Raw genomic sequence first — 72089 nt, 5'->3', positions numbered from 1 at the left:
GGGAGTGTTGAAGCTGGCCATACTCAGAAGGTGTATAAGTACTATTTGTATGGAACTGTTCTATTTATTCAAATGTAAATTGAATCAGTGTCATACTTTCCAGCGGTGACATGGTATCGTACGGAATCCAAAGTCACAACAAAAACTGTACGAAAATTTTACAAAATTTTACGATAATAAAAAAAATATATATACTACACGCATTTACAAGAAAACAATGATCAATATGTCACCGCTAGGAAGCATAATTTCTGGCGGGCGCTATCTGATTCTATTTCACTATGTAACAGTCCAGTTTTCAGCATTCTTATGAATCAGAAAAAATGTACGAGAATTGTACTAAACTGTACGAAACTTTAAAAAAATGTACTTCACATATTTACACGAAAACAATGATCAATTTGTCACCGCTAGGAAGCATTCTCTCTAGCGGGCACTATCTACATATTTCACCATGTAACAGTCCAGTTTTCAACTTTCTTGTAAATCAAATATAAATGGGAATTGTACGTTCAGATTCTAAAGTAGGTAATCAACCTAAAAATGGAATCTGAACATAATATTTTTCACCACACCAATTCATCAATCATTCTTCCCAAGTAATAAGTTGCGATATGTATATATATTAAAGACGAGACTGTAAAGGCTTGATTCTTCGAAAACAGATAGCAAAATTGCGTTTTATCCACAAGAGTGCAAAGTAATTTCATACAAATTTTAATTTGATGTCTGCTGGCTGAAAGAATTAACCTGTGTATAAATGATGATTTTGAATCATATAGAATAGATAATGAATAAATTGATGGATTTCATTTAGGCCGCCTTTACACCTGTAAGTTATTTACGTAAATCTTTGGTAAACGACTTATGGTTCCATTTACACTTATGAAAAACTTATTGTAAAACTTACGATAACTTATACTTACGGAATTTTTGTGGTTTTTAAACTTACTTTCAGTAAAGTAACATTGTTCCAAGCAAGCAAAGTTGAAAAGAAAAAAAAAACTACCGCCCTAGTTACTTATTCGTAAGGCCAAAACTTATCAGTTTATTTCGATAAGCCGTGAGTCGCTTCTGTAAGCAAACTCATACCCATTTACACTTGAAAGTTTTCAGCTTACGAAAGTAGTTAAAACTTACCGTAAGCTGCTTACAAAAACCATTTACCTACATTTGAATGTGTTGCATAAGTCGCCTACGTAAGCGGCGGTAAAACTCACAGGTGTAAAGGCGGCCTTAGTTTGATGTTTTACAGTTAGTATTTAGTTCGCGGTGTAATAAAAATGTTGTGTTTCACTCGGTGGCAAAGTTTGTTTAACCTTCGTGCCTTGAAACCCTCACAGCGCTCAAGATTTCACTTTTTGGAATCTTTCGCTTGCTTGGTATCAATATTTGGCACGTGTGGATAAACAACAACTTTACTTCCTTGTAAAACAAATAACTATTATACATACTAGCGGATGAATACTATTACTGAATCGGTGACATCTTAGACTCTGTCTTCACTTTCCATGATTGCCGCGAGTAATGTCGCCGCGAGATAACTATTATGTCATTAATACAGTTAGAAGAAGATGATCTATCTCGCGGCGATAAATACATGACTTCAATCGCCGATCAGTCCATAATAAAAATAAAAATAAATATATCTAATAATTAATATCTATTTAATGTTATAGTAAAAAAATACAAATATACGGTACAGGATTTATTATGTTTGGTCAATTATATAGATTAAAAGTGACATGTAATTATTGTGCTTGGAGAACGTAATGTTTTTTTCGACATCTTCTTCTTCTTCCATCCCTGTTCCCGTTTTTTGGGGTCGGGCCTCCTCACATATTTGCGCCAAGAGATTCTATCTTGGGTTGTCGATTCCGGCAATTGGGCTTTCTTGAGGTCTCCTTTAATCTAAGACCACCAGGTCGATGGTTTGCGGCCGTTGCCTCTGTTTTGTTCCGGCAGGTTTAGCGCGATGTTTTTTTCGACATGTCATCAAATAACAGCCATTTATCGTTGAATTCACCATAGGTTCGAGGTTTATAGGGTGCCATGGCTCGGCTTGATAAGATCTGGAAGGACCGTGCTATACTGCAACAGACCAAGGTTAGACTGGTGTGTTCTAGGGTGTGCAAACCGGTTAACCGGTTAACCGAAAAACCGGTTAACCGAGACTTTTTGGCCTCTGTTAAAAACCGGTTTTTATAGTCTCTAACCGGTTAATAACCGAAACTGTATTTATTTCTCAAAATTTGGAAAATTAGGCATTAAAAGGTTCAAAAATACGTAATTATTTAATGTTTTGTAATAATAAAGATTTATTCATTACATTTCATTGACAAGATTATTATCTGTAATGAATTTATTTTAAAAATTAGTCCCGAGTCTACTCAATTATACATTTTATACAATACAGTAGAGTCCGGTTAGTATATTACGACTCCGCATAGACCTAACGTCCAACCTCTTACAACGACATAAGCACAGGTATTTATTTGGTTTTCGTATGTGATAGTATGAAAGTACATCTGTTTATTACGACTCCGATTTTAACGACCAGCCGCTTTTTACGACACATTTTACACAGAATCCATCCGTCAAGTCCGGTTGCAATGACGAGCGACAACGTTTTTAGTTTTACTAGTAAATTGAGGAAACAAAGCTACTTCCACCCGAGCACGGCCCCCTGTCTTGCCTACAACAAGTAGCAAGATTACATTGTGGCCATGTAACTTTTTGAAGTATTGCTTTTAAAATTTTAATAATTTGTTCGCCTCGGGTTTAGACCCGAGCCGACCCGATCTTATAAGCTAAATAGAACCCAATTTGTATATTTCGATTGCGTATAAACTAGCTTTACTTACAAATGATGAGCAAGCACGTATACTAAAAAGGACTTTTCTAACTAAACAAGTCACAATAAAATAAGGTATTAATACTATGATAATAATACCCTGTAAATAAACCTATTGATTGAAATGTTTTAGTACATAATAGAGATGTAGATATTACTTTTAATTAAAAGAAATGAAATTCGTTTTGTACGACATCCGGTTAGTACGACGTAATATCAGCGGTCCCTTGAGCGTCGTTGTAACCGGAGTCTACCGTATATTTCAAACTATATTTTTTAAAAGAAAGGTAAAATGGAGATCTTGATTTTCTTACATCAATTGCTTGTATTACTAGGGGCTCTGGGAGCTGTAGACCTTCGCGACATGCCTAGAAAACGCAAAACTGACGAATCACATTCAAACCACACAGGCCTTTTTTAGCAATTTCCGCATTTACCAAATTTCCAAAAACTGGATAAAAATGATCTTCATCGTGCAAGTAATACCTCCTACGATATCATCAACATCAGAATTCTTAAAGGTAATGGTAATTGCGTAGTACGGCCATTTACTAAAAATCCTCAAAACCGGTTAATAACCGGTTAACCGGTTTTGAAGGAAAAGTCTCGGTTATTAACCGGTTTTTTAAGTTAACCGGTTTTTGCATACCCTAGTGTGTTCCCTGGTGTTCCCGGTCTTTATGTATGGTTCGGAAACATGGACCATCCGAGCAAATATGAATAAACGTATCGATGCGTTTGAGATGTGGTGCTGGCGCCGGCATTTACGGATTCCATGGATGGCAATGCGTACTAACCAGTCCATTCTTGAGGAGCTACGCATAAAGCGCCGACTGTCAACAATATATATGCCAGGACCATGCTCTTAGTTATTTCGGTCACATTTCACGTCGCCCGCCAGATAGCCTGGAGAGAATAATAAAATTATGACGGGCAAAGTTGAAGGCACGAGACCTCAGGCACCTCCCCCTACTAGATGGTGTGCTCAAATTACTGCACCCATGCGATTAAAGCTGCACGAGGCCATGCGCTTGGCGAGGAACAGACGCCTATGGAGAGACTTAGCCCGATAATGTCCATCTCCATCAGGTATATACCTACTCGTTTACGGATATTAATTTGTATGATTTGTTTTGTAAAGTTATTCAGCTTGGAATATCTTAAGACCGGCAACCGGCATAGGTATTTAATTTGAAATAAAGATTGAGTGGATAAAAAGTAGACTACTAAAGTAGTCTCGAGTGATCCGCATAAGCACAATATCAAAGGCACAATTTCAAAATTGTTACATATTTCAGACACAATTTCGAAATTACATATTTCAGAACATAAAATAATAAATTGAAAGCGTTTTAAGAGCCTTAATTTGTACTAGACAGGAAGAACGATTATTAAATTACTACGTTACATACATAATGCACAAATATTCCAACTGCTTCTATTTTATTTTAATTTTTTGCGTAACCACCATGTCGAACTCGATGGTTGAGTTCGAAACACGAATCAAATTTTTTGTTAACTAGTATTCGTCCTAGGGATACCTATTGAAGACCAATGGAATAAGGATGAAAAACTAGTATACCTTCGGAGGTGTAAGAAGTGATACATATATAAATAGAAAAGTTATATTCAGTAGACGGTCTTTCACACTGACCTTAATGGTTATATTTATCTTCATCAAGTTAAAATTTGTATGAAATTACTTTGCACTCTTGTGGATAAAATGCGATTTTGCTGTCTGTTTTCAAAGAATCAAGAGAGCCTTTACAGTCTCGTATATAACTAAATATCTATACATATCGAACCTTATTACTTATGGTAAAGAATTTATTTACAACTATTAATATAACAATAAATATAAAAATATACAACAAAAACTAAAATTAATGCTAAAACTAAATATAAAAAATCTCACCTAGAGAACCGACTTCTGGAAGTGAACCCAGGATGCTGGCAGCGTTGCCCCTTTGCACCGCTAAACTTATTTTTTGGGCAAAGAAAGACCCTGCCCTGTAGTCCCCCGAGACACCTATTATAATTAGTCTGACCGACACTTCTTTTATAAACTGTTTAGTGTCGGTCGACCACGGGCCCTGCGTCTCGATGGCAAGCGCCGCACATTCATAGCGATTTGTTAAAAACACATATTTGCGTCGTTTCAACAACTGGGCCTGTTCTGCGGCAGTCCCGGGTTTCCGGGCCGATGCTTCAACGTGGGACGGTGTTAGCGTATCGAGGCAGGCAGCGTCCCACGCTAAAGGCCGACCAAGACTCCAAGGCACGAGAGTGCAACCGTCAGGTCCCTTGCCATCAGTGGCAGACAGGCCTGACGGCTCCAAAGTCGCAGGTAGGGAGGCGGTGCAAAGGGCGCGTCGGATGAGATCGTTTATTGTGGCGTGTCTATATAGACGGCCTGCGCTCTTTTGGCCTATTTTATATTAATGGTGTCCCAAGCTGATTGGCTGGATTTCTCTTCTGGAACTTGTTCGACGAGATGGTCTGCACTCCAAGCCGATTCAGCGTCTGCCAGGCACGACACTGACACGTTGGCGGTTGAAGATATACGTAATATACCGCCAATGAGGGTGAGCGTGCTGTAGGCAGAAGACAAAAAAGCCGGGAGTGCTAAACTGTCTGTCAACCGGATACCAAGGCCGCCGTATTTGATTGGGAGGGTAGCTTGGGACCAACTGGAAGAAGTGAAAGTTGTGTTTAGAATTTTGCCAACGGAGTCTTACAGGATTTATTATGTTTGGTCAATTATATATATTAAAAGGTGGCATGTAATTATTGTGCTTGGAGAAAGTTATGTTTTTTTCGACATGTCATCAAATAACAGCCATTTATCGTTGAATTCGCAATGTGCCCGGTAATGTCCATCTCGACCAGGTATATACTCGATTCCGGATATTAATTTGTATGATTTGTTTTGTAAAGTTATTCGGCTTGGAATATTTTTATCAGCAATGTTTCATCCACTTAGAAAAAAATGGGCAAGACCGGCATAGGTATTTAATTTGAAATAAAGATTGAGTGGATAAAAGTAGACTATTAAAGTAGTTTCGAGTGAAAGAAAGTTCCAATTCAGTCGGGTAATGCCGTGCTAAAATACCATAGCTGGGTGCGTAGCCGAATGGCACAAACGCTCACGAAACGAAACGCTAGTAGATATCTATCCCTATCGCTCTTGCGTATTGGCGTGACAAAGCCGGACTACGTTTCGTTTTCGTTTGGCGTCGGAGAAATGCCATTCGGCTACGGGGCCTGGGTGCGTAGCCGAATGGCACAAACGCTCACGAAACGCTCACGAAACGAAGCGCTAGTAGATGTCTATCCCTGTCGCTCTTGCGTATTGGCGCGACAGAGCCGGACTACGTTTCGTTTTCGTTTGGCGTCGGAGAAATGCCATTCGGCTACGGGGCCTGGTGTCGCTCAGCTACACGTGACCTTTCCATACACACTTTCGTATTTGTGTATTTATAAGAAAGGGACCACTTTTTAACTAATCAGATCATTTCGGTAAGAAATTGTAAATCTGAATAGTCATGCAAAGTTTACGAATTATGATTTTACACGTATTATATGATATACTTTTATCTCATACTGTGTCTCCACCACCTGCCGGCCTAGCCAAAATGACAATCGTTGACGCTAGACGCGGATGGAAACACAGTCTGGCTCTGTCCCGCCAATACGGAAGAGCAATAGAGATAGTTACGATAACGATACTATCGTAATTCGTAAGCGTTTGTGTATTTTTCTACGTACCCTGTTCAGAAAGTTTTAGTATTGTTGATACTAAAGTTAATTGAACAAATAAATATCATACATTTTAATCCATGGTCTTCGTCATAGTACAAAAAGCTCATCCATTTCGTCAAAACAAAACGTGTATTTTATTTACACATAGTGTGATACTATACAGCACGACCACGGATGATTTTATTAATTCTGATGCGGTACAAATTCACGAAAAAAAATGTACTTTTTTGTACTGACGTTTAAAAAAAATGTACCCTTATGATTTTGGAGTTTCGACATAGGGCCCGTGGTCGTGCTAGGTAGGTACTCCCTGGCACGACCACACTATATTTAATGAGATTTTAAATTTCTGTTGCAGTACAAATTCACGAAAAAAAATGTACTTTTTTGTACTGACGTTTAAAAAAAATGTACCCTTATGATTTTGGAGTTTCGACATAGGGCCCGTGGTCGTGCTAGGTAGGTACTCCCTGGCACGACCACACTATATTTAATGAGATTTTAAAATCTGTTGCAGTACAAATTCACGAAAAAAAATGTACTTTTTTGTACTTACCTTTAAAAAAAAAATACCCTCATGGTTTCAGAGTTTTGACATGGGGTGTGGTCGTGCTAGATAGGTGGTACTTCCTGGCACGACCACACTATATTTAATGATTTTTTTAATTTCTGTAGTGGTACAAATTCAAAAAAAAATGTACTTTTCTGTACTTACCTTTTATAAAAAGTACCCTCATGGTTTCGGAGTTTCGACATGGGTTGTGGTCGTGCTCGATAGATACTCCCTGGCACGACCGCACTAAGTTTTTGAAGTAATTTACATAGTACAATTTCAAAACACTTGTTTAGTATTCATTTGACCATCAAATTAAACATAAATATAGTGTGGTCGTGCCAGGAAGTACCACCTATCTAGCACGACCACACCCCATGTCAAAACTCCGAAACCATGAGGGTATTTTTTTTAAAAGGTAAGTACAAAAAAGTACATTTTTTTTCGTGAATTTGTACTGCAACAGAAATTTAAAATCTCATTAAATATAGTGTGGTCGTGCCAGGGAGTACCTACCTAGCACGACCCCGGGCCCTATGTCGAAACTCCAAAATCATAAGGGTACATTTTTTTAAACGTCAGTACAAAAAAGTACATTTTTTTTCGTGAATTTGTACCGCATCAGAATTAATAAAATCATCCGTGGTCGTGCTGTATAGTATCACACTACACATAATATTATTATACGCCATCTGCAACACATGCCGCGCAATGCTCGTTAGGTTTATTTCTGCTTGGAGACACTGATGGAGTAGCATGATATTGTACGCAAAACACACTCTAGAGTAATGATTACGCTTTAGTGCTATCACAAATATATACTACAAACACTTGCATGTACAGGTTATTCGTGCTGTTAGGTAGTACGCGTTTCAGTCCTGATTAAGTTTCACAAAGTTATAATAAATCAATATTATTGGCCACATCTAGCGTCTTGCGAGCGTCGCGTCGGGCCAACTGTATGGGCGTCGACGCGGCGACTTTTTCCATACAGTTGGCCCGACGCGACGCTCGCGAGACGCTAGATGTGGGGGGACCCTATAGGACATTCTTACACAGATTTACTGAGCCCCACGGTAAGCTCAAGAAGGCTTCTATTGTGGGCACTCGGACAACGATAGATATAATATACAAATACATATACATAGAAAACGTCCATGACTCAGGAACAAATATCTGTGCTCATCACACAAATAAATGCCCTTACCGGGATTCGAACCCAGGACCGCGGCTCAGCAGGCAGGGTCACTACAGACTGAGCCAGACCGGTCGTCAAGTTATCACCTCGTAAATAAGTGCAGTAATGTAGTGTGCAGTAAATATGAAGTATGAATTTAATTTTAAGTACTACGTATATCATTGCATATCTAGGCAACCGTGTCTCAGAGCTAACATAAACAGTTAGTTTATTATCTTATTGCATGTACTTATATAGTCGCAACCGTACAAAGGACAACGATGCTGTTATCATAGCTTAGATAACTAATCGCTCCAAACAAACTACTTACTCTGACAAAAAAAAAATTGACTTTGCTATGTTAACGTTATTTATTTTACTGATATGTATTATGTCCACAATAAACGTTGAGTCTTTAAATTGTCGTTGTAAAAAAAATAACATAGTTTCCCCCGTAGGTCCTCTAAATTTTTATCAGCTAGAGGCGCCCCCGTGCAGAGTATTGTGTAACTAAATGCCCTAATAGGTAGAAAGGTAGGTAATTAACATTACGATACAAGTGAGTAAAAAAGGAAGTTCGAAACGAGTGGCGATAAATTAAAACACGAACGAAGGGAGTGTTTTAAATCGACACGAGTTACGAATTTCCTTTTCTCACGGTATCGTACGACCAGAAGTGGTTCATTATATGTCAGGTCCAAACTTCGGAGGGCTATCTGTATTGAAAAATGTCGTACGATACACGTGCGAAAAGGAAATTCGTAACTCGTGTCGAATTAAACACTCCCTTCGTTCGTGTTTTAATTTATCACCACTCGTTTCGAATTTCCTTTTTTTCGCACTGAAACACGGACAAACAAACAGACTGTTGGAGCTGGCCATCAGGTGCATACTCTTTGTATGAAACTGTTCTATGTTTTCAATTGTAATTTGAAAGTTTTGGCAGACTTCAAATAAAAAAAAATAGTCCAAGAGGAATATTTGTTTTATTAGGTTAATGACGGAAACGGCTTGCCAGACTTTACGTAAAAGTATCAAGTGCTAATGAGTACTGGCCACTTGTAATTTACAGAAACCGAATAAACAAATTCAGTCAACTGTCATTGCTGTCAAACAGCCAAAATCAGAATCACATTTTGTATTAAAGGTAGATTTAATTTTATTGCATTTAATTTTATTGAAAGTTATGCAAAAATTTAAACATCATACAGTTCATAAATAAGGCCTTATTTAATTGCTTTGTGGTTATACTTTTATGATATATTATATCACATTTTAATAATCCTCAGGGATTTTAGTGTTCATATAAAACTTTTTGTCAAATTGAATAGAATAGAATTGAATATTTTTTATTCGAAAGCACACAGATAATTATTGATTTTAGAGAAAGTGTTTCCTACAAAACATGCTTATTATAGTTTCTAGAATAACATCATGAAAAATAGGTGTCAGAATAACACCACTCTGAAGGGTTTTTTCTCTTCCCAAGTCCTGCGTCCCCTTTGCTTTATTCCAAACTATTAAAATAAGAATTAAAAATTTCAAAATGTAACAAGAACTATAAATAAATATCGCACAAAACAATATAATTTTAATGATGGTTAAAAAAGTACCGTAAAACACCCTATTCTCGCCTATCAAGCATAACTTCGCCTAAATTTAAAAAATGTAATTATCTAGTATACTTGGTATCAAATATGACATATTAAACTACCATATCTATTGCAAAATTTATTTGTGGCAATATTCCTGCAACAAACTTTTGTCTACCTATCGCCTATTCACCTTTATAGTGCCTTAAAGAGTGGTGGGTGTGATAGATATATTATTTTCATTCTCTCGAATACTTTTGTGCCCAGCGCCACATGGTAAAAAGGTGAGTCCACAAAATTAATCAGTCTGTAATCGAAATTTAATGGTCTTTCACGTGAAAACATTAGTTTTCACATTTCACTGTTAGTTAAAGAGATATCTTATAAAATATCGCTAGCGAGGTCAAAATGACATCGTCCTTCCAAACTTCACCTACCCCTAGGGCTGTCACTTAGATGAATAGAAAAATTTGACTGTGTTTTTTACTAGTTAATATTTCAATATTGTTAGTAATCTACAAGGTGCACCAAGGAACCCGCATAACTTTAACTACGCGTTTCTGAAGCCAAAAGAAAGAAAAAATTATGAATTTAAAAATATTTTACTATTTTTTTTATTTTTTTTTACTTTTTTGGACGTATTTCTACATAAAAAGTAAATTTTATTCATAAAGCTGTCTATTAAAATGAGTTTCTTAATTTTTTTAAAACCAATTTTTTTTAAGTTTTTCTTGTCACCTTGCACTCAATGCAACAAATGCAGTAGAAATCGGAAGTTATGTTCTAGTCAAGTTTTCCAGTAAAAAAACTTGCAAATATTATATTGGATTAACTTTATTTTATTTAAATGTAAGACTGTAACCATTGGTATGTGTCTAGTAAAGATTGCTGTTAATTATTTGTGTAGGTACATACGAGTGTAGTATATTCCATTCAAGATACACCGAAACAAAATCACCACGTGATGTGATTCGGCCATCCTGCTAACCATTGTTGTGGCACCTGAGGCATGTGATGTTTTTGTCGTCATTTTTTTATTATAATCGTTCTATCTTGTATTTGTAAATACACGCAGTATTTTAATGTGTCGTGACACTATATACATATATACCTATTAGGTAGGCATCAAAGCAGTTGCAACATTAAAGTCTGGCAAGGCACCAGGGAATGACGGAATCACGGCTGAAGTTCTGAAAGCGGATGTGCATCTGACCGGTGACATTCTCGAGCCACTATTGACGCGCATTTGGGAACAGGAACAAGTACCAGCATCATGGAAGGAAGGCGTCATCGTAAAATTACCCAAAAAAGGAGACCTATCCCAATGCTCTAACTGGAGGGGTATCAATCTGTTACCCATTTGCTCAAAAGTGCTGTGTAAGAGTGCTGTAAGTGCTGTGTGTACTCTCGAGGATGGCAAAAATAGTTGACAGTAAGCTTAGGGAGGAACAGGCGGGATTTAGACCAGGGCGTTCCTGTGCGGACCAGATAAACCTTTTGCGAATGGTCCTAGAACAATACCAGGAGATGCAGTGTGAGGTTTTTACCCTATTCGTAGACTTTGAGAAAGCTTTCGATAGGGTAAAATGGGCAAGCAAATGGGGTTCTGAAGCTCAAAGGCGTGCCAGACAAGCTAATCAACATCATCAAAGCACTCTACCATGGATCATCGTGTAGAGTGCTTCACAAGAGTAAACTCACCGAGAGTATAAGTGTCACGGCAGGCGTCAAACAAGGTTGTTTGCTTTCCCTCTGCTCTTTTAATGGTGCTCGACGACGTGATGTGCAGGGTCACTAGCAGAGAACGAAGAGGTTTACCTTGGACATCTGAAAAGGACCTAGAAGATATCGACTTCGCAGATGACCTTTGCCTTATAGCAACCACGCGTGAGCAACTCCAGAACAAGGCAGAAGAACTAGCAGAAGAGGATGAAAAGGAAGGTCTGCGCATTAACTACCGCAAGACAAAGGAAATGCGCCAAAATACTACCGATTCAACTCCAATGCTAATCAAAGGGAACCCAATCGAAAAAGTGACCAGCTTTTGCTACCTGGGCAGTATCGTTGACCAGAGTGGAGGGACTGAAGCTGACATTGAATCTCGAATAAACAAAGCCCGAGCCGCTTGCGGTCAGCTTAAACCGGTGTAGAGCTCCTCGACCCTGACTAGAAGAACTAAACTGAGGATTTTCAATTCCAATGTAAAGGCCGTATTACTGTACGGGTGTGAGACCTGGTTTGTCCGCAAAGACCTAATGTCAAAACTCCAAGTGTTTGTGAACAAATGCTTGAGGCAGATCCTGTGTATCTTTTGGCCTAACTGGATCACAAACGCCCACTTATGGAGAATAACTGGACAAGCACCCGTACAAGAAGAAATACAGACGCGGAAATGGCATTGGATTGGACACATCCTCAGAAAACCTGATACCCACCTATTCAAAATGGCCCTCACCTGGAATGTACCCTGAAAGCGCAAACCATGCCGCCCTAAATCGACCTGGCGTCGTTCGGTTCAGCAGGAGCTCAGGGTGCTAGGCATGGGGTGGGAGGAGGTCACCCAAACTGCCCAAGACCGGAGTAAATGGAGAAAATATATGATTCGAGCCCTACACCCCAGCAGAGGGTAACAGGATGCAAAGAAGAAGAAGATACCTATTAGGTGGTGATACTATGAATCTTGATATATAGGGAGGTATGTAGTTACTACAATAGCCAGGAAAATCGAACGTGTTGGATTACGTCTCACGGATAAGGAGTGGCAACGATGTGAAGGTATAATTGGAGCCAAAAAAATTATATAACATGGAAGCTTCGCCCATACAGTTGTGCAACTTGATTTATCTATTTTCGACCTTTAGATCAGCCATTTTTTCTGTCGAAAATTCAATTAATATTACTTATTAAAAATATTTTGACGTTGATTTTGAAATGTCTTTTATACAAGGTGCTCGCGAGGAACCCAAATAACTTTAACGGCATATTCTTGGTCACATTTTAAGACTAAAATGTCATATAAACTTTTCTAGATTTCGTCTAGTTTCAGAGTTATTGCCAATTTAAAAAAAAACATTTCCGTATTGTTACTCAGTAGAAAAGGTTTCTTAACGGCGCTGATGCGCAATTGTGGAGCATCCCAAGTAACATTTTAGTGCTATAATTTTGGTTTTCGACGCCAAAAGCTACTATAGATGTCGTATAAAGGTTTTCGGCGTGACCGCTTGTCGTATAAAAGCCTCCAGTAACACCTTTTAGCTCTATAAGCTTATACCGCTAAAAGGTGTTATTAGGAAGTGATGTAAACGTTTATATCACCATTTTATAGAGCCGCTATAGGCCTGGTCTATAACAGGATCAAATATGACTACTATAGATCTATATTATTGTATAATAGTGTTAGGAATCACTGCTATGCAATCAATTTGCGCTATTAAGGTTCCCGACAAGCCGCTATAGTTGTTGCGTTATACCGCTAAAAGGTGTTATTAGGAAGTGATGTAAACGTTTATATCACCATTTTATAGAGCCGCTATAGGCCTGGTGTATAACAGGATCAAATATGACTACTATAGAACAATATTATTATATAATGGTGTTAGAAATCACTGTTATGCAATCAATTTGTGCTATTAAGGTTCCCGACTAGCCGCTATAGTTGTTGCGTTATACAGCTAAAAGGTGTTATTAGGAAGTGATGTAAACGTTTATATCACCATTTTATAGAGCCGCTATAGGCCTGGTGTATAACAGGATCAAATATGACTACTATAGAACAATATTATTATATAATGGTGTTAGAAATCACTGTTATGCAATCAATTTACGCTATTAAGGTTCCCGACAAGCCGCTATAGTTGTTGTGTTATACAGCTAAAAGGTGTTATTAGGAAGTGATGTAAACGTTTATATCACCATTTTATAGAGCCGCTATAGGCCTGGTCTATAACAGGATCAAATTACCTACTAAAGAACAATATTATTGTATAATAGTGTTAGGAATCACTGTTATGCTATCAATTTGCGCTATTAAGGTTCCCAACAAGCCGCTTATAGTATTTTTAGTAGTCGTATTTTAACAGAAATTAAAACCTAACTATACCACTATTTTGGGATATAGTGGCTTTGGAAAACACTGCTACAGTATTTAACACTGTAGTAGTGATATGAATACCATTATAGAGCTATTTTGCTGTATAATGAAGTTTTCAGGATACGTTTATATAGCTTTGAAAAGCGTTAATAGTCGTTTTCTAATGCCTTTTGTATCTCATCGCCGTATAAGTCACAATTACTCTTTTATATCACAGAACTGTGGAATAATGGTTTCGGTATCTCTTTTAAAACACAATAGCGTTATAGCTGAGTTTACTATATGTTTTATAAAAAAAAAACTGTTTAGAAGATCTTTCTATAGTAAAACATTGAAAACAAGTATTGTTTTCTATATAAAGTACTTATAAGTTAAACTGGATCATAGTTGAAGTCTCATGCAACCCTAATTGAATCCACAATGGCGGGCTTATGGCAGTGAATGCGTATGATAAGTGACATAGTCGAACTATAAAAGCGTATGTTTTACTTCTTGGATCCATAGTAGAAACTATGGTGCCAATAATTTTATTGTATTAAATTATATTTATTTATTTTATTCAAAACAGGTATAAATCGAGGGCGCACTTAAAATACTCCATTAAACTAATATTCTTTTAACGGTAAAATTTCCATCGCATACCTTTTTGCAGTAATGATGGAATTATACGAAATCCAAATTATTTTGATTGACACTAAACTTCACAAGTTCACACGCCACTTTTCATAAAGTTCCTCGTTTAGAACAGTTTTTGTTAAATATTACACACATTAAATTATTTTAGAAATTTCATTCATTCGCATTAAAAGGGACGGCAACTGCTATTACAGAACAAAAAACCTGTATAACGGAATCTCAAATGCTACTATAGCATAAATTGATACTATAATAGCGTTACTGTGTCCTCTATGTCAACAAATTAGCACAATAGTCATCATCACATCACCATTATAGACCTTAAACGTCACGGATGATACTGCTATAGCCCTAATATATCACTAAATGGCTGCATAATTGCGCCAAATCGGCTCTACAGTACCAATAAAGACTATTTATAGGACCATTTAATGTGATTTAATTTGGTGCTCTCGACCACTATAGGACCAGAAATTGTTACTTGGGATAGTCTCACAGTAGTCATTGATAGATGTCAAAATGTGACAAGAAAAACTTCCAAATAATTTGGTTTTTAGAAAAATAAATGAAGGAACTCATTTTAATTGCCAACTTTATGGATAAAAAAAATTTTTTATGTGAAAATACGTCCAAAAAAGTAAAAAAAAACAAAAAAAAATTTTTTTTTTGGCGAAAAATTTTAAAATTCATATAACATTTTTTCTTTCTTTTTGCCTCAGATACGCGTGGTTCAAATTATGCGGGTTCCTCGCGAGCACCTTGTATACATGTATTTAGATGAACCCCAAAAATTATCTTTAGTTTCAGACATTTGGGTAGGTAACATGATTTTTGACAACCCTGAAGTACCAGCGTGTTTTGTATGAAAACTCTCCGGATGCCTTCCTATCTTTGCCTATGATGAACATTTGTGCTTATTTGTACCTTAATAACTCCTGCATACGATTCAATATAAATTATGTAAATCATATAGAGGGTAGAACTTAAATCTGATGTCATGTGCCTCTGTTCAGTCATAATTGTTAGGGTAGGCAGTAATAAAAATCCTGGTGTAGGCACTCTTCTTCCTAGTCTTATCACAGAATATATAATAGTACAAGTACAGAAGGCTCACTCCTTTGATGTTCACAAAATGCCGCCACGCCATTCTAAATTCTTACATACATTAACAAACGGACCGCACGCGAGCAGCCGACATTGAATTCTATTGCGCCGCGTGAAGGTCGTCACCAGTGAACGGGCCGCGAACTCGCGGCCGCCGGCATGTACTTATAGCGCGGCGATAGAATCGCGGAGTGAGCCGCCCCTGGTCTTATCGCATTTGTTCTCTTACACGGAGTTCCTACGAGTTATATATTGTCTTGGGTAGTTTCTGGTGATTATTATTTTCCTCTAGATTATTCAAAAGACAAAGACCTAAGATATGCTTAAAGAAAGCATAATATATCTTAGATCTTTGTGTATGTGTATAAAAGTAGGTAGTGAATGTTTAATCAGTGTGTAGGTTTTTGTAATAAATCAAAGTATGTAGTTGTAGTCCCCCCCCCCACATCTAGCATCTCGCGAGCGTAGCGTCGAGCCAACTGCATGAAAAACGCTAGATGTGGGGGCCCTTAAATTCAATGTCTTTTGATGGCTCGTCTGACGTCTCCGACGATAAAATGACGGTATTCCCGAATTTAAAACAACAATCATAATCTAGCACACAACCATTTTTATTACGGCTCTGTGGATGTTACATATGTGCTTTATACATTTAAACCAATGTCTAGCCTGGGTAGCGTCTACAGTGTTACGACGATTCTTGTTTTAAGAAGAAAAAGAATCGTTTATTGTCTCACACAAAAAACAGCACCTTTCCTTACCTTTGACCTTGCCCTCACATACGTAATATACATTTCGATGCCGAAAATGTTAGTGAAATATAATTATAAGGATAGAGCAATTAATTTTTTTTAAATTTTAATAAAAAACATTGTTACATTGATTTGATATTTGTCGATTTATAAGTTAAACAGAAGACGAGCCAGAAACCTTAACCAGGTTCTCGCCAGAACGGATCCTGTGCGCCGTGCGCCTGTGTTCGGTTAGCCGTTAGCGTCTTGCGTATTTGTATAATCCAGTCATCAGGTATTTTTGCCGTGGAAAAGGTGGGGTTTAAAATGTTTTAATTTGTATTGCTTAAGTATAGGCTAGTTATGAAAAATGCAAGTTTTCGACCTTGAGGGGTGCCAGCGTTAGTCTCCATCTTGAATTAAAGAGGCCCTTTGATATTTTTATATAAAACTTCAACGTTTGATTTTATGACCAAAGTGTCTATGGGAATTATAAAGACATAAAATTTTAAATTAAAAACATGTACATATGTATACTGTAGGTCTTATAAATACAAAGATACACGAAGGAGAAAATGTAATATTTACAAAAAAAATATCAATAATGTGTTATTCATTACTTTTCTTAGGCCCACTTGCATCAACCACTTAACTCAGAGTTAGTGGGCTGTCATCTGTCAAATTCCGTATAAAGTGGTGGGTTAACCCTCGGGTTAATCCACCATTTTCGTTGGTGCAAGTGGCCGTTATCGAATGTTTAAACATTAATAATTTTTACAATTTTATTTGAAATGATTATATTTAACCCCTTTTGAGGTGCCAAGTAGGTAAATATTTTCCACGGGGGCATTACCCGTCTCGTTGCAATGGAAACAGGTAAATATAAAAATGGTTTGAATTAAGAACATTCATTAATTATTATTTTTAATATCAATTTTGCCCACAGTGATATTAAAGCGTCCGGTAAAACATTAAAAACAGTTCCGTCCAAACCTCGAAGAAATTTTATATCGTGAATCCGAAAGGGTCATGCGCATTTTATATGGATATTTGGGCCATGAGCGAACAGAAATGAAAGTTATGTACATGATTAGGATTCTTCGTGGCAAACAAGGATATGCCAGAGCTATACTAAAAAAATCGGTCCTTTAGAGAAAAAACAGTTATACCTATGGCATAACTATTACTTATAAAAAACATCACTAGGGAGACTTCTTTCTATGCCCATATTATGACCCTTATCTGGTCTTTTTTTTTGGGATATGCCAACTTTCACCAAAACATTTGCACTCCGTCTACTAAGCATGACAATACTGGTTTTTCTATCGCGATTCCCCTGCAACTATTTTCTAGAAAAGAAGTTGACAAACAAACAGAACCGATTTTTTTGAGGTTTTTGTTAACAAAAATCTATAAGAAACACCTTACAAATTAAATGTAATATTATTCCATCAAAATTATCGAATTACATTTAGTAACACACATCTTTTTAGAAAACGTCAAGAAACTCTCAATAAAAATATTTCCACATAATTTCATTTAGTCCCGTTGTAATACAGACTTTACGTTTATGGTACCCAAAAAACATGTTTGGTAAACATAATTAACAATATATGTTATACTTAATAAACCACTAACAACTTGAAAACTATTTTCTGTTTAGTTGGGAAAGGACAATGTCTTACATCGGCATGCATAACTTGATAATACTCGTATCTACACTTTACTATAGGTGTCATCCCTGTTCGCTCGTGGCCCAAAATGCCCATCCTCCTTTAATAATATAAGGTACTGCAAAATAAGGTAAAACAGTTTCAGGGAAATTTCTGCATATGCACACCTTCGCTTCGAGGAATCCTTTCTCAATAAGCTGTAGGTAGCTTGGTTTTTTTTTTGGTCCCTCCTCCCTCCATCTTTTATTTCTTTTTGATTTTTATTAGTCAAAACTTGTTTTTTTTGTTTTCATTTTCATTTCTTTTCTCAGTTTATCTTAATCACTACTCATACATCTTAATCATACTGTATTATTATTTAACTTTTAACATTCATTTATTTTACATTGATTATTAACAATCATATAACTTAATCTTACTCTTTTATTATTTAACATTTTGCGTTCAATTATTATACGCGATCTCCGACAATCAATTAATAATTCTAAGATTAATTACAATTAATTTCAATCGATAATTTAAAGTGAAGGGAAAAATGTATTCCCTTCACTTTAAACTATCAATTGCAGGTAGCTTGTTATTGTCAGCGATGTCACTATGGTGTCCCGGTGGGGCAGGCTAGCAGGCTATGTGTTTTTTCTACACATCTCCTTCACTCGTCATCTTATTCTTGTGGAAGAATAACTATCCGTTTTTCAAAATATGAAAGCTTTAAAATGGATCGGTAGCCTACAATCCTATATGTGACACATTGCATCATGTTGGCTTAAGGTTATTGACTTGTTGGTATTAAGCATATTCGTAATCAAAGCTCACACATAAATTAGTTCAATAAAAGCTATTCGCTTTTTAGTTACAATACCCTAGGAATAAAACGAGCTACAGAACCGGACATTCAGAAACGTCCAAATATAAATCTTATAACAATGGGAAAAGGCGCCAAGTTACTGTGGTTTGGCATGTTTACGTGTAGAGGACAACGCACTGCGGTAAACAGATTTTATGTAGGGACTTTCGGAAGTCTACCAGCAACTAGGACTTACCAAATGGGCTATCTTGCTTTTCATCGCCTATGTTCAGTATGTTTGGATAGTGTAACGCAACGACATCAGGAAAATTGCTGGTCACAACTGGATGATACTAACTCAGGACCGGCGCAAGTGGCGTACTACTAGAAGAGAGGCCCATGCTCAGCAGTGGAGTATAAAGGGCTGATATAATGATGATGAACGCCATTGAATATTGGGAAATTGTAGGCACCTTTCAATACAAATACAGATAGGTACCTACTAAATTGTGTCAGACGGATATACATATATATCTAGGTTTAAATACTTAAAATACACATTCTGGGCGAGACACCTTGTAGCCATGAGTAAGCCCATTTATAAGAATAATTTAAAAAAAATCTGACATGGTTTTAACTTAGGTATTGTTTTTATCATTAATTCTGTAACATTATTTATGTAGGTATAAATATTAAGTTGAGTGTAATGACAGATTCCTTGTGAAACCAAAACGTACCTTATAAGCCAAGGTACGTTCACGTGTCGTAGGTATAACACTTTATTCTAATTACCAGCATCTGCTAGATATCTCGAAATACTGCAATGTCCTTACTAGCTAATCTCACGGGTCAAAACTTTTGAATGAATCTCAAAATAAATTAATTCTGAGCCAAATTGGATTTCACTCATTCAGATTCAAAGAGCAAATCGTACGTTTGAGAAGCAAAGATTATTGCTACTCAATGCTAGGGTTACCATCCTTCTATAAAAAAGACAAAACACCGTCGGGAAGGATAATGTAAAAATATGTAGGTATACCAAATTATATATTTATTCAATACATACAATCACGCCTATAATTACATATAAAGGGGCAGGGAACATAAAACTACAAAATTTTCAGTGTCACTCTTGGCAATTAAGGGATTGAAAAAAAAATGAATAGGGAATAGGTCTGCGTCTGTCAGCGACGTGGTCCATGGTACGAGGTACGACTGGTTAGGATGGATGAAATGGAATGGTAATGTTATCGCTACTTGTGCATCTGGGGAAGACGGAACGTACGTGAGTGGCCTCGAATTCGCTAACGATTCATCCTCGAATTATAGGAGGGTAGAAAGGACTTCCTCCTTCAGTAGCCTGTTCGTTAGGCAGGATCTGCAGAGGACTGTTTTTACTGTTCATACAAGCCGTTCCCAGGAGGGGCAGGATGGGTTCAGGCTCTAAGCGTGCCAGTAACGGTGGCGTCTTCGTCAAGCGTGTGGTCGTGGTGTCGGCGACGACGGCCCGCGCTGGGCGCTGCTCGAGTCGCTGACATATTCGTGGTAGGCCCAGTGGCATTCGTTACTTAACGACAAGGCATTTAATTTTGTTGTTCCGCTTTAGTACGCGATCTTGCTATCATTCTCATAATTTTGGATTTAAAACGTTTACTGCCTGTATTATTAACGTTTATTACCTACATTATTAAGTAGGTAGTGATGACCACTATGACCAGGGCCCTTACGTCACGCTCGCTGTATAAAAGATTATCCCAAATAATTTTCTTGTAATTATTATTCGTATTAATTAGTCGTCAATCATTTGAATCATGTACAAACAAAATACAAAATCATTTATTCAGCAAATAGGCCACGGGGGCACTTTTACATGTCAACATTACAGAGTATTCATTAAAGTTAAACAAATTAAATTAATAGAAATATTAACAATTAAAAATATTAATCATAAGCAAAGTAGCTATACACTGATATAGAGTTAGAGATGTATAAAGTCTCTAAATGTCATATTATTACTAACTACAATTAATACATAAAGAAAGCACAAACAGATACAAAGAAAAAAAAATCTATAATAATTTTAGAGTTGTAAAAAGACTCTGGATGTTACAAGTAAAGATATTATACTTAATCAAATAATCCATGGAGATGTATAGGGTCTTCAAGAGTCAAATTTTATAAAATTAAAATATTTAAAAAGTAAAAACCTTTGTCAAATCATACAAAAAAAATACAGAAAATGAACAGCTAAATTACACATTTCAAGAGATGTACAAGTCTCTAATTGTCAATCATTTAACAAATCAAGTTTACAAAAAAAAATATAACAAATCAAGATTATAGGTCTCTAAGTATCCAAAAACTAAATATAATCAAGCGACAACATGATCAAAGGAATCTTTTTAAAATAAAATATAATCAAAATCTCAGAGATGTATAAAGTCTCTAAGTGTCCAAAAGCTAAAATTAACTAAATTAAACGACAACGTGAGTAGCTATATATTGGGAGTTCTGGCCCACTCCTAATGCTCCAGCTTCGCTTCGCTCGCTGTCGCAGTCGTGGTCCAGACACTCCCAATATATAGCTACGTGCGTGGTTCAGAAACTCTCAGTATATAACCATCATTTGCAACGTTGGGATAAAATATATACTCTAAAGCTTATTAAAATATACTACTGGCATATTGTCTTTCAAGTTAGTTGCACGTGTCTATTGATAATATGAAGTTTGTAAAACAGTCTCAGAAATTGCAGTTGGATGCTGTTTGTTCTTTGTCCAAGAAACGCTATTTTCGACATGGCTCACTTTTACCTGACACCATACGCTGTATAATATGCGGCCCATCCAACTGTGGAAAAACAAATTTAATTGTTGGTTTGCTGCTACATGAACAAGGTCTACGCTTTGAAAATGTTTATGTATACTCTAAAACCTTATTTCAACCAATGTACCAATTTCTTGAGCAAGTTTTAAAACTAGTTCCATCAGTTTCATTTAAAAAATATAGTGTAAATGATGAAATCTTAAGTCCTCATATAGCAAACATGAATTCCATTATAATATTTGATGATGTTGCGTGTGAAAATCAAAATAATATACGAGATTACTTCGCAATGGGAAGACATAAAAATATAGATAGCTTTTATCTGAATCAAACGTATAGTAAAATACCTAAACAATTAATAAGAGATAATGCTAACTTAATCATTCTTTTTAAACAGGATGATATTAATTTAAAGCATGTTTATGATGAACATGTAGGAAGTGATATGTCATGGTCTCAATTTCGTGAAATGTGTGCACAAGTATGGAAGATACCGTTTGATTACTTAGTCATAAATAAAGATTGTAATAGAAATTCAGGATGTTATAGAAAAGGATTTGATACATTTATAATTCTAGATTAACTTGATATATAAAGGATAGTATTACATTAAAAACTTATTGTTGAAAATGAAACCATCCAGTTCAGACATGGAACATAAAATTAACGAAGAAAAAATATTTAAACATAAAGTACTCAAATCTGCTGAAGCAGTAAGAAAAAAGTTAAACGCATTCGTGATGTTAAAACAAACGATAATATGATGTTGGAAGCAATGTTAAAACCAATCACAGACCCACTTGGTGAAATGGTAAAAAAACATAGTAGTAATGATAACAATCTTAATATTAGTGCCTCAGATTTCGATAACGATAGGTTTAAATGGAATAAGTCGGTAAAAACTTTGAAATATAGTCCTTCAGAAGATGGGATGAAAGAAAGTTTGGATAATAAAACAATGCTGAGAAAGTCATTTGAATCTGAACCAAATTATAGTGAAAATGAATTAAATGATAGTGAATATAGTGATTCTTCATCTCAAAGAAGTGGGAACCAAAGTGATTCTGATACAACAAATAATGTATCATTTAGAACGTCAGACTCGTTTTATTCTCCTCGCGATGATCCTGCTTGGCAAAAACAATATTTTATCATGAATATTCCATTCGGTGTACGAAATGAGCGCGGAAAGCTAATGCTTGGATCTTACCCAATTTCTGTTAATGATGACAAACTCGTAATAGGTGGAGAAAGCTATTTTTTAACACGAGGCTTAAATGATTTGTTGTTTAAGAAAGTACCTGACTTAAAACTAGTAACTGAAGATGATAAACGATTGTATAAAACATTGTTATTGAAAACGAATGCACATAGACGTGACTTTGATCCAAATAAACCCATAAAAAGCAACAAGGGTATGAAATATTTAAACGTTATAAAACCCCTTTTCAAATTATCCAAACAACGCACAGTAAGTGAAGAATTATGTGTATCTGGTGAAGGTTTACCATCAATGAAAAAAGTAAAAAGAGATATTTCATATGTATATTGGGATGATCCAAACGAATTAGTAGACAGATTAAAACTGCTTATGGCATCGCGAGACGCTGGTAATACTGGGTTAGATAACGAAATCATATCCATAATTGAAGAATTACGTGAAGCAGGCTTGATAAATAATATATAAGTGAATACTCTTACCTTTCTAATCAGTCGAAGTTTGACTTTCAAGTAAAAAATGAATATAGACAAATTCGGACACCATGTTCATAAACGTTTGCGTACTGATGAAATCTCTGAGCTCAAGTACAAAGCTTTGCTTCGAACAGAAGCAGGAAATTTTGATCTAAAAACTGTTAGATTAAAAGGAGTTGTTAAACCATTATCTTCCGATGATGCAGTTAACAAACAGTACGTTGATGAATACATTCAAAACATGTACGAAAAAAAGTATATAGACTCTTTGTTTAACACAATAAATAATCAAATTCACCAACTCGTAACTCAGTTAAAACTGAACTTTTACACGAAGAAGGAGGTAGATGATATTTTAAAAAAAATAAATAATGGCAAAACAACAAATAGTGAACGAGATCCACCGGTCAGCGCGAAGAAATTTTAAGCGACGATCGGTTGTACTAAAAGAAATTGATGATTTATGGCAAGCTGATTTGATAGATTTACAAAAGCTTCATACTGTTAACAGAGGATATAAATATATTTTAGTCGTTATTGACACATTTTCAAAGTATGCATGGTGTACACCTATTAAGTCTAAAACTAAAACAGAAGTCAAAGATGCATTCGAACTAATAATCAAAACGTCTAAACGGAGACCTAATAACTTACAAACTGATCTAGGAAAAGAATTCTACAATCATGAATTTGATTTCTATTTAAAATCATTAAACGTAAATCATTACTCAACTTATTCAATTAAAAAGGCATCTATCGTTGAAAGGCTGATAAAGACCATTAAGTTTAAACTCTACAAACATTTCAGTTTAGTTGGTAACTATAAATGGGTTGGTAAGCCATTAGACGATGTAGTAAAATCGTATAATCAGACCGTACATCGCACAACAAAAATGAAACCTATTGATGTAAATGTTGATAATGAAATGCAAGTATTAAAAAATATTAAAAGATCACAAGCCACTTTGTCTTATAAATTGAACAAATTTAATAAAGGAGATTGTGTACGCATTAGTAAGTATAAAAATGCCTTTCACAAAGGTTACACACCTAATTGGTCAACAGAACTTTTCACTATTACTCATGTGAATCGCACTCAACCTGTTACGTATCACGTTCAAGACCAGCATAAAAACACTATACTCGGTACATTTTACGAAGAAGAACTTCTGAAAACCAACCATCCAAACGTTTACCTTGTAGAAAAGGTTATTAAAAAAAGGGTAGAAAGTTGTATGTTAAATGGTTAGGCCTTGATGATAGCGAAAACAGTTGGATTGATAAAAGTGCCATTGTTTAATGTTATTTATATAATATCCTTTTAATGATAGTGTTATTATCTTACGGGATATGAAAGGGAGAGGACTCTTAAACAGCGCTATTAATAATTTGCCCTTCGAATTACACTTACCTGGTTATAACTATTGTGGTCCGGGAACGAAATTGCGCAAAAGGTTACAAAGAGGTGATAAAGGAATTAATGCGCTAGATAATGCGTGTATGAAACACGACATAGCATATGATAATTATTCTGATTTAGCTGGTAGACATCGTGCTGATTTAGAACTATACGAAATGGCGAAACAAAGAAGAAAGTCGAAAGATGCAGGGAGAGGAGAAAAAATTGCTTCATGGTTAGTTAGCAAAGTGATGAAATCGAAAATAAAGGCCGGTGCGGGTATAAAACCTTTTAAACGTTTTGTGTCCAAGATACGCACTGAATTAAAAAAGAAACCAAAAACAAAACGTAATATAATTGATCGAGCTCTTATTGCTGCGACAAAAATTTTCAATACCAATTCCAAGGTACGGGTACCTCGTATTATACCAATTCCAAAAACTGGAGGCTTCTTACCGCTGATACCTATTTTTGCCGGTCTGTCTGCGCTGGGATCATTAGCAGGAGGAGCTGCCGGAATTGCTAAAGCTGTAGGTGATTACAAAGCCGCCAGAAAAAATTTAGCGGAATCAGAGCGACATAACAAGATGATGGAATCTATTGCATTAGGAAAAGGCTTACACATTAAACCATATAAAAATGGCAAAGGATTATGTTTGAAAATTTCAAAAACTAAATGAGAGGTTACCCAGGCGCGCTCTTTCAAATATTGATATTTTAAAACACTCATCTGATATTCCATATTTTCGAGGAGTTTATATGAGAGACAGTTTACCAAAGAGTCCTAAAAAAGTAGAATGTGGAATTGTTAATTTGGACAGTTCTAAAAACAATGGTACACACTGGGTAGCCTATGTAAAAGATAATAATTATTGTGAATATTTTAATAGTTATGGAGACCTTCCACCTCCGCTAGAATTAAAGAGGTATTTAAAAAAATATGATATTTACTATAATTATGACACGTACCAAAAGTTTAACACTGTCAATTGTGGTCATTTATGTCTAAAATACTTAAAACAATATTGGTATAACCGTTTAAATATCATCGCACAATAAACAGTTTATCATTCTCACAATGTCTTTCACTTTGTCTATAACTGGAACATCTTCCACTCTGTTAACAAACTATTCACCAGCTCTTCAACTGGATGGTGAATATGAGTGTGGGCTATTGTATATGTCAACTTTTAATTCTATACCCAACATAGACAACAGAAATAATAAGTTATATTATGGTAAAAACAAAGTAATTAAAATTCCTGAAGGATCATATGAACTTCAAGATATTGACGATTACCTTAAAGAACATATTGAAGGATGCTCTTTTGCATTAACATGCAATAATAATACCTTAAAAACATCTATTTTATGCTCTGAAAATATTCATTTCAACAAAGAAGGCTCTATCGGTAATTTACTTGGCTTCGGTTCAGAATCCATTCAAGCTAATATATTAACCGAATCCCCTTATCCTGTTTCCATTCTGTCGACAACTATAGTACGCATTGAATGTGACATAGTGAGCGGTTCATTTGTTAACGGAAAACCTAGTCATATAATTCACGAGTTTGTACCAAATGTGGCACCTGGTTATCGGATTATAGAAACACCAAAAAACGTTATTTATTTCCCTGTAACCCAAAACAGCTTAAATACAATTACGATAAGAATTTTAGACGTTAAAAATAATCTAGTTAATTTACGAGGTGAAGAAATTCAGATATACTTACATCTAAGGAAAAAATGATAGACTTCAATAAAACTTCAATCTCTCTTAAAAAAACTATCAGTACTCATCCTGCAATCATAAAAAGAAGACCTAAAGTGAAACTTACGAAACAAAATAAGCAATTCCTCCAAAGCTTACGGCTATTAAAATGAGTATATTAAACTTAACAGAACCTTTTGTCTTTGATAATTCTATCGAGAGCTTTGAATATCATTCATATAAGCCGTACGTAACAAGTTTTAATTTCAACGATGAAATACGTATACCTATAAACCAACAAGATCTTTATGTACTACCATCAGCAAGTTCTTTATACATAGAAGGTACTATAACCGCATTCAATAGAGAAACAAAAGCCGAGGTAAAAAGTGTTCTTTTTACAAACAACCCCATACTTCATCTATTTCAAGATATTCGATATGAATTAAATGGAATCGAAATTGACAAAATTAAAAACGCAGGAGTTACAACAACTATGAAATCTCTTGTATCTATGAATGAACTGGAAGCATCTATGTCTAAGTTATGGGGATTTGATGTCAAAGGCATAAAAAACACGCAAGGTTCATTTTCCGTGTCTGTACCCTTAAACAAGATTCTCGGGTTTGCTGAGGATTACAACAAAATCATAATTAATTGCAAGCATGAACTCATTATTTTAAGATCCAATACTAATTTGAATAGCGTTAAACTAAATGCGAATGAATATATAGACAATATTACTATATCTAAAATAGTATGGCGCATGCCTCATGTTAAAGTGTCTGATCGAGAAAGATTAAACTTACTCAAATGTTTGGAAAGTGATCGTGCCATTCAGATAGCATTTAGGACTTGGGATTTATATGAATATCCGCTCTTGCCTGAGACGTCAAAACATTCTTGGTCTATCAAAACTTCATCTCAAATTGAAAAGCCGCGTTATATTATAATTGGTTTGAAAACGGGACGAAAAAATGACGCTAATAAAGACATAACACATTTTGATCACTGTAATTTGAGAGATGTTAAAGTTTTTTTGAATTCAGTCTACTTTCCGTACGAAAGTTTTGATGTTAGTTTTTCGGGTGGAAAGTTTGCTATATTATACGAGCAGTATGCGAAATTTCAGCAGTCTTATTATAACCGTCTACAAGCGCCGTTGTTAAGTCCTCAAGACTTTAAAGATATAGCTCCTTTATTTGTTATCAACTGTTCTCGTCAAAACGAAACCTTAAAAACCGGATCGGTAGATGTGAGAGTTGAATTGGATTGTGAATCTGATATACCAAAGAACACTGCAGCTTACTGTCTGATTTTAAATGATAGTATATTTGAATATAAGCCCTTAAGTAATATTACGAAAAAAGTATCGTAATGCAGCATATATTTGTAGACCTTCAAGGATTTAAAACAAAAGAAAATGAATTTATTGTCAAAGAATTTGCATACAGCACGCTAGAATACACTCAAGTTTTCTTAATAAAACCCCTTTTCGTTTTTCTAAATTGGCGGAAAGTGAAAAGAGGCAGACAAGATGGATTGAAAAACATTTAGATATTTTATGGCACGAAGGTTATGTTGATTATAGAGAATTTAGAAGACTTATTGATAACCATATAAAAGATAAGACAATCTACGTTAAAGGTTTGGAAAAAGTTCAATGGATTAAAGATTTATATCCAAAATGCACTATTTTAGATTTGGGTGAAAAAGATGTGCCTAATTTAAAAGAACTGTATAAAAAATATTGTACTAATGAATGTATTTTTAACTGTGTGTATCATAAAAAATCTTGTGCATTAAAAAATGTTTTATGTATAAAAAAATGGTATTTAGACAATCGACAAATCTAATTTTAATTTGTATTCAAAATGTGTTTCTTAAAATAAATGTTTGTTATTAATTATATTAGTTTTTTTTATACCATTCTATATAACTACTGATAACTACCTAATAAGTTTTTTATAGTAAATGTTATATTTTTAATTTTTAGCTTAGATTTTACATAATTTGCATAAGAAAAACTTATTAGTTAGTATGGATATAAATAAAACGACAACTTACTCATATAATATTTATTACTTATATAATATTTAAAATACAACTTTAATAACTAGTACTGTATCCACAAATTTTTTTTGAAATTTTATTTATTAAAGCCTCTGTGCTGTCAATAATTTCATCAAAATTATCGCCTGCAACATACTGCGCGCTCAGTAATACATTTTCGTTCTGTTCATCGTTTTGATCCCTTACATCCTCTGTTATGTTGATTATTTGAATTTTGATCAGTTTATTGCCTTTGATCTCATGATTATTTATCACAAAAGATGGTGGGTGTCCTTGAGTCCTTTTCACTACTTTATTATGAATGTTAACTTTATTACGTTTCTTGGCTTTAGGGTTTTCGATGTTCTTTTTAATTTTTTTATATAAGTCGCTATCGTCAAATTCTTGTGGTAGCTCAAACTCTTGTGCATATTGCGAAAATGGAATTGGGATGTCTTCGCTGTCTGCCATTTTTTGAAAACCTAAGACAAAACGAAAAATTATATAATATTGATAAATCAGATTACACAACGAACAAAAATGTATATAACCACAAATAAATTAATTTTAATGTTTATTTGATTTGTAAAATATAATATATAATTTTAATATATATATAATATATATATATATATAATTTTAATAAGTAGTTAGTTAAAAAACAACTTACCAGGTCTATGTCTGCGAGTGGATAATAAAGACGCGTTGATGCTATTCGAATGTAACCAATTAAAAATTACTTTGCGCTTATAAAGGTTAGCTATTGTTTGTTCAGCAAAATATAAATGCGCAATCCTGTTATATGATAGCTTTAACTTTACACGTGTGTATGTCTTTACCTAAACAAGTCACAACTTGTTTTATGAACACGTTTATGAATAAACTATCTATAGAAATGTTTAAGGTAAATTAAAATGAAAACAAGAAAATAATAAGATAATATATTTATTTATCATAAGACATCACTGAATAATATTGTTAAAATAAAAACACAATAAGTATAATAAGTAGAAGAAAGATTTATTTTTAGGACATATAATTGAATTAGTTATTATCTTCAACTTATATTTATAGTTTTTAATAGATTTATAAAATTAATATCAAAATGTTGTTTCAATTATATGTGCTATTCAATTTACTAATGACCTCTGACTGCATATAGTACAATTTATTTTATACAAAACATGACAATTGATTACAAATTAAACATTAAGTATTGAGGTATGCCCCCAAGCTTTCGTCACTATTTGGTTGTCAGATATCATACGCTTATCATCATTAGCTGAAAGGGCGACTTTATTTACACTTTGGGTAAATATATTGTGCTTAATCGACTTAAATAATATGTTTCTTCTTTTTATTTCATCTCCTTGAAATAATGATTTCACGTAATGAGAAAACTCAAATTTGCATACTACAGGTTCTCTCACACCCTTAGCTTTTTTAATAATTTTATCAACTGTTTTGATAGAATACACTTTAGAACGAAGTCCAACATACTCTTTAATCATTTTTCCTTTCATTTCATCCTTAAAAAGTCCTGGCACTTTTTTATTTTGAACAGGTAATAAAAATTTATTATCAATATCGTAACAACTAGTATCGAAATATGTTAAAAAATGCATTCTTAAATCTTTAAAAAAGTCTTTTGTTTGTATATAATAAACAAAACTATCTGTATCCGTGTAACACATTTGTAGACGAGTATCATAAAAACGTTTAAATACTGAATAATGAAAATCATACATATGACTTTTAGATAACTCTAGTACAGCGAAACCAATGTAGATCGGTTTATCTAAAATTATTAGATCTGGTTTCAATTGAACTGCCACCAAATTTTCAGTAAAAACTGATACACTGTGAAAATTTGGCCTTGCAATTAATCTGTCAGCGGTGATTTTCTTTTTTGTTGTGTTATCATTGTCTGTCCACTGATTAACTAAGCGCACATCAACCCTTTTCTCAGTATTTTCTAAAGTTTTACCAAATATACTGTTATTCATCAATTTACAAAAATCTTGTTCAAAGACAGACGTTGCCTCTTGACGTAGCCTTGTATTCATATCAATATATTGTTTTAAGTAAGGGGACTGTTTGAACGTAATTACTCTATGTACTTTTTTTAATTTTAAACCATGTTTAAGACACGTTTTCAAATGTACATAATGAATCACATACAAATATTTGTCATATAGATTAGGTACCAGTTTATAATGCGTCCCACCTGGTGGAACACATTTTTCGGGACAAAATGGTAAATCATTATGTTTATCATGTAAATCATTGGGGTAAATAATATCAACTTCTAGAATGAAACCATAATCCGAGTCATCAGGGATTTGAGTGATATTTAAAGCACTTATTTCATTGGTTTCTAGAAACCTAAAGTCTGATAGGGGCATATACTGACACATGCTGTAACCATATAAATTATTACAGTCGATATAAATTAGGTATGAGTCTATCTGGGATGAGTCATAGTGAGGTAAGTATATGTTATTAGCCTTTGCATATCGTAGAGAGGTCATACAGACTCCCCTCTTATTCCAGATTGGATCATCTTAAGCATGTTAAAGTCATCTATAAGCTCTAATTCAATACCAGTTTTCAGAAGCATGGCATCAAATGATAAGCTAGGTGTAGTTAAATAAAAAGCAGGATCCAAGTCATAGTGTTGTTTGCAAGTAGCGCGAAACTTTTCAAAAATATCGGTTAGCAGAAGAACATCCGTTTGCAAATATAGGTCTGTATATTCACCTAAATTTTGAATTTTAAACTGTTGCCATACTTTTTGCGCATGATTATAATCTTTTACAGAAATGTTCTCATCAGTGAGCGAATTATGAAAACAGTCAATACTTGGCAGGTATTTTTCTTCAAAACATTGCCATTTATTCATATACTCATAGGGAAACACACCTTTTCGTGTAAGTAATTCAAACTCCTCATCATTACAAAAATATTTATGTAAATGAACAAAGTCAGATTTCTGCATAGTTGTAGTTAGTTTTTCTAAACTTGTATCTAAAAATTTGAAAGAATCTACAAAACGAAGCTGAAAATACTCATTCTCGATAGGGATAAATTTAGTAAAAGAAATATAGTTTTCTTTGGTTTTAGGTATAACTTTGACGTTTCCAGGTGCCTCCCCCAATTTTTTGATAAATAGATGGCAATCATAACCAGACAGATTGTGAAAAAAATAGGTACGAAACAAGGACGTTTATATTGTAAGTTACATATATTATGTGCCGCTCCCCGATATCTTCCTGTAATGTGACAGTGATCTCGAACCCGATCAGAAAATAGAAAATGGTTACAAATATGACAACGTTTAGCGTTCAAAAAGTTTTGGTCGTCATTCTCATTACATATTATTGGGGTATTTTTGTTCACAATTTTATAAATTTTAGCAACATCTTTGTAGATTGCCTCAATAAATTTATCGACGCAATCAGTACCGCGATAAGAGAAATAACGATTATGACTCGGATCTGCGTTACAAACAATATGATACCCAAAGGCAGCTGGTATATGATGATGCAAAGTTGTAGTGTTAGGGGTAAGACTATCACTAGTATCAGTATCAGAGTCACTAGTTTCAGTTGGTTGTAGTAACGATTCAAAATCTGCATATATAACGAATGGAACATTCTGTTTACGATCGAAATGTTTAAATTTAATTACTGTCCCCTTTTCTGGTAAAACGGTAACTATTCCAGTACACAAGTGATTTGCGAGTTCTTCCTGCGTGAGAAAAAATAACAGACAGGTTTCGCAAAAGTATATCTTACTATTATGCTTTGTTACTTGTCTGCGCACAAGACGACTCAAGTCTTTAATTAGAACATAATGTGGTGGGTGACTACCATCGTCTATTAAAAGTAGGTTTATATTTTTTCTACATTTCTGATTACTAGATACTTTAGACTTGTAAAGGGGGCCCACAACAATTTTATTATTTTTCAAACCAAAAATCGTCAATGAAATCATAGGGTTATTTTTTTCGAATATTCTTATGTCATCAAATGTGACTGGAAAAGAAATTTGAGAAATATTCAAAACGTCTCGAAAATTAGGATAAGATGATACTCTTTCAGGGTGTTTTGTAGAAGGATGCAAAGCCGCTGTTACACACCATAAAAAACAGCATTGATCGTTGTTTTGTATATTTATACATGCTTTTTTGTTTTTTATGAACTTTGGCAGGTCAACATAGCTTGAACCTCGTAATGGTTGATACTTGTTAATGTTGATCTCTAAATGAGAGTTACTAACAAAAGCCCATCCACTATCACGGTCTTGAAATTCCTCAAATTTTTTCTTTAGACAGTTAACAACTTCGCAAAACAGTGACTCAAAATCATAACTTAAGTATAAAATTTTATTTTTAGTTCCAAATGATTTTATTGATTGACTATTATCTTTGAACATTAAAAACAATCCAAAGAGCTCGAAATTTACTTTTACGCACGTATGTTTCGTAAGTGAATTATCTAAAAGCCGTTTTATTTTGTTTCGAATAGAGTTCATAAACGCATCGACAGACGCCAGACTTTGGTCGTTGGTTGCTGATATACGATAAGTGGCAATGCGCATCCGAAATGCAGACTCTACTACTTCAACACCATCATTAAGTAATTTGTTAGAACATACAGTTGTTTTATGTGCAGTGCTTCGAAGATGACCTGTCCATTTATTTTTGTCTACAGATGAACTACACGGTACACAGAAAGGCATAATGAATTATGTTAATGCAAAAGATGTAGCTAAACTCACTAGGCTATTTTGAAACCGTAATTTGTCAAACACTAATTTAATACATCTATTTACTATTAGCATACGTTGTATTAATCAAAACAGTTGACTCGACTGACTTCTCATTAAGAATGCAATGAATTGTTAACACTATGCAAAGTATGGTAGTATAAGTCTATAAATATAAATCAAATAAAGTCGCAGTATTAAATTATCGCATTCGAAAATATTCTTTAAATTTAACAGAAAGTAACCTTTTATCTTACAAAAATTAATTTCTGTATTTATTCATTAAAACTTTTTCGCACATAAAATATTGAAAACCTATAATATTTAAGTATCTATTTTTGTACACAAACTATTTATATAAGCGTACGATAATATCGTACGCTATACGAATATATTATATTCTTAATGCAAAAACCATATTCGAGATTTAGTTATAGACGTAGGTATCTACCTTTGCTATTAACTATAACTTGATTTTGTCAACAACTTTGAATAAAAAATAACAAAATTTTGTTTAAATAGAATTCTCTTACTGTGGGAGATTTGAAAATATTCAACTAATTTTTTTTATAATTATTATAATAAACAGGTTCACATTCTCCAAAAATATTAAAGGCTTGACCTAAGAACGTTTGTATTTGATTCCACTCGGAGGAATTCTCTTGACATTGCAATTTAACCGACGCTAATGCTTTTTATAACGTTCTTCAGGCTCAGATTTTTGGTAATCATTAATGTTATACACTTTTAAATCAATGAAAAAATTACCGTCTGTTATCGTAGTGCGTCGACTAGAACCTGTCGATACGCGGCTGGTAAACGATGATGTTGTCTTGACGGTTTTCGAACTGCCCTCGCTGGTGATCTTCTCTTCTTCTCTTATGATTTTGAAGATATCGGTTTCAGGCGATTTTTTGGAAGAACTGAAAAAATAAAACAGAATTACAATATTTCAAGCAAATACATTATGTTATAGTTGCACAATCACAATAAAGTAATTTAATTTTAAAAACAACTAAAAATAAGTAGTACCTAGAGCCAACATTCTTATTTTCACTGGTTGACGTTCGTGCTTTTTTGGTTGTTTTTTTCTTTTGCGCGCAAGGTGTTGGTGAGGATGAATGTAGTACCCGTCGATTTTCTGTTTCAACTTCGGACCTTAAATAAGAAAAACAATATTAAATATATGTCAATTAATAATAATTATGTTGACACAAAACTAAACCAAGTTCATAGTTATGACTGACAACGTTATAAATAGATGAGAATAAGATAACTGAGAAATAAATTAACGTGATAAACACACAGATATGCCTTACCAGGATTAAATCCTGTAACCTCAAGCTTAGAAAACAGAGTCACTAACGACTAGACTAGCAGGAACTGTTAAATATAACTCTAAGGATTATTTTAATTAATATAAAATAAATGAATTACCTTGCGGCTGAGGATGATTTCCTTTTCTTGATATTCTTTGTAGCAATCTTCTTCGGTTCAGGTGAGGGCGTGCGCGTGTATACTGAACATTCGGAGTCAGACCTTCAAAAAAGAATAAAAATATACCAACAATACTTAAATCAAAGTTTTAAAGAGATTCGATATATAGGGTTATAAATACTTACTAACATTTTAAATGAAGTTGAAAGTTGCAGATTCCTCACTTAACAAAAATAACGAGCAGCTTCACGTCGCAATACAGAATAGTAAAGAAATTGTTGCATAAAAACGCATTATTTTATAGTGAAATATTTGATGAGTTGATATTAAATCGAAACATAAATATATGACTAAAGAACCAAGTTCTGACATTCAACTTTAGATCTAAATATTATAAATTTAAATAAATATTATCGTTTTTATAAATTGAAGCACATAATTTATATTCAAAGTATATTACCACTTGTATTTCACAAAGCGCCGACAAAGTATCGAATTAACAAATAATACCGCAAGTCTTGCAACACGTGTAAATATGACCGCTACCACGAGTACTTACCGATTAAGTTCAAAATGTTTTTTATTTTTTATTATGACAAATACCATCAACACTATCGTTTTTCGTTAGTTCGGGTGCTACCTACGTAAGTATTAAACATTTTTGAAAGAAGAAAGAAAGTAAGAAAATAAAGACATTAATTGCAGCCAAATAAAATATACAATATGAGGCTTACATACTAAACAGTACAAAATCAGTTACATTGGGTTTGGTTTGTGGTTGCAAAAGGACACCACTCGACATATGCTCTGACACTGATGGTGGCACAGCGCTGGTCTTCCGTGGAGCCTTGGGTCGGGCGATAGTGCAATACAATAATTATTATACAATTAAAGGCACAGAGTAATTAAGAAAGTCAGTGACACACTATACAAGGACAAGACTACTTATAATATTTTTGAACATTTATGGAAAACAACTTAAAAACAAACCTTCTTCAATGCATATAATATGTATTAACATATTATATGCATTAATTATTTACACTAAATTATTATAAAATCATTAAAGAACAACAATGTTTCATACAATAAAACACAACTCACCTTTATAGAATGTTGGTTAAATAATATCATGGTATAGGACAATAAACACAGCGTCATCATTTTCAGTAAGTAACATGCAATTCTCATATCAGCGACATTGTTGATTGAAATAAAATACCTCGACACATTGTGATTAACACAACAGAAGCGTCATTTCGAATAATAGTTGTTGATATGCAGAAAAAATTATTACTATTATATATATATATAAATGTAATTAACTTAAATTCAATACACTATTCTTTTCAATAGACTTATTTGTCAAAATAATTTGAATTTGCGATAGTGAAAAGCAAAAAGGTTCGCGTCTTTCCTGTAGATCATTTCAAAAATAAGGGTTTAAATCCTATCTTTTATTTAATCAGTCTGTATTACCATTACTTTTCATTCATTAAGCTTATCAGTATTATGTTCATAAACTTAGATGCGTATATGACTTAGGTAGAAACAGTAACCAATCTCTTATTTTATTCTTTAATCGGATTATTACATATCAACATATCGGACTCGACTACCTGTTATCGCATGTTCCGTCACTTGTTTATTTATATATTATATCCAAAGTATGACAAAGACAAAGCATAGCAGGTTCGACTATTTACGTTTCATAAACAATTTAGAGTATTAATACATACGTACTTTGTTAGTCTTACGATCATATGTATGTATGTAACTATAGACTTAAATAAAAATTATGCTTTATTTTCAGTGGATAACATTGTTTTTTGATTTAACCTTACTTTAAGTTTTGTTGGTTTTACATTATGAACTAAGTTTACATGAAGATAAAATTACATAAATGTATTTTGAACTTGAATACGATCGGACTATGGTTGAAATCGGTACTAGTAAAGGCAAATTACGTTAAATCTCGTAACACCAACGTCACATTTAACAACCAATCACATTGTCAGGTCTACATCGCGCTATTGAAGTTTTTTGTATTCGTTTGTATATATACAATTTACAATGAAAGGCATGTCGGAGTGACTGTGGCTATACCGACCGATAGTCTCAGGTACTCTTACCTCTTCGATGTTGCGAGGCATGGCCAACCTTGTGACATTGACTTGGTAACGCGGTGGCGTGTGCAACATACTTGGTTCTAATAACCCTACCTTGGGCAGGGTATGTATGCATGACACACTACAACGTGATGACGGTTAAACACATACGTGATGACGTATACAGCGATAAATTCCTGTCTCATGGTAGGTGCTGTATTACACGGGTGATCCATGTTGCTAGACGGTCGTAGTAACGTTGGAGATCCCATCCATACTCTAACATTACAGTCTCTGGCCAAGTCTGTGTTGTGAGAGTGTGAAAAACACCGTAATAAACCTAGCCCGGCAAACCTCTACCCGATGCAAATCTGGGCTATGATGGTGCGTTACGAGATCTGGTTCTCAAATAGAACAAGATCTGGTGGGTGCAATGCTAGCAGTACCCGTTGTGTTAAGCCTTTTGCATTTTTTTATCGTAACATAAAATCAACCCTCACTTAACATAATATTTTGGATTTAGCTGAATACAACGTTAACGGCTACGTATCGAGAAAATCCAAATGCATCTCGGTGTTCTACCCCAATGATACGACTACGTATAGGGAAACGGGTTCTACCCCACTGATACGAGCTATATATTGGGGGTTTCTGGACCACGACTGCGACAGCGAGCGAAGCGAAGCTGGAGCATTAGGAGTGGGGCAGAACTCCCAATATATAGCTACTAACGTGATGGTCTCTAGTGTCATTCTTAAGACATTACTTACTTAAGTTTAATTCTTACAGGAACCAAATGTAGTGTCTCGCAAACCGCTCAAAAGTAAAGTTAAAAAATCTAACAAAATATGTGGCCCAGGTAAGCTTGAACAGACCGGTCTCCACAAACAACACCCGTTCACGAGTATGACGCGTATCTCAGCCATCGCCTCCCTCAACCTCCATTCTAATTAAAACGAGTTAAATTTTACTTAATCTACACACAAATGAAATTACATATTTAAAAATATTTTAAGCGGGTTACTCACGTATTAAGTCGATATAGCGTTCGACATGTTTCGGTTCAATTTCGAGAACCTTTCTCATACAAATGAAATTATTTAGTTAATATTAGGGAAATGATCCCAAAAGCAATACTTTCAAGTCAACGGTACAACACGACCGGACGAAATTTAACACATACTTAAAAATTGTAATCAACAAATTTCACAAACCCACATTGAAAATTCCAATCAATTCCGACTCCTGGTAACCCTAGCAAAAGTTAAAACAATCCCTAATAAATCGTTATCCCGTTCGACCCATTTTCTGGGCTGACCGATTTCGGCTTGTTTATTATTTTAAATTATTTCAACCCCTCGGTTGAGAAGGGGGTGAAACTTCCTTCCGCGTTCTTAATTATGAGAGAGACGTTATTGGAGATTTGTTGATAGGAAACATATTTATAGAATATCTATTATTAGAAGCTTATTGTCTGAAATTCAACATTGAAAGTAGATATGCCAATAATAAAGTGTGCGGCTGTGCGGGTAGATAATGGAACTAATTGTTAGATTTAGAAATATCAGGGATTTATTAGAAGAGCTTTTTGTTATTTTTTGTTTATCAGTGTACATTTATTTACTTTTAAGGATCATTTCTGTAACCAAACAGGAACTTTAAATCTATCATACTAATATGAGCAAACTAATTTATTTTTGTCGGGACTACTAATCAATCATTTTTGAAAATGACATTATTTCAAACGTTTTTTTAAACGCTAAAACAAATTAATATACCTGAAAATCACTGTTTGTTATTTTTAATAAAGGAAAAAATAATCTTTTGAAAATCAGGACTTGTTTTGTTATTGTGGTAAAATATACTATGTCTGTTATTGTGGATCAGTATCTTTAATTACGAATAATTAGTTCTTTACTTACGGATAAACAACAAAATATTGTGCATCTTCACGAGTATAAACATTTTCAGTATTTATTTTCCGTATCCTTGAGTTTTTTTTTTTAATTTAAACTGTTGTTCCTAGTCGGTTATAATCATATGGAGTTTTTGCCGATGAGCGTACTCTACGGTACAACAATTAATGTCTCTTTATTATATGATCCCTCAAAAAACCGTACAGTCTGTAAAAAGTATTTTTAGCAAGTGACGTATTGAAAAATAAACTCTGCTGCGACTGGTCTTGATGCCCATTACGCATACATGCTGGAACGTAATCGTGATAACACGAAATAAGAAACGCATTACCCATGCCGCATTGCGTACGTCCGCGACGCTTGTGACACAGATTGCTTTATAGCCGATATGCCAATTTAAATATATATCTGAATTGACTACAAGTTTTGGTTGGATGCAGATGGGATAATAAATATTCTTGCCTCAAACCTTTTTTCGCAATTTAACTCAAACTATTGAAATAACTACTGTTTTTCTATTTCGATACTTCGTACTCTATTGACTTAACACAATAATAAAACACTTACGTTAAAACTTACAAATAGAAAATTTGACCCAGGTCCTGTTCGTCGGGTTAGGTGCCCAGGCCCCGTAGCCGAATGGCATTTCTCCGACGCCAAACGAAAGCGATACGCCGCTGGCTCTGTCGCGCCAAAACGCAAGCGCGATAGAGATAGATATCTACTAGCGCTTCGTTTCGTGAGCGTTTCGTGAGCGATTGTGCCATTCGGCTAGCCACCCAGGCCCCGTAGCCGAATGGCATTTCTCCGACGCCAAACGAAAGCGATACGCCGCTGGCTCTGTCGCGCCAATACGCAAGCGCGATAGAGATAGATATCTACTAGCGCTTCGTTTCGTGAGCGTTTCGTGAGCGATTGTGCCATTCGGCTAGCCATCCAGGCATGCTGGCTCCGTTGCCCCGCTAGAAAGCAATGCTAACACTGAGCTGTACAGGCTGTAGTTCTGAAGCAAGGTCCTCAAGGATAGAGTGGCAAGCTATTTTGGCTGCGAGACGGCGCAAAGTGGAGTCAACAGCAATGGGCCGGATGCATCCATCTTTTTTTTAAGGCGCATAGGCGCATAATATTCAACATTACATACCTTGAAAATTTCCAGAAAATCGTAAACACTTTTGTGTGAAATATGTTATCGTAGTCCAGAAAATGCGTTTATGGTTATGACGTTTGACAGCTTTTTTATAACGTGAGAATAAAACTAAGCTGCCGTTTAGCGTCATATATGGTGGTAGAAGTAGGTAGGTAATGAAAAGAAGAAATAAATTTACAAGTTTATTTACAAAGCAGAAGAAATAGCAGAAATAGAAACCAGAGGGACGTGGGAATAAAACTGAGCTGATAGGTGGTGATTCCGCGAAACAAGCCATAGGGTTCACTTCCCTGAACAGATGTTGGGAGCAGGCTGTCCCGGGCTTTTCTGAAGAAGGAGCAGTCAGAAGAGGATTAATGCTTCGAGCCCGGAGAGGAAGGGTAGTAGCCTCGAAGCCCAGAGGAACAGCCATAAGAAGAATTATAGATAGATAGATTTATTTATTTCTCCTTGAAAATAACATGGTAACAGTAGGGTAGCAACCCCCCCTCACGAACCTTTATAAGCGAGCGCACCCGTCGTACCGGTCTCTTTTCGAATCCCGATCTGGTGAAGTAAACGTTAAGACTAACCGTATACCCATTTGTTCATTTCGTGTCGTGTTTTTATTATTCTGTGCATAGTCTGTAGATTTCGTATGTTTTACTAATCTGTTAATTATTCTGATATTCGAGATTGTTACTTTGAGTGTTTAGTAATAATGTGATTGATTGTAAATTGTAAATAAATAATTAGTCGATTTGGTTTTTATGATTTCATTTAATTTAACATCCTGATAATCGCTAATATCAGAAACGGGATAGTACCTAACGCCTATTAATAATCGTTTTATAAACGGAGAACATGATTTAAATCTAAAACTTAAAGGCAAATTGACTATGGCCTATAGATCCACTCGTAATAGGGGTAGGAGTAGGCAGACTAATCAATCAGTTCCAGATGCGGAGGTCTTTCAACAGCAGCTTGGCGATATATTGGCGCGCCTTCACGCACTTGAGGACAGCGCGCCGCCGCCGTCAGCGCTCCCGAGCGCGACCAATGGCGCCGACAGCCACGTGGAGCCGAACGCCACTGAGGCGGACGCGGCCAACGCCCCGGACTTACTCCACGCTCCTGGATCCGACTTGCGGGCTCCGTCGTTACCACCCGGGTCAAGTACTAGCACCGTCGGTGAGAGTTCTACTGCTGCAAATGATGTTACCGACCGGCTTATAGGGGCCCTTACCGCATTGACAAAAGTAAGATCCAACCATTATTATATTTCAAATTTTGATCCAAGTTTACACGATATCGATTCTTGGTGTGAGGAAGTTGAAAGAGCGCGCGATATCAACCGTTGGGATGACAATGAGTGTCTTTCTAGGATAGCTAACTGCTTGAAAGGGGATGCTCGTAGTTGGCTTAATGAGTGGGTTACCAACGATCGTTCGTGGACAAACTTTAAACTCGAGTTTAAACCATTATGCTCACGAAGAATCGATGTCGCTAACATTTTGTATAGTGTCATGTCTACGAATTCTGACAGTTATACCACGTATGCAGAATATGCAAGACGTTCATTGCTAAGATTGAACATAGTCAAAGGTTTGAGCGACGAGTTGACGGTTGCTATTGTTATACGAGGAATAACTGATGCTCAGATTCGTGCCGCCGCGACTAACGCTCAGTTACTGCCTAAAGATCTAATAGAGTTTCTTTCTATTTATACGAAGCCTAATTCAAATACTGGGCAATCATCCACACGCCTGTCACGCGGCAGGCAGGTAGAAACAAATAACCGAAAACGAGGTCGTACTTTTAATACGCCTAATCGGGAATTAAAATGTTATTCGTGCTTGGAAATAGGCCATCCGCAACGATTTTGTCCTAAACGACTTAAACCGTCAGAAGAAAAAGATGATAAAAAGCCGTCTGCCACCTTGTCTATTCCGAACGCGATCGTATGCTCATTTTGTAAAAAACCGGGTCATGACGAGACTGTATGCTTTGCTAAGAAACGATCAGAATCACGAAACAAAAACAATGTAAATTTTTGTCGAGAATTAAAGGGTAGTTCGAACGACAATGATATTACAACGGCGGTAATACAAGGCATTCCTACGGATGTTTTGATTGACAGTGGGTCACGCTTCTCGTTAATTAGTAGATCTGTGCTAAAATATTTTGAACACACCGAACTACCCACACACGAAGTTTTGCGCGGTATAGGCGGTAATATCGTTTGCACTAGTTACGTGACATTTTTAGTAGAATTCGCTGATTACGCTTTAAAAGTTGATTTGTTAATCGTGCCTCCCGAGTGTATAAGTGTGCCTGTGATAATTGGTACGGATGCTTTGAATGGCGAGGGGATAGCATATCTGCGACTCAATGGTAAACATTACATCACTCACCTTACTCATACGAGTATTAATGGCAATAAAAAGGACGTGTTACATGTACAATCCAATGAGCAACAACCGGTCAATAACTCACTTAATGAGTGCGATATCAACAGTCCGCTCACCGGGAGCGATCGCGAAAAATTGTCTGCAATCATTAACCGCTTTAAAAACCATTTGATTGAAGGCACTGCCCATACAACTGTTACTACGGGCGAGATGCACATTGAATTGACAAGTAACACTCCTATTAATTATAGGCCGTACAAAATGTCTATCGATGAGAAATCTAAAGTGCGCGAGATAGTCCGTGATCTATTAGATAAAGGTATTATTCGCGAGTCGCAGTCACCATACGCTAGCCCGATACTCCTTGTTAAAAAACGTGACGGAAAAGACCGTATGTGCGTAGATTATCGTGCGTTGAATGCCATTACAGTAAAAGATCGCTTTCCACTGCCACTGATAGAAGACCACATTGACCGTCTTGGCAAAAGCAAGTACTTTAGCTGTTTAGATATGGCTACTGGCTTCCACCAGATAGCACTGGATAGCGATTCAATTCCAAAAACGGGTTTTGTTACACCTGAAGGGCACTTTGAGTACCTAAAGGTCCCGTATGGCCTCTCCAACGCGCCAATTGTTTATCAGCGAATAATAACAAAGACGTTGAAGCCTCTTATAGACGCTGGTAAAGTTTTGACGTACATAGATGACGTTTTAATTTTAGCCTCAACCGTAGACGAAGCACTTGATAACTTACGTGAAACTCTTGAAATGTTGACCTCCGCCGGGTTTTCAATTAACTTAAAAAAGAGTACGTTTGTTGCTACAGAAGTAGAGTATTTAGGCCGAATAATATCACATGGTCAGGTTAGGCCGAGCGAAAGGAAAATAAAAGCCTTGATTGACTCTCCAGTGCCCACGAACGTACGCCAAATACGGCAATTACTCGGTTTAGCAGGTTACTTCCGGCGATATATACCCGATTATGCGGCTAAAACTGCTTGCATATCTAAATTGACTAAGAAAGGGGTTCCATTCATTTGGGGTGAGGAACAGGTTAAAGCTCGTAAATATCTATTAGAGTGTCTTACTAATGAGCCCGTGCTTGCAGTATTCGATCCTTCCCTACCAACGGAACTACACACAGATGCGAGTTCCATTGGATATGGTGGAGTACTGATTCAGGTGCATAATGATAATCGTAGACGTGTCGTGGCCTATTTTAGTAAGACTACTCAAGGTGCCGAACCGAAATATCACTCCTATGAACTGGAGACCCTCGCTGTTGTAAAAGCCTTGCAACATTTCCGCCACTACCTGCTAGGAGTTCCTTTCAAAATAATAACAGACTGTAACGCATTAAAATTGACAGAGCGTAAAAGGATCTCCTACCACGCGTGGCGAGGTGGTGGATGGATATGCAGGATTTCAACTTTACGATAGAATACCGAAAGGGAGTAATGATGCAACACGCAGACTATCTGAGTAGAAATCCTGTAGACGTTTACCACATAGATAAACCAAAAAACTGGGCACAAATTGCTCAATCCGCGGACGACGAAATGCGCGATTTAATCGATAAAGTTAACAATAATGAACTTGACTCGTCGCGTTATATTGTGGAAAATGACCTGTTGTATTACAAATATTCTCCTACCGGCGAGGAATCCAGGTTACTGTGTTTTATACCCAAGGGCCACAGATTGAGTTTGTTACGTATTTTTCACGACCAACATGATCATATTGGGATTGATAAGACCACGGATCTCATTTTGCGACACTTTTGGTTTCCTGGATTACGCGCCTTTGTGAAAAAATATATAGCACATTGTTTGATTTGTTTATCGTCAAAGAAAGTACCTAGAGCCCCACATCAACCGATTTCTTCATGGCACAAGCCCGATGTGCCTTTTAATACAGTGCATGTTGATGCATTAGGTATTTTGCCTGAATCAGAAGGCTATAAGTACGTTCTTTTGATAGTAGATGCATTTTCAAAATACTGTTTGCTTTACCCCATGATTAAACAAGATGCGAATGAATTGCAGAACTGTTTCTCTAATGCAATCTCTTTATTTGGTACACCTAATCTTATAGTGTGCGATAAGGGTCGTATGTTTGAAAGCTCTCAGTTCCAAGGGTGGGTAAAGAGCGTAGGGTCTAGCATACATTTTATAACTCCTCAAATGCACGGTGAGAATGGACAAGTGGAGCGGTATTGTAGAACTGTACTTAACATGCTTCGCGTAGAGGCCACAAAAAATGCTCTGTGGTCTACCAGCCTTTGGAGGCTTCAACTTGTTATTAATAGCACAAAACAAAAAACAATTCAAACTTCCCCTTTACAATTGCTTGTTGGTATTGAGGGTACAACACCATTAATACGGACCATTATTCGTGATGTAGCTCTTAATAACACTCATCCAAACCGTGAAGGCCTTAGAGAGCTACAAAGACAACGCGCCTCCGAATTATTAAATGAAAATCGGCAAAAACAAGATCAGCATGTCAATAAAAATCGCCGGGCGGAGCGCATATTTAAACTTAATGATATGGTTTTTGTAATTAAAACTTCGCAGATGACTGGCAAGCTGGACTCCGGGATGCGGGGACCTTACCGCGTCACGAGAGTGCTGCCACACGGTCGCTACAACCTGCGACTGGTTGGTGGCTCATATGGCAAAACAACACAGGCTGCGGCTGAGCACATGGTCATATGGCGCGGAGAATGGACCCCCGAGTCATGTGCCGCCTTCTTTGACAGTGAGTATAATTATGCATTCTATGTAGGTGTACATGCAAACAACGTGCCTCTGTATTTGATCCTACATAGACAGACACGCTAACTCGGTGCCTCTGTCCCTGATAAGGTTATGAGAGGATACGCTAACTCGGTGCCTCTGTCCATGTTGGATTATGAGGGGATACGCTAACAAGGTGCCTATGTCCTTTAAAAGTCAAGGGATTTTCAATCCCCTTTTTTTTTTGTATGAAGGGTTACGCTAACTCGGTGCCTCTACCCTAAGACAGTTGTATTGGATAAGCAAACAATGTGCCTATGTCCGTCATAAAGACATGCAAACTAGGAGCCTCTGTCTTCTAAAATTGGCCTCTAATGAACGTGCTTCTAATCCATTGTTATTGTTTCTAGGCGAGGAGGACACTACGTCTGGCACGATCTCTACTGATTCAGATGCTGCTGCAGCAACTGACAGCCTCTCTGCCGATGCCAGCCTTCCGGGTCCAACTACAAGCGCCGCCATGCCTCCAGAACCCAACAGCGAGGAGAGCCAAGCCGTATCAAGCACGAGTCACCACCAACAATCTGCCAGTCACACTACAGAGAGCTCCGGCAGGCCCATAGCCAATAACAATGACGTTAGAGAAGCGCTGATGCCCGAGCCTAGACGACCACGTGGTCGAGGGCGACCACGAGTCAGGAGAGGCCGTAAAAGGAGATAGATAAAGGTTAAGCGCGACGCCACGCTACGTCACTACAGTAGGGTAGCAACCCCCCCTCACGAACCTTTATAAGCGAGCGCACCCGTCGTACCGGTCTCTTTTCGAATCCCGATCTGGTGAAGTAAACGTTAAGACTAACCGTATACCCATTTGTTCATTTCGTGTCGTGTTTTTATTATTCTGTGCATAGTCTGTAGATTTCGTATGTTTTACTAATCTGTTAATTATTCTGATATTCGAGATTGTTACTTTGAGTGTTTAGTAATAATGTGATTGATTGTAAATTGTAAATAAATAATTAGTCGATTTGGTTTTTATGATTTCATTTAATTTAACATCCTGATAATCGCTAATAGTATTTAACAATTAAAGATGTCTCAAAATAACATGAATTCACAAAAAGATCGTCAGATTGTAAAACATAATCAAAATTCATTAATATTTGTGAAATAACTACTTAACTAAACACACAATAATCAAAGAAATGTATGTTAGGATAGTCACAAAGGGTTTGTGACTACCACACCCGGCCCACCAAAGTCGGGAAGTGACCCATCAGTATCACTTTGGTGTTCACGGATATAGTAGTCAAACAGGAAGGTGTGGTAGAGCTGAGATATGAAAGAAAGGAAGAGACAGAGGTCATAAAGATAACTTATATCCAGATTATGTACAAATTTACAACACTTACCCGAACCGGGGAAACGTAACTACACAATAAACTATGTATGTGGATAGAAGATTTTAAGAAATATGTAGAAATTTAGATTGAAAACGTAAACAGATCTTGACTCAAGCCCACCGGCGATGTTCTGGCGTTTTCCTAAAACGTCTCGAAGAGCGAATAAAAATTTTGAATTTTGAAGTTTGTCATATCGGCCAACACCAAACGCAAAATAGGAAAAAAGGTTGGAGAAAATAGAACCCTTACATGGTGTTGAGCTTATATTCACTTTTTTGTGAATTAACTAAATGATTTGATAGAGGTGTGTTTAATTTGATTACATCTGTCAAGACTGTCCACGGATCCATCTTTTGTTTTATCATTGAGGTGCAACACGTTTGATAATTAATAAAAACTAGATAAGAGCATTATAGATTTCCAGGACTCAAACGTTTCACAGGTAGGTACTTAAATAAAGAAGCAAAAAGTTATTTTCCGGAAAAAGACTAAACGTAAATAAATTAATACACAAACGAATGAGATACCTACAACAAATATTATTGTAAACATGTCTTGTAGCCGGCTAGTCAGCGGAGAAATAAAACCAAGGTTCTATAAGTAAATAACAATATAATGAAAAATATATACAATAAATTAAGAGATGTCTGTCAGTACGCGAGTAGGTAGTAAAAGATCGTCACTGGCCTCAACGTTCCTTCTGCTGGTCTTCGTCTAGCCGTATACGTGGTCTGTCCGCAGGTGCCACTGCGCGAGTTGTACAGAAACCAGGCTGAAGATGTTCCAGCGCTGAGTAGTATAAGCAGCGACGTTCAGCAAAGTTCTTCTTAAATTTTAAAGTAGAAGAAAGGGCTGCAACAATCGTGCGTGCTTAGGTCTGCAGTCGGAACCTAGCCCAGGCCTTATTCGCTTTCGCGAAACAGTGACGTACAATAAGACTTGGATTAGGTTTCAACATTAAATGAATAAACTTAACTATTTACACATATTATACAATTATAAGTACCTGCATAAGAGGCAGCCCAACACAAACACACTGTTTTTACAATAGAAGTATTTCACAAGTTTTAAATGCAATGAAATAATTAACACTTGAAATGTATATGAGCCTTCCCCGGCAGAGAAAATTTTGTGCAAAAAAACAAAAGACGCGTGATATGGCCGTACTTTTTCTTCTTAGCGGCCAGTGCGCGCGGCGACTGCAACATGCAGGTTTGCCATGTTACAGTCTCTCTGGGATCTCTGTGACTCTCTGTAATCTACATATTCCCATATGCTTGCTTCCGTTATCGCCCGTTGTAACGTGCAGACACTACAGATATTTGTCGGTTTCATATATTTATAGGTACCACGAGGGATGTATGGCACACAATTTTGTGAAAACGCAACGAGTTGAAAGACGTGCATCTTTCATGCACATAAAAAGTTTAACGTTGTTTTTGATAAAAGTATTATTATTACTAAGCTGTCATGTGGTAGCACGATCCGTTTTTGGTATAAGTAGTACTTTTTTAAAGTCTTTGAAAATACAACTATGTATCAATAAAAGTTTCAAAACACCTTAACACGCTTAGCGGGAAATGACGTGTCGTCTGCGTGCTAGCATCAACTTTTGAGGTAACAGGGGCGATTGATTCATTAGTGTGGGCAGATTCGGGGACTTTTCCTCCCTAAAATAAAAAGGACAAAATTTACGGAATAGAGGCTGATAGAGAAGTAGACCCAGTTTAACGAAGTTTGTCCTTCGACTAAGAGCAATGAATGAAAACAAAGATATATAGTATGAACTTACCATTTTTAATGAAAAATTTAAAATCTTTACAAACAGCAACGCGACACATTTGGATGTTATCATTGTCATCTTTGGTCAAAATTATTAAAAATTTAACAGAGTGAACGCGGGAGAATTCATATTAAAAATGGATTTTGAAGACATTATAGCAATGTCAGTTATCATATGTTAATTGTTAACGAGCTAGTTTTATCTCCATGAGTAGTGTATAACTTCCGCAAATGGCGCCATGTGTGGTCTCCACAAATGCTCCCATTTGCCTATTTTTGCTTATTGCATACTTATTCTCTCCCAAAAATAATCCGCAAGGACAAGGTCACTGTACCTTGCGGGTATGACTACGTCCTCAAAGTTTTAGTGGTGTGCAATTTTATTTTATTCATCCCCAGTTTCCAAAAGTTCACTCTTTACAGTTCCGAAACCAGAGATACCTACTATTATTATAATCTTCGACGGCCTGTTCAGATTTCAGGTACCACTTTTCGTGGTCATGTGGACTTTTGGAGGCACCAGGAATATCGAGCTTTGTTGTCTGAGCATTTCTTTTTTTGCCACTTTTATGAAATGGGATATTTTTGAAAAAAAAAATTTGCTATTTCTACTCAGAATTACTAGCTTTTTCAATCCTAGTAGTTAAAAAATTGTCCCATACGATTTTTTCTTATTTTGTTACCATTTTCCGTACTTGTTGTATGGGGTAACAAAAGAGGAAAGTAACAAAAATATATGGAAATTCTGGGACACTTTTTGTCTCCCAGTGAACTTGAAAGTACTCGTGGTTCTGAGTACAATTCACCTAAAATTCCCTAAAACAATTTTTTTATTGAAAAAAAAAAAAATGCTCGTCTATCCACGCTTCCATATACGCGGTGTTTTTGGTCATTCGTCTATCCTTAAAATATTAATGTAGTTTTTAAGTGTAGTTCCGCAATTGTACCACATAGTTTTGTTTATTTTGTGACGCTCATTCAACTAGTTTCATTTGTTTTCCTTAATAAAATTATAATCTAATTTAGTTCTCAATTTATTCTGCCCAATGTTTTAAAAGGTTTGTACTACATGACTGACACCACGACTGAGCGGTTACTATGAGTGCAGTGTAGGTGCGTGTTTAAAATGTTGTAACACATTGTATTGTTAGTGATGTTTATGAACTACGATATAAAAAAACTCGCAACCGAAAAAATAACTTTTTTCTGAGTAAAGATGCCAGTAAAAGACATGCTTGTTAAACAAAGTTCGATATTTGCTACAAAAACCTCATTTGGTACATTTTACGGCAAAATGGCAGGAGTTCATTTAGACTGGCCTAGTTGCGCGCGGAGGCATTTTCGTAACGTGCGATATTTTCATAACATTCTGAGCTGTGGTACAAATCAAAATAGTAATATTTGGGTAAAATAAAATAATAATCCTTTATAAACTTGAAAATGACTCTCTCTTATTTAGTCATTAATATTTTAATAGCTAAATGTAGAGTAGGTACCTAATATACCACCGAATAGGAATGAAGATTCCTTTTTTTTTGGTGATCGATACGAAACTCATTCCAAAGGGAAGAAAGAGTAGAGTATCATTATTTGATATAAGATATTTAAGTCGGAAATTTTCAACGTCGTATATTCTGAGGTCAAAATGTAGGTTCATGATCTTTTCTGAAATTTAAACTGTATCATTTTGGAGCTTTTATTTGTACAAGTCGTTTTACATTATTGAATTTTATTAAATGCATTTAAGGTTATTAAATTTTATTAAATGCATTTAAGGTTATTAAATTTTATTAAATGCATTTATGGTTAGGGTACCTTAACCATGGAATAATTTTGGTATTTTTTGTTAAGTTGCATCAAAAAGCACCCTTTTAAAGCAAATTCATAAAACAATGAAACCATCAATATTTAATTTAAACTTCGCTTTTGTTAGAACGAAATGAAAAGACAAAACGGAGGACTAATTGCGTAATTTGACTTTGAGATCGGAATCTTTTTGGAATTTGTGGAAGCCAAATGAATAAAACCGCTGGAGCGATGGCTTAATCGGTACCTAGTATAAGTAATGTGTAATTATTTTAGGGGAGTTGTGACTGATTAGTAGGCGTGCTGCTTACAAACTGGAGGTAATTGAGCCATGCTTTGATCTGTCTCAAGTTCCATTAATTGAATTGATAATTGACTTTTTATCGATAATTGACTTAAACGTTTGGAATCTGCAATATTTACGGTAGTGGCACATCATCATCATCATCATCCTTGCGTTATCCCGGCATTTGCCACGGCTCATGGGTCATGGGACACATACCTACGTAAATAATATTGCAATGCCCATTTTATCACTTATCCACGTGGATAAGACATTTGTCACTCTCACACTGACATACTTGCCAAAGCGTGACAAATGTCTTGTCCACGTGGATAAGTGATAAAATTGGAAGCATGATACGCCGCGCCGGCATGCCCCGTAACCGAATGGCAGAAATGTAATCTATCTCTATCGCTCTTGCATGTTGGCGCGACAGGGCCAGACTGCATTTCTGCGGCGTTTGGCATCGCAGAAATGCCATTCGACTACGAGGCCAGGACAAGAAAGTTTTTTTTAACAAATAATTCTCTCTACACGTATGCAATCAGTCTTCAGCACAGAAATTCTCTTTCGACTATGATGAGGGGCATCATTTTATAGATATTTGTCGCTGTCGACGTATTATTACAAAACTCTATCATTGGGAGGGGGGCCGGGGGCAAGTTACACAGAAACTTGTATAATATATCTATAAAATAAAATATAACGTTTATAAGCGTTATATGTAGAGGTAGATAATGAAAAAGAAGATATATATTTACAAGTTTATTTACACATGATAAGAGAAAACAGAAATAAAAGTCAGAGGGACGGGGGAAAGAAACTGAGATGAAGGGTAGGAAATTCCGCGAAACAAAGCCTTAAGGTTTCACTTGCCTGAGCAGATTTTAGTTGATAGTAGGCCGGGGACGACGCGTCGAACGTAGGCTGTCCCGGGCTTGTCTGAAGAAGGAACAGCGTGAAGAGGAAGAATAGTTGCAGGAAGATCTTGTAGAGCAGCGTTCCGGACTCGAGCGGCGAGTAGAGGGTGAGTGCCTCGAGTCCGGAGAGGAAGGGTAGCAGCCTCGAACCCGGAGGAAGGGCCCCGAAACGGGGAAACGTATAGCACACAAACTATATTATATGTAGTGTAGATAGAAGAGCTTAGTGAAAAATATAGGTAGAAGTTTAGATATATAACGTAACCGATCTGGACTCAAGGCCCATCGGCGATATTCTATAAAATATTTGTTTTAGTCTATATGTGGAAGGGTGACACCGTCGTCAAAGCCGAGCCATCGGGTGATGGCCTTGAAGCGGTGGCGTGTGCCTCGAATGCACATGCTGGTCGCGCGTATTAGATGTTTATTGGTATGTTTATCATTTAAGATTTCATAGTTGTTCTTTAGATGCCTAATGAATAAAAGTTTATTTTGTTTTTGGCAACAATCAAACACTAACATTTTAAATAACAAACTTATAGGTATAAAATATCTATCATCGAAGTATTAGGCTGTAACTTGCACCAACGCCCTCCGAGACGCATACAAGTTATGACGTCATAGAGCAGCGCGAGCTTTGACAGGGGAAATTGAAGGAAGCAAGTTAAGGGCCGCTCAAAAACTCATTCCGCTCAACCATTTTAAGCTTGCTGTTTTTACTGGTGTAAAAAATGGCACGTTGGTGAAAGCCGTAGTAATTTTGAAAATTTTGGAGATTTACACAATCTTTATTTTACTATCAATCTACTTTTTGTAGTGAACAGTTTTAAATGGGCTTACTCTTGACCACAGACTAGCCAAAGGCAAGGACGTGGCCTACGATGGTTTATCCATTATTCAATTTTACAAACAAGTAGTAATATTTCTGATAAATTCACGTGTTTACCTGCATGGCGACCCGCATTTATCAGTAAGCTTCAGATGTTGTCGGACTGACACTTCATTTAGTTCAATACTCAAGAAAGGATTGATTAGAATAAAATTACAACATAAACATCGAAGGAGTCCAATTATTGTGGCACCCCTTGAGTTGCAGGCGTCCATAGGTTACGGTGACCGCTTTCCATCAGACGGACTGTATGCCTGTTTGATACCAACGTGGTATAAAAAATGTCTAATCCAGTCAAAATCTCACCTAGCACCCATAGCAAACATTGCTTAGTTTCGGCACGGATTAATAAATAAGTTACTGTTTAGGTCTAGGTTGATGATTTCTTGTTTTATTTATAAGTCAATCAATTGTCAGTAAAAACTTTATAGTATTTTAAAAGTCGAAATTGTTTCGCTATACCTAAACTGCAATACTCAATGGCGCTGGTTTTTAGTAGTTTATTGAACGGAAACCAAATGAAGAATATTATATGTAAAAGGTAAAAAAGAAACATAGGTTTTATAAAACAATAAAATCCATAATATAAAAAGTCTTAAAAGTAAAATCTTCTAAAAAGGTGCGACGACACACACTTTTCTCTCGGAGTAAAGTTGATGTTACCAAAAGCTGAGCGGGTGGGTGGCAACAATGGAGTCAACCTGCAATTTTGGTAACCTGTATGTAGAATAGAATAGAATAGAATAGAAAACGTTTATTTGGTGAAAATATACAAGTAAAACAACAATAGCCTTAATCTATATACATCTTAAACTAAAGTCACCAAAAAGGATGCCACTCAGCATATGCCAATGGCTAATTGGTATTAGCCACGGCGCTGGTTTTCAGGGCAACCAAGAAAACAGGGTGGGATTTCAATATTTTTAAAATTAATATATGGTGGACGAGGTCGCAATAAATACAATTATAACAGTCCACTTACTTATACATTTAAAAGTAGTATCTACGCAGATTTAATATGCAGTAGAGCAGGCAACATAACTATTTAAAAATAGAAAATAAATGTAATGAAAGATTAATTGATCTATTAAATTAGTTTAAATTTAAATTAGCACGATACGTCCGCTTATGTATTAGAAATCTGAAGAGCTGTAAGGTAGTTTTTCATCTTAATTTTGAAGGTTCCTACCGATGTACAGTTTCTAATAGGTGGTGGCAGATTGTTCCAACACTTCGTGGCAGCGTAACGAAAGCTGCCACGAAAAGCAGACGTATTGTGCTTCGGACCAATGAGTCGTTGGGCGCCCCGGACGTGACGCGTTGAAAATTTCAATTTATCATAAAGATATGTTGGTTGCTTGGTATGAATTATTCCAAATAACAAAGAAGATAAGTGCAAAGTGCGTCTTGCCGCCATATTGAGCAATTTATTCTTGTTTAAAAACGGCGTGATGTGGGAACGAGGAGGAACATGGAAGCAATATCGTGCACAAGCGTTTTGTATGCGTTGTAACAATACAGAAGTACGTGCCAACAGGCAGCCACCGAAGACAGCATCGCCATAACTTAATTTGGATAGAATTAGCGCGTCACATAGATGTAGGTTGTTGGGCCGCCAAAGTTGAATAAAACGCGTAAATATGTTTATGTACAGGAAAACTTAAAGAATATATACAAGCAACTAGCTATTTACACAATAATTTACAAAAGTAGTGCAAAAGTATACATTTGTTGCTCACTGACAGTTCGAGACACTGAAAAATCTGTACATATAAACAAAAGACGCGCGCTGGCAGCGGCATCCACATCCAATACCGGCCAGGCTGCGCAGATGCAGCACGCGCGCAGCACGAAGGTTGGTCGTTCCGTCGCCTACACTGTACGTTGCTTTAAATTCTCTATCAAGCATGTTGCCTGATAGGGAAAATCGTCGCAAGTCGCAAGGCACACATCTCTATTGGGCGCCGCTGTGCATCAGCTACTCACCAAAAAAGCAGGTGGGAACAATGGAGTCAACTCATTGACTATATTGCGCACCTGGTCACCTGCGATTTTGGTAACCTGTACGTTGCTTCAAATTCTCTATCAAGCATGTTGCCTGATAGGGAAAATTCGTCGCAATGCACTCATATTACTCTCTGGGGCCGAAGCCCGTTGTGATATTGACAGAAGTTGTATATATATGACTGACTTTTGGAACTCCGTTAGTGTGTTGTAGGATACATACAAATTACCGCACTTGCCTACTAGTGGACGTTAAACGCCATCTGTTAGATGATTGTGGCACGACTTTGGCATTGTCAGAGGAGACGCCACACATACTTGTATCGGCATTATGAGACCACATGTTAAATACATTACTTTTTAACAAAACATAGCTGTGAATTGAAATATACGATTATGCTATATTATGAAATGTTTCATCAATTAGTACCTTCAGACATTTCACAAAATATTCTCCTACCAGAGTCACGGCGCAAACATTCATTGTAAATATAAGGCTAAATATTGCAATTCAAATCACATTGGCAAAATATCTTGAACATGTTTAATCCATTGAACTCCAATTTAAATAAATTCCTATTATTGTGCCAATATTTCTATTTCAATGACATGTTTATGAAAATATGAATCAGGAAACATCTTCGTAAACAAAAGCATTGCTTAGTTTGGGACTAGGTTGATCTCTGTAAGATGGTCTATAATTCCTTTATTTAATAAAAGGCAATCAATTTTTACAGTCAAAATTGTCCCGCTGTGCCTTAGCTGCAACCATTTTTATTTCAGAGTTGATGTCACCAAAAAAGCATACATACATACATACATACATACAATCACGCCTGTTTCCCAGAGGGGTAGGCAGAGATCACGGATTTCCATTTACTACGATCCTGACAAACCACTTTCGCTTCACACACTTTCATAACGTTTCTCATACACGCTCGTCGGTTTCGAGTACTTCTGACCTGGCCTTTTTGCAATATTTCCCCGATTTGATCAAGAAAAGTTCGCCTAGGTCTTCCACTACCAACTGACCCTTCCACTCCTTTTTCATATACTTTTTTTCTACCAAAAAAGCAGATGGGAACAATGGAGTCAACTCATTGACTATATTGCGCACCGCCTGGTCACCTGCAATTTTGGTAACCTGTACGTTGCTTCAAATTCTCCATCAAGCATGTTGCCTGATAGGGAAAATCGTCGCAATGCACTCATATTTTGCCTACGCCGCTGGACATCAGCAGCGTGTGCCTGACGTAGAACATATTTACATTATATCATTTATGCAGATACTTATATGGTTAAGGCGTCAATATCATGTCAGGGTCACCAATGTGGTAAAGGTGCGGTTGATGCCTATAGAGAGTACTCTCTGGGGCCGAAGCCCGTTATGATACTGACAGAAGTTGTATATTATACAGCGTGTAAGTCTAATAAGGACGAACCTCTTAACCAAGGTTAGTATAGGACAAAGTAAAGGTAATTAGGTAACATTTACTTAGAGATGCAACAAAAATTTTATCCATACAAAATAATTTAGCCCGCAATGTAATGCAAACACACTCACGTTAACCGCTCGTTGACAGTTACTCTCAAAAGCTCCTATAGCGTATACGTAATGTCATTAACTGTCATGAGTATATCCACACAATAAATAACCAAGTAAAATGTTTTTTTATGTGACGAACATAATACCTAGTTTTATTAAAAATAAACTACAGACTTATTAAAGTAATCATTTATTTTATTGACTACCCATTGAAATTACAACTGAAATGTACTGAAGTTTTTCAAATACTTAAAGAAAACAAACTAAAAACGAAAACTAAAAAAACACAATTTACAACAATTACAAATTGTGAGAGAACTGAGTTTTTTTTACCGGTTTCGCCGCAGATACCTATTCTCGACGTGTCTTCCTTGTATTTCAGAACAGGTTGCGCAACGTCGTTTGATTGACTCCATAACATGACGTAGATTGATGGTATCTCTGAGTTTTTGAAAAACTTCAGTTATCTTAGAATAAATTTAAAAGTGGAAAATGTCTGCCTTGGGTGAGACTTGAACTCACGGCCTCTGCCCACGGCCTCTGGCCTAACGGCATCGATTGCAGACGTTTCTGCTAATGAAAAAATTCAGTTATCTTGTTTCTCAGTTCTTCTTGGGTTGTCCTTGGTTGCGAGTACACCTCGTTTTTTACTGCCCCCCACAGAAAAAAATCGAGGGGCGTTAAGTCAGGCGAACGAGCAGGCCAACGTCGTGGACCAAACCGCCCGATCCATCTGTCCTCGAACATCTCGTTTAACACGTTTCGGACACGAACCGCGGCGTGCGCTGGAGCACCGTCTAGCTGTAACCATGTTTGTCGACGCTCTTCTTGAGGCAGCGTATTCACATATTCAGCTAGCGGTCCGTTGATAAGCTGAATGAACTTGTCCGCATTCAAGTTACCGTCGATAAAAACGGGCCCTATGATTTGGTCACCATGTATTGCGGCCCACACATTTACGGCCCAACGATATTGATGGCCAGTTTCTTTCATGTGATGCAAGTTTAAGCGTGACCAGTAATGACAGTTGCGTTGGTTCCAAACCCCATTCCTGGTGAATGTGCTTTCATCGGTCCAGATAATTTTGGATATAAAATCACCGTCTTCTCGATGCCGCCTGAGTAACCAATCGGAAAATTCACTGCGTGGTGGCAAGTCCCTCGGCAGCAAAGCATGAACCTTTAAAAATTTGTAGGGATGTTGCTTGTCACGGCGTTTCAGTATTCTGTGTACCGCAGTATGACTCGTATTAAATCGTCTTCCAGCATTTCTTGTACTACTTTCGGGATTAAGTTCAAAATGTCGAAGAATTTGTTCTTGTAATGGAACCGGAAGCTCGTCGTGAATAGCTGCTTCCTCCACCTTTCCAGTCACGGGCAATCCTTCGCGAACTCGCTGTATCGCGTTTACAATTACACGAGCGTTTCTTGGTATTGCTCGATGGGGGAATCGCTCTCTGTACACAGCTAGCGCTCGATTACCATTTTGTAACGTTTCACCGTAAATTAAAATCATGTCCATTAATTCAGGAGCAGTATAAGTAGTTAAACGAGGCATTTTGAAATCACACGATTACTTTTGTATTAAAAGACTGACGTTGTCAAATCAGACTTGAAAAAGAAAAAACAAGAAACTTGAAATTCCACCAAAGAGTTTGCAACGTTTTACACAATGTACCAAATTTTGTGGTGATTAAACGGTTTAGTTAATTCTCGAAATAATTTTGGAAATAACTGTACAATTATCTAGCGAGCCGTATGCTTATTTCCCACCATCCTAGTATAAAAAATCAGGCAAATTAAATACGAAACGAATACACAATAATCACTTATTAGATAGGTACTGAAATTAAATGAATTTTCAGGAAAGGTTCGCTATCAAAGGTGCTCAAATTAAGAATCATCACGTCAAGTGCTGTTATTGTGACTGATTAAAATGACATGAAGAAGATGAAGTCAGTTTCTTGTTGATAAACATGATAAATAACTAATAGTTAATATCTTTTAACACGCTTAGGAGTACTATGGTCTACCAAAATAACTACAAAGCATTAAACGCAGTGTAATGCTAATAATGTTGTGAATGTTCCTCCAAATATTAGGTACCTAAGTTTGTAAATGCTATTGTTGTATTGCTAATTACAGTTATCGGTACGCAACCATGTTTACAGTACATTGCTGCTGAGATTTTTTTTTAATTAATTACGGGCTCATAATTAAGTGTAACTTGAAAAAACCTTTTAATTCATGATTACACTAATGAATACTATGTCCGATTTAATTTATCGCCCTTATTAGACTTACACGCTGTATATGACTGACTTTTGGAACTCCGTTAATGTGTTGTAGGATACATGTAAAATTGTAAATTACCGCACCTACCAGCGGACGTTAAACGCCATCTGTTAGATGATAGTGGCACGACTTTTTAAAACAGAGTTTTTATTTTGCAATTTTTGATTAACAACTGTTACATTTGAAGGGACATCTAGACTTTTTTCTTTCAAAAGGCTGCTAGTTCTAGATATGTTTAACGACATCATATAAAATTGTCATAATTATATACGTTTTCATGACGGAGAGTCAACGTGAAACGACAATTTGCCTAGTCGAATTGTCCCCCTTGAAATTAATCGGTCTCAGAAAATGGTTTTCGTTATATATACTGTATATTTTGATTTATAATAATAACCTATAATTAATATATTGCACCACCACTTCTTATTATATTGCAAACAGATCAAAAGTCATCATCAGTAAGCAGACACATATTTATAATATATTATGAATCACAATGCTAAAAAAAGATATCAATCTTGCTCCACTTATTTGTTGACTGCTCAGTGAGCTCACTGAGCTGATATAACGAACTGCTTATACAGAAAATAAATGGACGGTGTTATGGAATAGCGAACTAAGCGCCAAAATCCGAAAAAAAAGTTATGAATGCAGTTCGGATATAAATGTGATAATCTATAGTATTGACTATTTCTTTGTTGAAAAATCATGCTTACAGCCTTATTTTAATATCAGTAGGTAGAATCAAGCGACACGTTAAAATTTTTATGGCCCTGTGTACTAAGTCGTTACGTAAAAACGAATTGAACGCCAAATTTACTTTTACAAATTATAATAAGCGTATATTCTAAATCGCAAAATCGAGTTAAACGCCATAAATATGTTATTAATTCGTTTTGGTTTAAAGTTTTGATGATATATAAACGCAATATCGATTTAACCGCCCTAATGGTGTCGTTTAATTCGTTGTTACATATTTGAAATTGCAGGATATTTCGCTTAATGAGAACTAAGTATCAAGCGGTTTTGTTATATCATAATATCTTATGTGTGTAATCCTGGCTAGTACTAATGAATTATTATTAGTTACAATGCCAATTTTGCCATAATATGCTGATTTTTTTGACATTTATTAAAAAAAGTTGATTGCACAACAAAACTAAATTGTTAGACGGATTAATCCTAATCATTGTGGAGGAAAACATTGTTGTTGATTTATTTACAATAGCACTATTTACTCAAATATATGGAATTTTATTTTATTCCAGTATTCACTTTACCTCTAACAATTTGCATTAAAGAATCAAGCGACAAAATATGTCTCATAGTACGCTACGGCGAAATAAATTAACCTCATCGCAGTATTAGTTCAATAAAGAATCAAGCGGAAAAACGTTAATAACTTCGAAACTAGAATAGGTATGGTGTTATTTTTTTTTCTATTTAAATTATGAACACTTTTATAAGTTCAATGTCAAAATTAACTTTTTTGCTTTATAAATGAACTTACAACAACTGATTCAAATTTCAAATCTTTCTAGCTCATTTTCTCGATTTCAACTAACTGTCGCTTGATCGCTTATTCCATAACACTGTCCAAATATTCTTTGTCAACAACTCGCAAATGTGTTCCCCAGATCTAAGCAATCGGATTTCCTTATCGCAAATCGCTTCCGTCAAGGTCAGAGCGTGCATAGCGGGTTTCAGTAATTGAAATCTCGCGAATATTATTTTCACAATATGAATTTCGGTTTTATTGTTAACATGTTTTTTCATAATTCATTTTGCTAATGTAGGAATTAATACGATGTAATTTCGTATTTCGATTTGACTATTTAAAATTTAAAATAAATTTAATATTTATATTTTGGTGATTTCGTTAAAGACGGTAAAACTGCAATTCAATAGACATAAAAGTTAAAATTTATAAATGGTAGGTACATCTCAACTTCAAAAACTCATGTCCACAAAAAAAATCGCATTTCATAAGACCACAAGGAGTAAAAGGACTCTTTTGGCTCAATTTAAAAAAATTTAATACCTACCTAGTCAACACCTATACTGAATTGTTACTATATCAAAAAATCATAAAATAATTCCCTATTAAACTTATTTTACCTATACAAAGCAATTCAAATAATATAGGTATCTATAAGACGAGCGGCTTATCTATTTCTTAGCTCTCATCAACTAAAGTACTTAACAAGATCAACCACAAATGCTGCATCATGTTGTATCAAGAAAACAACGCCGGTATAAACAACGAAATATTTTAAGACCAACTTCCCCTCAATATATTCAGTTCCAAGTCTGCACAATCGGATTGTGTTGCGGCCTTCCTTCTAAAACAAAAGACCTACATGATGAATATTACCATAATCATGTATACACCTTATATCTTTAGAGTAAGGAACATTATTGTATACATATTTATAAATATGTTGAAGAGATATGACCTTTTTAAAGTGCGGATCAAAGTTTCTTCAGGATTGAGTTGAGTGAAGTGCAATGCAATAAACACAGGTGTTTGTTGCAAAATTGCGTTTTCTAGCGGCGCGGCGGATACACTTTGACATTTTTAAATCTTTCCGTTCGATTAAGTATCTAGGACAATCGTCTTTGTGTCAGCACACTTAGCTCAAATCTTATACTTTTAAACGAGCAATTCTTGTATATTTATTTATTTATCTTATACTTTTAAACGAGCAATTCTTGTATATTTATATATTTATTTATTTATATATACCGACTATCTCGGAAACCGCTCTAACGATTTCGCTGAAATTTGTTATGTGGGGGTTTTCGGGGGTGAAAAATCGATCTAGCGTAGCCTTAGATCCCGGAAAACGCGAATTTTCGAGTTTTCATGAGTTTTTCTTTCGCGTTAGTAAATGTAAAATATGGTCGTTAATTTCGCCGCGCGCGCATCGATTCCGCTTAGCTCAGTCGTACGAGGTCGGTCTAATGTACGCAGATAGATCGTAGGTGTCAGGGTTTCGAATCCCGGCCAGAAATTAAGTTTTTGTTTTTTGTCTTTTTTTTTGTTTTTGTATTTATAAGAGTTTTTTTTATCTAAAGACGTGATATATTAAAATAGAACCGAGCAAAGCTCGGTCGCCCTGATATGATATTTATGAGAGAATGATGAGAGAATCAGGTGGGTAATGGTGTTTAAGTAGAAGGAAAACTAACTTGGGTTATATAAAATACATAATTTTGTTTTTGATTACCACGTTTAATATGATGGAAAAGGAAACGATGATTGGGTACTTATCATCGAAGATGTATTTAAGTCGTAAGGCATTTAATTAATACCTACCTACTTTATTCGCTGACTTCTCTTTTAAAGAAAATATTTCTAAGAAATAGAAAGAAAACATTTCTAAGAAATACTTTGATAAAACCAGAAATAAATAAAGAAGTTTATATCCAATTACAAGGTCAGTAACAAGTAAAACTTTACGGATAGTCTGTCGACAAATAACTATCGGAAAGTAAAATAATTGGATGTATTTTCTGTTGTCTGGTTTCTCTTTATTTGTAGTATAAAGTTCGTATTTTCAGGATATCATAAAATCACCGAACTATAAATAGTTCACAACACAGAACTATAATATATTACTTAGATAATAAGTTCATCTATTTGTAACTTAGAGGCCGAGCGTATCAGATTTGGTACTGAAGTTGTTACTACTTGCCTGTGATTGGAAATATGTCTCGGGCCCTTGAATGTTTATAATTTAACGTGTGACGAGGCATTTTTTTGTTTTTATTGACTTCAACTAACAAAAACGTCCAAAAGCTGCAAAAAGATAGTTTTAGACTTCTTTTTTTGTATTTTTACTTTTCTATAATATTATGTGTAGTTTTTAGTTGAAATTCGACATTTAGAGACCTTATACATCTCTTATCATTGTAGTAGCGTTATAATTTAGTTAGAACTTAGAATTAGTATTATCAATTATAATTTCAGTTCAACTTGTATATTGACGTTTTCTGAGTCATGGCTTGTCCAACAGGTCTCCATCGCCATACAGCGGGGTAACGCTGCTAGCGTGATGGGGACCTTTGGACCCGGCATGGCCCAGAACGGGTTCCTTTAGGTTTCCTACCTTTTTTAGGGTTCCGTAGTCAACTAGGAACCCTTATAGTTTCGCCATGTCTGTCTGTCCGTCTGTCCGTCCGTCCGTCCGTCCGTCCGTCCGTCCGTCCGTCCGTCCGCGGATAATCTCAGTAACCGTTAGCACTATAAATCTGAAATTTGGTACCAATATGTATATCAATTACGCCAACAAAGTGCAAAAATAAAAAATGGAAAAAAATGATTTATTAGGGTACCCCCCTACATGTAAAGTGGGGGCTGATATTTTTTTTCATTCCAACCCCAACGTGTGATATATTTTTGGATAGATATTAAAAAATGAATAAGGGTTTACTAAGATCGTTTTTTGATAGTATTAATATTTTCGGAAATAATCGCTCCTGAAGGAAAAAAAAGTGCGTCCCCCCCCCTCTAACTTTTGAACCATATGTTTAAAAAATATGAAAAAAATCACAAAAGTAGAACTTTATAAATAATTTCTAGGAAAATTGTTTTGAACTTGATAGGTTCAGTAGTTTTTGAGAAAAATACGGAAAACTACGGAACCCTACACTGAGCGTGGCCCGACACGCTCTTGGCCGTTTTTTTATATATATGTAGTAATAATTGTTTTTTTTATTTATTTTATAATTGTACGCAAGTTAATAAATTCTCATTTCTCACCTTATTGACGTGTAAAAGTGCCCTTTTGGCCTATTTGCTGAATAAATTTTTTGTAATTTGTAATTATAGAAAAGTCCACTTCAGACATCAGCCTAAAGTTCCAAAATACCATACAATACCTACCATATAATTGCATGGATAGCTTGTAACCCACGTCTTTAATTAAGTACGAAATAATCAGCCCTCAATAGTATGGTAATTGGTTCTTGGGGCACAAAGAGATGTAATTATTACTCAGCGGGCTACATTGTATATTTAACAAGGTATTTAACCTTTGGACCAAAATGTGAACAATGTAGACTTTTGATTTGGCCATCCAATACGAGTATAAATTTATCTGCAGACCTATCATGCTTCCAATTTTATCATTTATCTATTGTAGATAAAGCATCCATCACGTTGCAAGTTTGTCTGCGTGAGAGTGACAGTCTGATGTCTTATCCACGTCGATAAGTCATAAAATTATAAGCACGATAGGCTGATAGCCCAGTAGGCCTAGCACATGATGGCCGCGGGAGTATGTCGCCGCGAGATAGATGACACGTCTTTGTCTAATTGTATTAATGACATAAGGACAGGTAGTCTATCTCGCGGCGACTGATTATACTCGCGGCCGCCAGCATGTACTTGTAGCGCCATCGCGGAGTGATGCCCCTGTCTTATCCACGTCGATAAGTCATAAAATTACAAGCATGATAGGCTGATAGCTGCATGGGGCACGGTAGTGCCACAGTATAATAAAAGTACTATCGTAGTTGCCCACCAAATCGAGCAAATATACCACAGAACTGTACAGTCACCGGCATAAATATGTGAAGATTTCTATACCTTGTCACATTTACGTCTTATTTAATAAATAAATAAATAAATATTGGGGACACCTTACACAGATCAACTTAGCCCCAAACTAAGCAAAGCTTGTACTATGGGCGCTAAGCGACGATATACATACTTAAATAGATAAATACATACTTATATAACATAGAAAACATCCATGACTCAGGAACAAATATCTGTGCTCATCACACAAATAAATGCCCTTACCGGGATTCGAACCATCAGGACCGCGGCTTAGCAGGCAGGGTCACTACCGACTGAGCCAGACCGGTCGTCATACGAAATCATTTGAAATGTCATACGAAATTGTCAACGAATAAAAGCGACAAGGTACAGAAATCATCACTTATTTATGCCAGTGACTGTACCATCCTTTTCTCGAATGAGGTATTTGTGATAAGATAACAGTTAGTTTACGTGAAAAAATCTGATGTTTATTAAATAGCGTCATCATTTTTTCTTGTGTTATATCAACATTCACCACGGCTCATCGGAGCTTGGGTTCGCTTTAACAACAAATCCCAAGATTTGGCGTAGGCACTAATTTTACAAAAGCGATTGCCATCTAACCTTCCAACCCGAAAGGTAACTTAACTAGGTTTTATTGGGATTAGTCTGGTTTCCTTACGATATTTTCCTTCACCGAAAAGCAAATGGCAAATATCAAATGACATTTTCGCAGATAAATGTTTTACACTCAAAACTGCGTACTTTCCTAAATGGTTTTGTTGGTCGCCCCTAAGCGATGGTAGGAGGCAGGAGCTATGCCATTATCTTATCTTGTGAATTTTAATTTTGTTTGATTATTTTTTATTTTTGTTATTGTGATTTTATGTTTATAATTATTGTGAATTATTTTATTTTGATTATTATTTTTTATTGTTTAATTGTAATTTAGTGTCTTTGTATTTTGACTTTTGTCCATGTTTTGGCGTTTGGTCCGCTGTAAGCCAAACATGAATGTAATGTAAAATATAAATATAAATAATAAATATAAGTTCTGAAGAACTCATCTAGTAGAGCCGGGGATCGAGCCCGCGACCTCCGGATTGAAAAGTACTAAGTACGAAGGCTAAAACTTTCCTTGCTCATTATATGTAAGTAAAATATGGAGGTTTGCTAACATAATTATAGAAAAGCCCCAATGACATAACTTAGTAATTTTTGTTCCGAAACTACGTGACTATGACATATAATTATGTTGACCCAGTTCACCAAGGACCTTAACGAAGTAGGAGTAAAAATGTTATCTTATAAGTTATTATTATACGAGTATGAAGAATACTTATATATACCCTGTTTATATTGAATTCCGTTAATTTTAAAGAAAGGTTCTTTAGAACAAATACAATTAATTTCTCTAAGAAACTAGCGTCTTAACTCGAGCGGTTATCGAGTAGCGGTTATCGAGTTATTAAAAAAACAAAGATAATTACTATGCATGGTGGCATTATGTCCACCATTTGTACTTATTTTTTTATGTGCAATAAAGAATAAATAAATAAATAAATTACTGAACACGTGTGTGACAGCCTTTACCAATTCCTAATGTTATTTGTTTTGACATGACTGTGCCGTCAATCACTTTACACTAACTTGAATGAATTTAACTAGAAGTGATATACTTTTATACGGCATTGTCCACAAGTCGGCAACCATTGTGCCTATCTTGAGTGATAAAACGAGGCAGCTCAACTCAAGCTACCTCAACTTCTCTTTGTAACTCAGCATTAAATAACTTATTTAGTGTATTCTGAGTCCCTTTGTAATAAATTGTTTAGTCTAGAAGAAAACGTTTAGCTGTTTCTTCTTCTTCTATACAGGCTACGTAGCCGAATGACACAAACGCTCACGAAACTCTCACGAAACGAAACGCTCGTAGATATCTATCTCTATCGCTCTTGCGTATTGGCGCGACGAGCCAGACTACCTTTCGCGGCGTTTCGTTTTCGTTTCGCGTCGCAGAAATGCCATTCGGCTACGGCACCTGGCTCTGCACATAGAACTGTCGGTTAAGTACCTACACCTAAAAATAGGATTCTTGTAGCTTATGGTTTGAAACTGGAATGGTTTCTTTGGTCTATTTCATACCAAACGAAACGGCTCTCCGATATATCTGATGGTGACTGTACATTGAGTTTATAAGGGTCGGTCACTTACGTGGGATGTCAACTGTCAAAGACAACGGCAACAGACAGTCTTAAAATTCATAATCTAAAAAAAAGAGTTGTATATCTGTCACATCGATATGAAAATTCATAATCTTAAAAAATAAGAGTGTGTATGGACAGTTGCGAAATTGTATGGAAATTTGTGCACTTGATATGATTTTTATAAGATTATGATTTTTCAGATCATGAACTATATGACTGTCTGTTGCCGGCCTTAACCTCGGGTTAACCCTCCATTTTCGGTGGTGCAAGTAGCCCTAACAGTCAACAACAACGCATAGTCGCATATCCTTATTGTTAAAACGTGTTCACATTACATATTTACGTTTTTGATTGTTTTTTTTTTAAATCGACTAACTTCACTAGTTAAGTCATATCCTCTGTAGTTTTCTCACTCATTTTAATCTCGCAGAGGTTCACAAACACAAGCATAATTAAATATTCAGAAAGCGGCTAACTTGCGTGCGTATTCCGTATTACATTCCCTGTGTTTATACGAGGCACAGCTTACTTCAGTGTAAGTACTATAAAGCATGTCGACCACTTAGGCGGAATCGAGACGCATCGAATCGTCCTCAAATATTTATTTATTTTTTTCTACTCCCGAACTGTAATTCGTCATTAACAGGGTGCATAGATCTTCATAGATGCTAAGAACATTTATCTTTTTTAGGAAATACATTAAACATTTGCAAGGTTTTTTTTTTTATGAAATAGGCAGCAAACGAGCAGACGAGCCGCCTGATGGAAAGCAGTCATCGCCGCCCATGGACATAAGCAACATCAGGGGAGTCACCTATGCGTTGCCGACCTTTAAGAACCCTAAATACCTGCTTCTTGAAGAACCCCATTTATTTCCTAAAATCTACACTATTATTGGCATAGATAAACTTATTATTTTCGTAAATATTTCACTACTGTCCTCTCTGACGGCTGACGACCAACTGAATGAAGCGCCAACGTGTAAACGCAGTTGGCCATTGGCGCCAAGATCCTTTGATGTGTGGACAAAAAACCGACACCAATCGGTTGGCCGGCAAGCGCAAGCGCCAACTGCCAACTTACGGCCAAGTAGCCCTCTACACGCTTGGCCAAGGGGGTTGGTGAAACCGTTGGCCATATGACTGTGTACAGGGGCCATAAAACCCTACATGCGCGCAGTAACGAAAAAATTGAAAACGCATTGTTTGGCTCTTCAAGTCTTCATCCATGGCATTGTTATAACGTTACTGCGCGCATGCGCGGGAAGCCGGCGAGGGATGGTTTGTGTCAAAATACAGGAAACAGTGTGAATTTCACGAAAGTTGTTCTAGAATACTATTAAAAACTAAGTGCATGGTCGTAGAAAAAGTATTGTATGTAACTGATTCAAAAAATACTCGGGGATCTTTATTAACAATTTTCGGCTTCGCCCTAAATTGTTACCCACGCTTGTCTTTTTATTTGACTTCCTTTAAACGCCGGTTGGATAAAATACTATTTAATTGAAATGCAGAAGGCGAATTAATGAAACTCGACGAGCCTAGTGGACGCCAGGGTCGCCAGGCCTCAACGTCTTACTGCTTGTGAAATTAAAATACGCTACGATGCCAAAGAATTTATATTTACCTGTCGTACACTTGACTACCGTACACTAAAATTCGCTACAGTAATAATTTGAATCATTGGATAGTTACATAACTGTTTTTGTTTTTATCTGGCAGTTGTTGGTGGTGTATTTGTTGATTAGCTATCCAGTACTTGGCCATTGTGAAACAGACCCTTATTTAGGTACGTATTTTTTACATGCATATGTTACCGCCCACTGCAGAAAACAAATATATGTTTAGTACCGTTTGGTAGCCAAAATTTCGTAACGGGCTACAAACCGGGAATCTTGATTTGGGAATCAAGCCCGTTACCCGTTTTGTAGCCGGTTACGTATGGGGCCAGAGTAATACCGTATGGTAACTAAGTTATGTAACTAGCTACAAATTGGGAATCAAGATTTCCGGTTTGTAGCCAGTTACGTATTGGGCCAGCGTGGTACCGTTTGGTAATTAAGTTTTGTAACTGGCTACATTACGGGAATACAAAATTACCTGTTTGTAGCTGGTTACGTATTGGACCCGAGTTATTGATCGGAGTTTCTACCAAATTGATGTTGACGGTGTATATGTATACGGACAGACGAACAGAGCGAAACTATAAGGGTTCCAAGTCAACCTAGTTGACTACGGAACCCTAAAAAATTACTCAATGTCAGCATTATTCAAATAAATCATGTGTTCATGACGGTTAAAAAAATCCCATTGTGTAACCAGTTACATACAATACGGGATATTTTTTCCCGTTTGGACACTGGTTACCAACCATAGCTACGAATTGGTAATTAAATAGTCTCATTTTGTAACCAGTTACAACACGGGATTATTTTCCCCTTTCGAAGCCGGTTACCAAACGTGGTTACAAATCGGTAATGGGAAAGTCCCAATTTGAAGCCAGTTACGAATTGGGATTTTTTTCCCTTTCCGAAGCTGGTTACCAATTTTTAGTTACGAAACGATATTAAAGGTAAATCCACCCAAAATACAAAACACGACACGCACGTTATCTGATCGCGGATTAGCAAAGTAATTTTCTAGTTTAGTTATCATGGATTTTTGCAAAGTAAGGTCTGATAGTTTAAAAAACGCTTAGGTGGTTTTGTTATTCGTAGTATTATCTGTTTTAAGCTGTGCCAGGAGGCACCAACTGGGGGCCCGGGCCACCCACAAAATCCTGCAATGCGTGTTTTCAGCGCAATAATAAATGAAAAATAGCATTATAAAACACTTCTTTATGGTTATAGTTGTGTAGAATCTACGTAAAGATCATTTTAATGAAGATGATGAACGGTAGTTTTATATAAATGACTGGCTTTTGCCCGCGGCTTCGCTCGCGTTAGAAAGAGACAAAAAGTAGCCTTTGTCACTCTCCATCCCTTCAACTATTTCAACTTTAATAAATCACGACAATTCGTCGCTCCGTTTTGCCGTGAAGGGCGGACAAACAAACAGACACTGTACACACTTTCCCATTTATAATATTAGTATGGATAAGAGATATCTTATTGCCAAACATGACAAACCTTTGATACTCGTAGCGTTTATAGGTCTACAGTGTGGAGTTCTTCAAAAAGAAGTGTAGGTACAGATTTCTAAAGGGCTGGAAACACCTCCGAACATACAAGTGTCCGTAGGCTACGGTGACTGCTTACCATCAGGTGGGCAGTATGCTCGTTGCCACCATGTGGTATAAAAATAACTCGTATACGCGTATTTAAGGTAAGTTAAAGAGAAAAAGAAGGAAAAACTCTTTGAATCATTTAATACATAGACAGTGGCGCTGCCCTGGTGACAATTACTGGTTTTATATTGCTATCCCGCCTTTTTCCTTGGCAAATTTTTGGCATCGTGCGATAAATTAAAAAATAAGTAGATAACCCGCGCCGCTAAGCCGCGATCACCATCGCGGCATTATATCTTAGTTTTTTTTTTATACCACGTCGGTGGCAAACAGGTATACGGTCCGCCTGATGGAAAGCGGTCACAGTAACCTATGGACGCCTGCAACTCAAGGGATGTCACATAATGTGTTTCGTTTTGAATTTTACTTTTGTATTCATATTACAAATAACCTAATGTAAGTTTTTTTTAAATCTTTAATTGGGGGCTTTTTCGATTAACGAATATGTCGCCCCATCAGAGCCAGAGACTTAAATAACAGAGTTAAAAATTAATAATGATACGTTGATTTAGTAAATAGTTAAAAACCGCATTTAACAGGATTTAACACTATTTTCAATCACCTCGGACCTGGGGTTCGATAGGTAGGTACCTATTACTAAATGTATTCTATACGTATTAAATTATCCAACGCAAATTCCATAAAATAATACCATTGGGAGGCACACTGATATTTTATCCCGCCAGGCGGCGCCTGTGCATGTCACTGTCATTCATATGTGTGAGAGAGAGAAAAACATATAATCTTCTCGCTCTCGCATATGGACTAATAGAGTGGCGCCATCTCTCATAACCTTTGAGTGTGTCTCCTCATCGTCGTCTAGGTCACAGACCTATCATTTCGCTTACGCTGTCATCCTAATCTTATTTCTAATATGGTCTAGGTAGTTCGTTGCGAAAATATAAAATTGTAAATGAATTAAAGGTAATAACTTCAATAATATTATTCTTTCCTTTAATTCATTTACAATTTTATATTTTCGCAACGAAAAACCTAGACCAGACCATATTACCGCATTTTTCTCCTGTATTTGAAATAAAACCTTAAACAGTATTAAACTAAATGCACGCTGAACTGGCCGGTTAGAATAAAAAAAAAAAACATTCTGACGTGGAGCGGAAAAAAACAAATGATTGACACAACGTTCATGCGTCGCGTCAAACATTTTTCAATTTCAATTTGAAATTCAATATTTTCTGTTGCTTTATGTTAATTGTGTATAGTTTAGAAATAAAATCATCGAGAGTCCACGCACATATTTTTCATAAAAAAGTATTATTATCATGTGTAATATTTCACTCTTGCTTAATATGTCAAAGAAAAATAATATTTGTCGTTTAGTGTTGGTCGAATAAGTTCATTGAAATTGGTTTATTTCTTATAACATTGAGTTCAGGCGTTGTCAGTATACTTATTTATCTTTATAAGTAAATGAGAAATCAGAAATGTGAATGGAATATTGGTAATTGTTTGAGGGTCCTGCGTTTGATAGGTTTTCTTCGTCATGTAGTGTTGAATGTGTCGATATAACACAAAATATCGGGCCAACTTGACCGTATGATATCAGAAGCTTGCTCAAAATGAGAGTTCTGAATGATTCAATGGTAGTTTCATTAGAAGTCGTGATTACTTTTTTGATTTTTGTTGAGCTTCCGATATTTCAAAGCAGTAAATGCATCATGATCACGGATAACAAAATTCAAATTGCTCAAAATGGTAAAAAATATGATATTTATATATTCATTGGATGGGTATTGTATAAACGTAATTTTTGAAATTGATTTATTTATTGTGTCTGTAATCTGTAAATTAAATGTTGAATGAATAGGTAATAGCGGTTCAGTCGTGATTTGTTTTGTTGCGTCCTTACGCCGTGTCTTGCGTGGGCGACGGTCACGCGACCGTCGCCGTCGCGTCTCATACTTCCATATCGATAAGGTCTGCGCAACCAGCATGGTCGCGCGATAGACGATAAAATATCAGGCCGTCCCTATCGCACTTACATATAGTGCGATTGGGACGGCCTGCTATTTTATCACTTATCGAGCGACCATAATTGCTTGCCTGATTTCGTATGCGTCGCATCGCCGTCGCGCAACCATCGCGCGACCGTCGCCCACGCAAGCCACGGCGTTAGACTTTGTTGTAGGGATAAGCGATTCCAATGTACACTACATTTTATAAGAATATTAGATTAGAAATTATAATCAACAAGTTATTTATAATCAATCGTCCGTCTATTTTAGCGCTAACTCACGTACATACAAGTTTTTTGTAAAGTATAAAATCTTGAAATATACTAGTAGGTATAGGCACTGGTCCCACCGCGAGCTAGTAAGCTATGAGCTATCGGATATATAAAAACGAACAAAAGATAAGCACCCCCGTGCAAATAAAAGAGACACGGCGACATTGATAGCTCAACGCTGGGCGAGTAACTATGAACATCGCCGTGTCTCTTTTATTTACATGGGACCACGGGAGTGATTAACTTTTGTTTGTTCTTAGCTCATAGTTTACTAGCTCGCGGTGGGACTAGTGCCATAGGATTACATGATTATTAAGAATTAAAACAAAATTCCCATAATAATTTTAATCTCATAGAAAGTTAAGCTTTCAAATGCAACTCTGGTGCATATTTGAAAATGCATGCAGTTATTTCGTTGCCAAGAGCACACGGCGTCGATTCCTCGTGATTCACCTGAAATCAAATATTTAAATTAGGTATATTTTGCTTAAAAAAACAGTAGCGAAAATATAACTATAATACTAACATAATCACGTTCAATTACATCTCCTTCTTTGATTCCTCATGGCTGAGAGTCGCGATCACATGAGGTCATTATTTTGCGCACCAAAGTTCGCCTTTGAGCAATTACATCTACACAGTTACTTAAACAAAAATAACCATATTCACGTGTAGTACAGTCATCGCAAAAAATAAGTGATTATTTCTATACCTTGTCGCTTTT

At 36.1% G+C, this 72089-nt stretch overlaps 3 protein-coding genes across 3 annotated transcripts in view; 1 reads left to right on the top strand and 2 right to left on the bottom strand.

Moving 5' to 3' along the window:
- Nucleotides 1–28658: 28658 nt before the first annotated feature.
- Nucleotides 28659–35320, bottom strand: LOC125235920. Its single transcript, XM_048142559.1, has 5 exons — nt 35309–35320; nt 34849–34950; nt 34444–34569; nt 34180–34334; nt 28659–29123 (listed from the first exon to the last, which is right to left on the bottom strand). Exon 5 carries the CDS (start codon nt 29110–29112, stop codon nt 28699–28701), a length of 414 nt encoding a protein of 137 aa, XP_047998516.1. The 5' UTR covers nt 29113–29123; nt 34180–34334; nt 34444–34569; nt 34849–34950; nt 35309–35320; the 3' UTR covers nt 28659–28698.
- A 5194-nt stretch (nt 35321–40514) lies between these two features.
- On the top strand, nt 40515–46181 carry LOC125236047. Its single transcript, XM_048142737.1, has 3 exons — nt 40515–41257; nt 44986–45169; nt 45558–46181. Exons 1-3 carry the CDS (start codon nt 40898–40900, stop codon nt 45866–45868), a joined length of 855 nt encoding a protein of 284 aa, XP_047998694.1. The 5' UTR covers nt 40515–40897; the 3' UTR covers nt 45869–46181.
- Nucleotides 46182–71706: 25525 nt separating this feature from the next.
- Nucleotides 71707–72089, bottom strand: part of LOC125235704 — a 5622-nt gene continuing 5239 nt past the window's right edge. Inside the window, exon 4 of the mRNA XM_048142268.1 lies at nt 71707–71818. Within this exon, the coding sequence (XP_047998225.1) occupies nt 71726–71818 (93 nt within the window). The 3' untranslated portion in view covers nt 71707–71725. The remainder of the gene's footprint in view (nt 71819–72089) is intronic.

The sequence above is a fragment of the Leguminivora glycinivorella genome, chromosome 18 (genome assembly GCF_023078275.1).
Source record: "Leguminivora glycinivorella isolate SPB_JAAS2020 chromosome 18, LegGlyc_1.1, whole genome shotgun sequence".
Taxonomy (NCBI): Eukaryota; Metazoa; Arthropoda; class Insecta; order Lepidoptera; family Tortricidae; genus Leguminivora; species Leguminivora glycinivorella.
Note: the sequence above shows the minus strand (reverse complement) of the source record. Positions and strands in the feature narration are given on the sequence as shown.

What these genes read in the sequence shown, in the direction of transcription:
- LOC125235920 (XM_048142559.1), bottom strand. Translation starts at nt 29,112, where the DNA reads ATGGCAGACAGCGAAGACATCCCAATTCCATTTTCGCAATATGCACAA.
- LOC125236047 (XM_048142737.1), top strand. Translation starts at nt 40,898, where the DNA reads ATGGCCTATAGATCCACTCGTAATAGGGGTAGGAGTAGGCAGACTAAT. An exon ending in CCCTTACCGCATTGACAAAA is followed by an intron (nt 41,258 to 44,985) that starts GTAAGATCCAAC and finishes AAAACTTCGCAG; the next exon opens with ATGACTGGCAAGCTGGACTC. An exon ending in ATGTGCCGCCTTCTTTGACA is followed by an intron (nt 45,170 to 45,557) that starts GTGAGTATAATT and finishes TATTGTTTCTAG; the next exon opens with GCGAGGAGGACACTACGTCT.